Source organism: Calypte anna, chromosome 2, assembly GCF_003957555.1.
Source record: "Calypte anna isolate BGI_N300 chromosome 2, bCalAnn1_v1.p, whole genome shotgun sequence".
NCBI classification, from domain to species: domain Eukaryota; kingdom Metazoa; phylum Chordata; class Aves; order Apodiformes; family Trochilidae; genus Calypte; species Calypte anna.
In genome coordinates, this window is record NC_044245.1 from 27877185 (window position 1) to 27949273 (window position 72089).

The window sequence follows — 72089 nt, forward strand, 5'->3', positions numbered from 1 at the left end:
GCCATACATTACTTTATACTATCAGTAACGTATTTGCCTTGCATTTTATTCCCTCTAAGAACTATGTTTCACACTCTGTAAGTGTGAAGAGAGATCAAAGCCAGTTTTCCAACAGAAGTACTTCTGCCTTTTATTCTATCAAGCTATTACATACAGCTTAATTTCTAGTCAAAGTGAAGTCAGTTACCAGATCACACTCCTGATCATACTACTACATCTAGGCAACAAATTAAGCTATTTCAGGCAACTCGCAGAACTATTCAAAGTCAGATCTCACTGTTGAAAGGCTTTTTTCCTTAGGTCTTTAAAAGGCTTGAGATTCATTTCACTTTTCTTTAGATACTTTGTATAGGTGTTTATGCTAATCTATTATTCTTAACTGGTCAGTCAAACTCATCTGGAAAAATTCCCATGGGCTCATCCTCAACATTGAGAGTGTGTGCTTTCACCAGGGAACATTTAAAATGATAGACAGTGCTTGTGAAAAATGGGAAATAATGAGGGAGAAAATGTTTCCTGATCATCTAGTTTGTGTTCTTGCAACTGAAGATATTCTCCTGTTTTTGTATCTGTGAAGTGGCAGTGAGTTCAGTGCCTCGGTGACAGAATGACAGAATGGTTTGGGTTGGACTGAACCTTAAAGATCACCTGCTCTCACTCCTGCAGGGACACCTTACACCAGGCCAGATTGCTCAAAGACCCACACAGCCTGGCCTTGAATGCTTCCAGGGAGGAGACATCTATGGCTTCTCTGGGCAATTTGTTCCAGTGTCTCACCACGCTCATAGTGAAGAATTTCTTCCTAATTTCTAACCTAAATCTACCCTCTTCAGTTTAAAAACATTAGCACTTACCCTATTGCTACATTCTTTTATGAAAAGTCCCTCCCCAACTTTCCTATATGCTGTCTTCAGGCACTGGAAGGCTGCTCTAAGGTCTTCCCAGAGCCTTTTCTTCTTCAGACTGAACAACCCCACCTCTCACCTCTCCTCATGGGAGTGATGCTGCAGCCCTCTGATAATTTTTGTGGCCCTTTTCTGAACTCGCTACAACAGCTCCATGTCCTTCTTGTGTTGGGGACTGCAGACCTGGACACAATACTTCCAGGCAGGGTCTCAGGAGAGCACAGAATCAATCACCCCAAATATCCCTGACATCTTATGGTAACTTCAAAGTGAGTGAAAACCAGAAATTCTGGAGGGTGGTGAAGAGGGAGAGATGACAAGACATGTCAGCTCCATGTCAAGAGCAGTGCTGCCCTGGAAAGGGGTGGAAGGGCCAGCAGACAGCACACCCCGCTGACAGGCTTTATGCTAAGGTGGGCTCCTTGACCTGGGCAAAGTTTGGCTCTGACAAGTGACTACCTCGTGGCCGGTCTTCTGCCTCTGGTGGGTTCTGGGCCCTGCTGCTGTCCCTCCGAGCCTGGTTTGCTTCATCCACTGCGGCCGAGTCTTGCGGGCACCCCAGCCTGCCTGACAGGACGCCGCTACATTTCCCTGGCCCTGCCGCTGGCCCTGCCCGCGCTCTGGTAGCCCGCTGGCTGTCGGGGACACCCGGGTGGGGCTTCCAGCAGCCGTGATACACCAAGGGGGGCGGCGAAGCGAGGCGGGGGGAGGCCGGCGCTGCTGTGGGGGGTAAGGAGGAGGAGTGGAAATGATCAGAGAAAGGGAAAGCGAGGGGGGCGTGAAGGAGCGAGGGGGGTGAAAGGGGAGCGAGAGGAGAGCAGAGGAGGCGGCGGGGAGCCCCAGACAGTGGCTGCCGGCGGGCGAAGCGGGCAGGCGGGTCATGGCGTGGCGGGACGGCGGCGGAGGGGTGCAGGTGCCCCGCCTGCTGCTCTGCCTGGCGCTGTGGGGGCTGTGTCACGGCGGCGAGGCCGGCGCTCTGCCCGCCCGCGGGGCCGCCCTGCCCTTCGGCTTCGGCCCGCCGACCGCCTGCAGCCCGCGCTGCCAGCACGGCGGGCTCTGCCTTGGCAACGGCACCTGCCTCTGCTCCAAGGGCTACGAGGGCGAGCTCTGCCAGCACGGTAACAGCCCGGCCTCGCCCGGCGTTCCGGGGTGCCGCTGAGGGGGGAAAGGTGGCGGGTTGCGGTGGGCCCGTCGGCGAGGAGCTACCGTGGGGTGGTGGAGGGCGGGGAAAGGTGAGAAGCGCCGTGGGTCGGCGGAGCCCTGCGGTGTGGGCACACACCGCCTGCCCGCGGCTGGACCGACCTCCGTGGGGGGCAAGCATTTTGGGGCCGAACAGGGCTGGGCACTAGTACCTGTGTGAGAGCTCTTGGCCTTCCTGTAGGGAATCCCTCCGGGAAGGTCTGGAGAGCTGGAATGTGAATGTGGTAGGAGGCGGTGGGGGTTGGATGGCAGGAAGGATGCAGAAAAGGTGAGGTGGAAGACGAGGGGCAGCGACTGCCGGTTTCTGGTGAGGTGAGAGAAGGACACAACCAGAAGCCAGATCCCTCATGAAGACACTTGGGTAAGGGATAGGCCCTGTCCCAGCCATATTGTCTATAGGTTGTGTTTTATCGTTTGAATGTTGGGTAAGTGTCCACTTACTGGAAAGGCTTCTGCATCAGCTTCCTTTGATCATTTTTTCTGTGCATGTTTAAATATTCGCCAGTGTAAGGAATGGTGCTTTTAGGGGCTTGATAGTTTCCTGAGCCTGACCCACAGACCCAACTGTACATCCCGTTCCTATGGCAGGAGACTTAAAGATAGGGTAAACTGAACTCTCTTCCTGTTGGCTTCCCAGGGGAGACAAAGTATCTTCAAAAATTTTGCCCAATATGCAGAAGTAAACAGTGCTAAGAGTTTCAGCTTAAACAGTGTTTAATGTAACATTAATTTCCTATTCTTTTCTTCAAAATTTAACTGCTAATAATTGCTAAAACCCACTCCACCTCAGGAGAAAATCTTTTGCTTTGCATCTTGTCCTGAATGAAGATGTAATGTAATTTGTATAGTATTTCTTTGAGTTCTCAATGCCCTTCATCTAAAATGTGATTATTTTTTAAAAATCTGAGCTATGTTGCTGAAATTTTCATTCAGCACAGCAATAATTCATGGAGTGTTGTTTTATTTAGAAGCTAAGGCTAGCAGGTAGTGACAAAAGATGTATAGCTGATGTGCTGCATAGTGGGGATGGGTAAGTATGAATCCAAACAGCTGTTGGATCCTAGATATTTTGAAGCTTAGAGGAGGTATGAAAGGCTGTTAAGAGATGCACATCCATTCTAGAGAGGTGAACTGTCTGGTATTTTTAAGGCAACCACTGAATGCTTTTTCTCGTATGGTCATCAGTGCAGGAAAAAATGCATAAGTTGAGGTTTCATCTCGTGTTCTGAGATCTCTTGTTTCTTCCTCCCTCTCACCAAAAATATAGAAATAATGGATGAGATCTGCCTCTCTGAATAGGGGTGAGGTGCTGAGGAGTGTGTGTTTTTCAATTTTGCATTGTTAGTGGAGTTAAAATACATTTCTGCTGTCTCTAGCCTTTTCTGGCTATTGAGATGGCTTAGAGGGGAAGGAACAAAATCTGTAAATAACAAAAAGTGAAAAGAATTTAGCTACAGGTGAAGGCAGTTTAGAAAAAGATGTATTTGGTCTTAAGCAGGTGGTCTTCAAAGTTACTTGAATGTGTGGTTAGTAGCCACATGGAGCTAGTTATGTACACAGATGCTACGTTCGTTATGGGGTTTGGAATACCCTAGCCTGTGGGACTGAAAAACATGGAGGGGAAAAGTTGGGCAAGATTTCTGTAGGACTGGTTCTCTCTAGTTGGGTGGGTTGTTCAGAGTTTTTCCTGATTAACTTTCTTGCTCAAAGGGTGATTGCAAATTACACAAGTCAGGTGTAGAGTGGTTCTGGTAGGCTCAACTGTAGTAGCTGTGGGTAATCCAAAGAGGTCTCTGAACAGAGGGGTGTTGTAAAGTACTTCAGGCTGCTCTCAGCATAACCTTTATTCTGGTGAGGCCACTGGTTTCATGTCGTGCTGTGAAGCTGCCCATCAGATCACTCCCATTCCCTGGAGGTACATTCTTGCTTATTCTTGAAAGTCTGAGGGGAGATGTTTTGGCAAAGAGTTAAAAAAAATACAAGGAAAAGCAGTACAGGTTGGAGGATTTCAGATCTATCTTTAATTCTTAGACACAGCCCCTGCCCTTTATTGAAATCCGTGCTTTATAAAAGGTATGTGCCTGATGGAAAGACTTTTTTCAGCTCTCTTCTGAAAATTACATGTTTTGCATAGAAAAGTATTGAGCGTTTCAAATGGTAAAAGCAGTTGAGAACAGTAGAATAGGTTCACAGTACTGAATGCAGGTACCCTTTTGGGATATTATTGCTATTCTTTTGTTGTGTTTTTAATCCATTTCATGCCAATGCTTCCCACTTGCAATGCTTTATTTGTGCAAGTGGTATATTTAAGTATTAGATCCTCACAGCAGGGCTGCTCTCTTACTCTGTGTATGCAACTTGATGGTGATGTTAAGATACCACTGCCATATTAGCAACTTTTAGCATAAAGAGGTAAAATAAACTTTAAAAAACTGTATGAAATAACACAGAAGTAGTTTTTCTTAAATTGAGAGCATTTCAAATTAACTGAAAGCATCTGGTAAAAAAAACAGTTATGCAGAGCTTTGTGCTGAGTGGTTCTTTCATACATGTCTGTGTCCTTTATTTGCATGCAAATGCTCATTCTGCAGATACTAATGTGGAAAGTACTTTATTCTTCAGTAGGGGTGCTCAGGAGTGCAAGAAGAATGAGGACAAAATCAGTCCCATGTTATTTACTGCTTGTCTTTTTCCTTTTCTTCCTTCTGTTTCAGATTTCTTACCCATACAGTCAAAGGATAAAGTGTAGAGATCTCATCTCACACCTGCAGTTAATTCAGATGAGACTCTCTGAAACATACGGGTTTCTAAAAATCTCTCTGTGAATAAGCAAACATTTTGTCAGACATCAGGGCTGATTCAGGAATGATTTATGAGTATCAATATGTGATAAGTAATTTATTGTCAATCTGACTGGAGTTACACAGAATTTTGCAAAATGAAGATTTTTATTTGTGCCTTATCCAATTCGTCCAGGCTGTTAGCAATGAAAAAGTTGCAGAATCTGTGATGATCATGGATACTTTTGTCATAACTGTAATTATTTGTAGGGCCTTTGGTTACATTTATCTGGGATTATATCTGAACACACAACATTTCAGAAAGGTCTGTGAGAGATCAACTGAGGAAAAAAAGAAAGAGGGTGGAGAAGAAGGAAGTGCTGACTTACTTATGAAGGTATTTTAGAGAATAGGCATGATGAAATGAGCATGTAGTTTTTCTGGAGAGGTATGTAGCCTGATATTAAATGTTAATAATCAGAAAGTGCCACTGAAGCTGTAACATTTTTAAATTAATCATTTCTTCTTATCACCTCTTTTCTCACTTTTAATTTCTTCGCTTCAACTACCAAGAACTTCTTTGGCAGTCCATCTGTGTTCCTTTGTTCCTTTCCAATATATGTCTCTCTGTCTCTCTTCTATTCTGTCTCAGATCCAAAAGCTTCCTTAGTTTTGAGTGTTTAAAAGCATAAAATGGTGATCTCTGTACAAACAATTTCACCTGGTTGGCAATGTGGGATGGTAAGGCAAATAAATCTTAGGAACTATAGAGAAAAACTTGAGCTTAGGGGCTAAAATAATGTTGGTTTCTTATGGACTTGTTATTATTCTGCTGAACTTCACCAGTATTTCACCAAGCTTTGTTTGTTGTCTGTTACAGCAACATGTTATCCAAAATGTAAAAATGGTGGAGAGTGCCTCAGACCTGGAAAATGCAGATGTCCGCCTGGCTATGGGGGTAGATACTGTCATAAAGGTGAGTAAATTCCAAACAAATTTTAGCTTGGAAAGACAAGTTTGAAACCAGACAAAACTAATTTGGTGCTTCTTAGGTCTAGGATTTAATGCACTTTGAAACAATTATCATAATTCCTTAGACCTCTGACCATACTGTCAGAAAATACTTGGCCTAGAGGCTCTGCATGCTTGCAGGAGAATGGGCTGGAGTTTATGTGCTGAAATGTGTTGTGAGAATCTGAGATAATTTTGTCCCTTTGAAAAAAACCCTTCTCTATGTGTTATGTAAATATGTTGCTCAGCTCCATAACGAGTCTTTCTAAATAATTTAATGAGTTGTGTAGATTCACATTTCTGCATTAGGTGGCTGAAACTTGTGTAACCTCTGCAAGATGGGAATATTGAGGACAAGTTGCTAAAGATGTATGTGACAATGTCTTGTCAGTAGGTGATGGGAGGTGACAGAGATGCAGAGCAGCTAAGGGCAATTTGTATGGGTTTGTGAAGCCTACTGAAGACATACATGGATTGGGAAAGGAAACCCAAGAAAAAACATTGTTATAAATTAATTAGAATACTGATGATAACTTGAGTTCTGGGATAGAAGGGGAAGCAAACTTGAAAGAATTTGAGGGGAAAGTGATATTGTAGGCAAGATGATGATGTTGTAGGCAAAGTATCTCGAGAGAGAAGGAGAAGAAAGCTGTGTTTTCCTTTCAGAAGAAAAGCCTCAACCTGGCCCTTAAAAATTTTTTAGAAGTTCTCTTTGAACTGATGCTGATAAATTAGTTGGGCAGTCATCACTTTTCTGAGAAGTTAAGAATTCTGTCTAACTGGTCACAGCACCTAGCAACACCTCATGGGATTCTGTGTTTATGCTTGATGTTTATTCTATGGGCATTTTTGGTTTTTCCTTCAAATGTGAAATAGCTGCTGGAGTTTACTTGGAGTGTAACCTATTACATATTAGGGGAAGGAACTCAGCTAGCTTCTGCAGCTCTCTGGAGTCTTGTCATTGGTTTGTCTGGAGTTGGGTTTTGCTTTTTTCTTGTTGTTTGTGAGGGGTTTTGTTGTTTTTTGTTTGTTTGTTTTGTTTAAATAAAGTTGTATATAATGTTTTTTGAAGAAAGCATGACATGAGTGTATCTAACTTGGTAACATCTACATCTGCAGAAGCTCACACTGTAGCTCTGGGATGTTATTGAGTCTGAATGAGAATTCAACTGCCAATGATCTGATACTGATATTATTAACATTATGGAGGAATAAGAAAGATGAGCAAGTGTCTTAATGCAGATCTGTATAACAGTGATGTTGTATAAAGCAGTGGGAAATAACTGTCCATTGTGAGTAGAAGTAACAGTGTTGACACCAGTGAGGTAAACTGGATCATGGTCAGAATAATTTCCCAGCAAAAGGATTTATTTTTTAAAAAGTCAACTGAAAGTGTAGCTTCATGAGGTCTGTACAGAAGAGGGAACTTGACCTTCTCAGAAGAGCCTTAGAAAGAGGGTGAGAGGTGCTATTTAAATAGGAAAATACTTGTGAAAGGATACATTTGATTGTACAGAACAGTAATTATTCCCTGTTTCAATGATGGCATACACCAGAGTTTATAGCAGTCATATGTATGGTATAAATAATGCTTCATTAATGAGGCTTTCAGGGCTTTGATGTGTAGAACTGTTCTGGAATGAGGAGGCTGACTTAAGATACTTGCTGGTCTTTGGGGAGGCACCACTTGACTATAGTCACCAGCTCACCTGTCAAAATAATAGCCACTTCTTCCTCTTGTTATGTGTAGGTCCCGCCAGGTAAGAAAATATATGAATCCTTGACCACATTTTACTGACCTACCATCTGTGATTTGGCAAGATCAATAAGAATATGCATGTCAGTAGTTTGAGCACTGGTGTAGCTGAACAGCTGGTTCACAGCTGGGGAGGATCTCTGCCATAGAGATAATCATGTTTGTTTGCTGGTACTCTCAGGCTAAGTGCTCAACAAGCTTTCAAGCACATGCTTAATTTTGGCTGCATTTTCAGTTGGCATTTGCAGACTTAGTTCTGTCACCTTCACTCTCTCCCTCCATATGGAACTGTGCCTTGCTCTTGAAAGTTGAAGTTTTCAGCCTTTGCAGATGTGATAAAAGAAGCAGTTGATGAGAGACCAGCTGTTTAATGATAATTATTTGAATTCCTATGCTGCTGCTGAAATGTGCTGCCTATGCTGTTTTTCCACAGTAAGCTGTGAAGGAGGCTGCCAAAATGGTGGGGAATGCATCTCTGTCAATGGAGTTGTGAAGTGCCTTTGTGCTTCTGGCTGGACAGGATCAAGATGCCAAGAAGGTGGGAATCTGCATTCCTGTGCTTTGTTTGTAACATAGATAACTTAAATGCTAAGAGTAGCTAAGGCCTGTAAACAAGTCCTGATGACAGTCTGAGGAGAGGGCACTGGAAATAGAAATTATGTGCTGGATTCCTCATTGGAGTAGTCTCAGGTTGCTATCACTGCATTCTCAAGAGCAGAATTTTTCTTACTTGTTTAGTTTGTACTGAAAATAATATACAACCCCCAAAACAAATTAAATTCCATCTTTGTGGGTTGACTTAAGAATTAAGTTTGAAGGAACTCTTCTTTCAGTTAAAATGCCTGTGGGAAAACAGTCTGTGGAGGCTTAAGGATTCCATGTGCACATCAATATGATTGTATGAAATCGTTTATTAACAACTTGCAGTCACTTTATATAGAGAAGCCTTGTTTACACCATCTTATCATGCAGGTGGCTTTGTATTCCAATTACACATACCATTCTCATGGAACCTTCTTTTCACATAATTATTTTCTTATTCTGTTGCCAATTAAGTTATCTCTTTCCCATTAGCTCATTCTCAGAAAGCCTCTAACTAGGCCTCAATAACCATTAACCCAATGTGGCCTAAGGTGAAGTAAGTCAGGATTGCTCACAACCTGTATATTTCTGAACTGTTTCCCCAACAAATGCTTGTATTACTTTTCTGTTAAATAAGGATAAAAAGGTGACATTATCAATAGCATGGATCATTCACAGTGCCTTATGTATTTACATAATGAAAATATTCTATTAATAAAAAATATCACTGCAGTAACAAAAACATTTTAAAGACCTTAAGAGTCTAATAACTGTGGAAATGTCACCCCATTGCTATTGAAATGAAGGACCTGAATTACTGGTGCATACTCAGATAGTGTCAAATTATTTTGCATTAAAATGTCTATCTGCTAACATTTAAACCAAAATTCTTAACAGAGTAGATACATGTCTTTGTACATTTCCATGGTCCAGGAAATGCCTTTATAGTTATACCAGTTGAGTATCTGGCCTGGAAGAAAATTAGTTTTGCCCCTTTGATTTGTATCATCCTGAATCTTTCATTCTGTCAGAAATCTTTTATATCAGTTTTATAAATCCTGCTGACTTACCCATCCTTTTCTTCTAGCAATTTGTCCTCAAGGTTGTCGGAATAATGGAGCTTGTGTGGCTCCTGGGATTTGTAGCTGTCCAGCTGGATGGGTTGGTGGAGCATGTCACTTAGGTAAAAAAGACTTCTGACATTTTTTGTTTACCCTTTTCTTTACTTGTTTGATTTAGCAATATAGTGTTCAACTCTTCAGTGCCTGGCAAAACTGCTAGGAGAGTATCTTAAAATAGTAAATGAGAGCTGCTGGGGATCTTACAAGTACTCACAAAGAATAGATGGCTTTCCAATTTGGTCAGAAAGACAGAACTTTTCTAGTTTAAGTAAATTCAGATTCATGTTTTGGTTGTCACAGAATTCATTACTTGATATGTCTTGGCTGTAATTCTGAAATATTTTCTATAAACCAAGTATAAAGAACTAAAATCTGCCATTACAGAAACCCCATCACTACTGATGTGGGTTAGAAGCTTCATTAAATTTTATGGGTGTTGAAAATTGAAACTTGCTTCTCACTTGTAGGAAAAGTCAGCAGAATCAACTCCAGATGCTCATAAAAGGAAAGCTGGCTAATCAGGATTAGTGCTGACTGACATTCTTGCTGAACAACCACTTTCATTTTCCCAAATTTTGATTCACAAAAGCAGGTGATGATTATAAAAACCTCAATCTACCCTTCTCTGCCCAGGGCCTTGTGTGCTCCTATCAGCACTACCCTGATGCTAAAGGCAACAATCCTGAGACTGTCAAAAGGAAAGGTTTTTTGGTTTTCCTTCGGGAAACTGAAAAAAAGCTCATTTAAATGTTAGTTTTGAAGTTGATATGTTAGGTGCAGTCTCCTGATTAAGTGCTCTGCAATTGTAATTTTTGTGTGGCTGTGGGAACGCAAATCAGCTAATGCGAGTTCTGCAATATATCTAGTTAAGCAAACATTAACAAAATAATACTTTCTCATTTGACCAGTAGACTGCTTGTCCTTTGTTTTCATCAGTGTCTCAAGATGGAGGGTGACATTAAAAGTTAAATATAAGAGATGTAGAGAACTTACAAAATGTTCAATTCTCTCCATTCTCTGCACCAGCAAAAAAATGGTAGAAATGTTCAGGTTCTTAATGTCAAAATATTCACTATCCCTAAACTAATTAGGTTTGCATCCAGTTGGTACAGATGCTCAAAAGCAAATTGCAGCCCCTGGTTTGTTAACTGAACTGGTGTGTAAATAGGGAACAGTTGAAGTTCTGCCCACTCAGTCCTCCTCTGCCCTTCTCATAGGTAGAGGGGGAACAGAAGGGCAGAGTGTGATCATCAGCTTGTGTGTGGCAAGTGTTTTCTCATAGATCCAAAAACTGGCTTGGATAAGTTTCTGCAGGAATTTTTACTGTTCCCTCACTTCTGTGGCATCATCCATCTCAAAAATAGCCTGTGCCTTAAAGAACAACAGAAATGGCAATATTTAAAAAGGGGAATGGAGCACGAATAGGACTAGATGTACTGTGGCTGTGTTCCAGTGAAGGCCATGATGCCATAAATTGAGAGGCATTGCTTTTCAGTTCTTCCATTATGCTTTTATTTATACTGTCCCAGTGTGGTCACCAGGGAACAATTCCTGGTAGCAGAGTGAGACAAAGAAGAAAAATGATCTTGTGTTGTGCTGAAGACATATTGTGTACTTGGTGTCCCATTTCAGCTGTATGCAAACTACCTTGTCAGCATGGAGGGAAATGCATAGCTCCAAACGTGTGCAGATGTCGACTGCCATACTCTGGTCTACAGTGTACAAAGAAAAGGAAGGAATGAAGCAACTTCAGCTGCATTTTCTTCATGTAACTCTTCATGTGGAGATGAAATCTGCAGCAGTGGGGGATGTTAAAGCAAACATGGCAGCTGATTTCAGATATCTTTTTGTTTTCATTATATTAAGAAAATTTTTTTTGGTATGAAAGAAAAGTATTGCTGATTGTAATAAAGCTGTCAAAAGTGTGTGTAGTGTATGGCACACAATTTCTTCTGTTCTTTTTTTTTTTCTTTGTAAGCCAAAGTATTAAACCTTGGTTGATGCAGCTGACCTTGAAATAAAATTGATTCCTCAAATAAAACTACTTCAGAATAGATCTATAGTCTTGTTTTTGATTTCCTCCCCTCTGACTAGAATTATTGCATTATATAAATGATAGGGTTCTTAAAAACACATGAAACAAAATGTCCTTAATTCAGATCAACAGATGTGGATTATTTCAAGTATAATATACCTTCAATAACATTGCACAAGTGCAAGAGGAAACTTGCAGTTTACATCTTTCTAGAACACCACCAGACTGCAAAGCCTGGTTATTGCTTTATGTATGCTTCCTGCTCTTCTCCCCTAATCACATTTGGGTCTTCATCAGTTAAGTAGTATTTTAAAAACTTATACAATAATTGTTCAGACAGTTCCACTGTTACTTTCTAAAAGCTTAATCCACCCTGATACCCTAGAAGAGTCTAATTCTACAGTCACATTATCTGATCATCTCTCATATTCCAATCAATTTCTTTCCTTATCACAGTACGATAGGGAAATGTGTTATCTCCCTTCAGGAGATGTAGGCATTGATGATTCATTCCCATTTAAGCCTGTGTTGTTACAGAAGCAATGCAATGGGAGGCTACAGACTGGCAGTCAGGAAAGGTGTCTGTCCCAAATCACCTGTGTGCAGGCTGTGTTCCTGTTTGGCCTCATTTAGCTGTTCCCACAGAATGGTCATGGTTGGCAAAGACCTCTAAGATCACCACATCCAAACGTCAATTATTGGAACCTTTTGAGCAGGCTGTAGATCAGACTGAGACTCCTGTGTGTGTTCTTCTGTGTCTCAACTGTGCTCAAGTGATCAGGTGACCCGCCTGCTGGATGAGGGGAAGGCTGTGGATGTGGTCTACCTGGACTTCAGCAAGGCCTTTGACACCATCTCCCACAGCATCCTCCTGAAAAAGCTGTCAGCCCACAGCTTGGACAGGGGCACCCTGTGCTGGGTTAGGAACTGGCTGGAGGGCCGGGCCCAGAGTGGTGCTGAACAGGGCTGCATCCAGTTGGCGGGCGGTCACTAGTGGTGTCCCCCAGGGATCAGTGCTGGGCCCAGACCTGTTTAAAATCTTTATAAATTATTTAGATGAGGGGATTGAGTCCATCATCAGCAAATTCGCAGACAACACTAAGCTGGGGGGAAGTGTCAATCAACTGGAAGGCAGGAGGGCTCTGCAGAGGGGCCTGGACAGACTGGAGAGTTGGGCTGATTCCAACGGGATGAGGTTCAACACGGCAAAGTGCCGGGTCCTGCACTTTGGCCACAACAACCCCATGCAGCGCTACAGGCTGGGAACAGAGTGGCCGAGAGCAGCCAGGCAGAAAGGGACCTGGGAGTCTGGATTGACAGGAAGCTGAACATGAGCCAGCAGTGTGCCCAGGTGGCCAAGAAGGCCAATGGTTCCTGTACCAGGAACAGCATGGCCAGCAGGTCCAAGGAAGTGATTCTGCCCCTGTACTCAGCCCTGGTGAGGCCACACCTCGAGTACTGTGTCCAGTTCTGGGCCCCTCAGTTCAGGAAGGAGGCTGAGGTACTGGAGCAGGTCCAAAGGAGGGCAACTAGGCTGGTGAAGGGACTCCAGCACAAGTCCTATGAGGAGAGGCTGAGGGAGCTGGGGGTGTTCAGCCTGAAGAAGAGGCGGCTCAGAGGAGACCTCATCACTCTCTACAACTACCTGACAGGGGGTTGTAGCCAGGTGGGGGTTGGTCTCTTTTCCCAGGCAACTCTCAGCAAGACAAGAGGGCATGGTCTCGAGTTGTGCCAGGGGAGGTTTAGGTTGGACATTAGAAAGAATTTCTTTATGGAGAGGGTGATCAGACATTGGAATGGGCTGCCCTGGGAAGTAGTGGATTCTCCGTCCCTGGAGATATTTAAAAAGAGACTGGATGTGGCACTCAGTGCCATGGTCTGGTAACTGCAGCAGTAGTGGATCAAGGGTTGGACTTGATGATCTCTGAGGTCCCTTCCAGCCCAGACGATTCTATGATTCTATGAAAGTCTACAGTTGACGAAGGTCAGGCAAAACATGGAAATTGAATCACTCAACTTTCTGAATGATGCCTATATCAATTTTTTTTAAAGAGATAGATTTTTCATTTCCTTCTAGGTGAAACTGGAAATTTTGGTGGGAGAATTTTAGCTATTCATTACTTTAATCCATTTGCCTATGCATTATTTTTAATCTACTTGATGGAATAACGATATATCTGAGTGTAAGCTCCCTAACCAGAATATGCAGCTTTCACAGGTAGAGTGACACATATAGCCATGTCTCTCCAGGACTTACAAGCCACTGAGCACTGACAAGAAGCAAAGGAAAAGGTTTTTTCTCTCAAAGGCAGGAGACAGAGTAAGAGAAGTGTGTATTTTTGGTGCAGCTTTTGCTGTTATAGACAGAATATTTCAGACAGGCTGGTAAAAAAAAAAAAAGTGGTTTTCACACATGGAACAAGATGATTTAATCAACTGTTCTGGAGTAGGCTTTATGATGATGAAATTCTGTGTCACAGTTCACTCTAATAATCATGGCATAATTTAGGAATTCAGGAGTTGAGCTGAATACCTCAGATGACATAATGGTTGCAGGAAAGTGAATGGGAAAAAATTAATTGCCTCAGACCCACGACTTCAGAGTAAACGAGCAGAAATATTTAAATGAAAAGAACCATAATCTCTCAGTATTGTTCCTGAAAAGACTGACTTCTACTAATAAAGCCAAAAGTGACTATAATGGTGATTAGAAACCAAGAGATATTAGCATCATTAGGAGAAGTAGAGAAGGAGCAGCCAGTGAGAGAAACCTGTAATTGGTGTTTCTGAGCTGGCCAGAACAAATGCTAATTTAAATAGTTCCCTGTTTAGAAATTACTGAAGTAAGTAAGCAGTAATTTGATGGCCTGCAGAATGTGATGAAATAGTTTAGAACTACTGCTTGAATGTAGCACCATCTACTGGCTACAGGATTTTTCACTGGGTTTTTTTGGTTTTAAGAAAAAGCATTTAAATCATTGCAATAGTTTAACTGATTGATAAAAGTGAATTTTATTGTATTTATTTTAAGGTAGAACAGTTTCAAACTGTATTATCAATGACAGTCCAGGTCCCCAAATTATTTTCATAGTTCCACATCCATGTATTACAAGAGCTGTCAGTATTCTTCATCTTTGGTTTGTTTCCCACTCACTGAACATACCAGTTACAGCACCCAATGTTTGGAGCTAGATATATCATCCTGTGAAAAGCTCCTTGTGCGTGCAGCTCAAAGGTCAAGAAAAATTATACAGAAAAAGTTATTTCCCTGATTTATTAAAGCTAACTGCAATACCTTACACAGATGCTCTGATTTTCACTAAAAACTGGGAAAACTGTAAAGGTAGTGCACTCATTGTGGTTTTGATATTCTGTCTGTTTTGGAGTATATGGGAATTTAACTTTGCTTGCATGTACATTTTACCATTTATATTTCTTATTGTAAGTGGCTTAGGAAGAATGGAGGGACATGGTTCATCTGTAAAATATTCTTTATTGAATAATTGAGCTGTGGGTGAAAGTTTATTAAAATGACCCAAAATTGCCATGTGATACCTTTATATAAGAGAAACAGCCACTACCAACATTTTCTAACCCCTGTGTTTGGCTTTTATATATAAATACAGGTGTTCTTTTTTTTTTAATTGGGAATTTAAACTTGGATTTTCCCATTTGAGCAAGTAACAGGGTGGATATAGCGAATTTTATGCTGATTTTCTTCAGAATTTGAGCTGACTTTTCTTGGTGGGTTTGCTTTAGTAGACAGAAATGTAAACTCACTTTCTAATCTCATCTATGAGATTATATAATTAACTTTTCCAAAAAGAAAGATTTTCACATGAGGCCCATTTTTTGTTTGTTTGTTTTTTTTTTGTTTTGTTTTGTTTCATTTTTCAAATCATAGCCAGCATAGATACAAATGTAGGAAACAGTCCTTGCTAAGATCTGTGGTATCTTCTGTGCTATGAGTCCTTGCTTCAGAAAACATTAATTATACTGCATTTTAAAAGATCTTTTCGAGTATGGGCAATAGCCAGTCACCACTTGGGAGCCAAGCTCTTGGCTGCAGAGCAACTTCAGTGCAACCAGATAATAAATGGATGATGTATGCAGGTACCTTCCAGCACTCTTTAGTATTTAAAAAAATAATGCAAAAAAAATCAGTGAAGATACCTCTGTTCTATCTCATGTGCTAAGAATCATGGCAAGATCTCCAGTTTGGCACACGTTGCCCTTTGTTCCATCAGAGTGGAACTCTGGCAGTTCCTGCAGTATGCAGCCCTTCCTCCCCTTTCCAAATCCCCAAACTATTTTGGGCCTAATTTCAGATTTTAGAACAGTATTTTTAACCTGTGTACCCAAGCCCTCTATATATGCTTCTACCTCTTGTTAAACTGAGCAATTTTACTGCATTGTTGCCATGTGCATTCTGATTACAGTGAATTCTGTTCCATGTGCATGGTGGACAACCTAGTAACAAAACAGTTTCAACTCATCCCATAAATACCAGGCAGTTTTAAAGTAGCAGTCTGTCTTTATGCATGTACTAGTGATTTTTTTGCTTCCCGTGCTTGCTGGAAAATAACACAGCTTAGCACTTAGCATTTTTAACTACTGTAGCAAAACTCTGGATGTGCTTTTGTTGATGCAGCTTGCATTTGGAAAATGTAAAAGAAATAATTTCTGCCTTTAGAAACACTGAAAATAAATGTGAAATGCTAAAAGTTATGTTTATAAAAACCTCTTTATTCAGCCTGGAATTCTAGAAAGGCACATAAATTGGTTCAGTTTTCTTAATGGACGGTTGCACAAACTCATTAACCAAAGTATCATTAACAGTGTTCCTGGCAGATGTTATCTCTCTCTCTTTAGCCCAATATCTGTGCAACTGACACATGGAATGGGAGTTATTACAATATCAGATTATGTGATATTGATGTGCTTGCATTTTAAAAACATTTTCAGAACCTTGTGTATTCAAAGAATCATTCTGAGGCAGCAGCTCCAATAACTAGTCAGCTTTTGTTCCCAGAGATCTTTGTGAGATGTGAGAAAGGAATCAGTTCAAGTGTAGTAGGTTTTAAACAATACAACAGTTCCAAGCAGATGTAGTTATTAGCCACTGTGGAAACTTAAAATGCAAGAGGGAAATTGAAAACATTTTTTAAATACACCAGTCAGGCACATGGAAATCCATCAGGTATCATCCTGGAATGAAGATGAGCCCTCAGAATTATAGCTTACTTTGCAAAATTACTTAAGAGGGCTATCAAAAGGTGAGCAGGAATCTAGGCACAGAGCTGCTAACAGCGATGATTTGGTATTCAGCACCCCAGAGCTGAAGTAAATGGCTAAGGGAGCTCCATTTTCTTCCCATTAAGAATTAGTGTATGTAAATTGAATATTGCTCAGGAGAACAGGAACTCGTGACACTTATTTTTGGTTTTTTATATCCAAAACAAACCAGTAAACTTTAATGGCTTAGCGAGGGGGACATTTGTATCTATTACCAGAGCTCAGCTGGTTGGGGCAGGAACTGAAATGTCTTTCACAGCTCTTCTGGGAGTAGATGGTGCTCCTCTGTAGGAAACTTCAGAAAAACTGGAATTCTATTTGTTAAAAAAAACCCATCTGGCTGCTGGTAGATGCCAACAGTTCATTGAAGCAACAGGCAATGAAAAAACTGCTTTATGAAGTTTTTACAAATACTTTCTGATTTGGTTATACATCTTGCATGATGTGTAACAAATTCCTCCTTGCATTAGTTCCTATTTCAAGATTTAGAATGGCTAAAACTCAAATTTATCTGAGAGTCAAATTCCTCTGAAAGAGTCAGAGACAAAATTTTGCCATCCTACTGAATGCCATCTTAAAAGAAGGGCAGAAGAGTCTTAGAGACACAGGAATCATTCCACAGCTGTGTGACCATAAGTAACAGAGAAGTCAAAACAGAAGAGTTGGTTTCTGGTTCCTGACTACAAAGGCTTTCCCTGGGTGAACAAGAATTATTTTCCATCTGGCTGACTGATGCCAGAACATGTGGCCTTGTCTCCACTGCTAGAAGCTAAGCCTTGGTTTAGGCTGCCCCTCCTTCCACATTTCTAGCTTGTCTGTTATAATGATGGATGCAAATAGAAGATGAAGAAGAATAATAAAGTTTTGTTTTCTCTTCTGGATGCAGCCAAATAATACCTGTGTAAACTATGTTTAAAAATAGGAGGTATCATTACAAGTGGAATGCTGCCTTCTTTCCTAAAGACACTTGGCAGCTATTACAATCTTGTTCTCACAAAAGAAATCTCCTAGTCCAGTTGAGTACATCAAGCAAACTGCAAAAATTTGAGTTTGCATTATTCATTAAATCTGTGAGGCCAGTGAAGAATCAGAGGCTGTGGGGCTTGTGCATGAGGTAGTAAAATATTATAGAAATATATATATGTTTTAATGACTATAAGATTGTTGTATTGAAGCTCACCAAAATTCATGACTGTAATAGGAATCTTCTAAAATAATGCTTCTGGATATTAAATTCATTTAAATAAACTCTGAATTGCCTCCAACTTTCTCACTATTTTCAAGTCTCATACATCCATGCAGCACTGCAATTTCATGGGTACACTTCTTTTCTTCAACCATGATGCCTTTGTACCTTGGAGAGAAAAAAATAATAAAAAAAATATAAAAGATAGCTAATGATACAGTCCATTTTTTGACACAGTTTAAGAAATAATTTGAATGAATCTCTGCTTTCCCGATACGCAGAAATACAACTTTAAGTTAAATTTGTGCATATAGCTTGTTTCTTTAAGAAAATGTGCCATCTTAAGTCAGTCTGAGACACAGCACTGTCTGACTAATCAGCAATGTATTTTCTAGATTCAAAATATGCTAATGTTTTGCAGGATGTATTTATGTAAACATTTAAATAAAAATGTGTTTATTTTTTAGGCCACATTTTGGAAAATCCATATTACAAACATTATAAGTTTATTATCACAGGATGTGTAGATTTTATTTTCAAAATGTGTATGAGCATTTATTTTTTCAATATCTTAACTGCATTTGCTCCATCTCTAGTATGTTGTCTGCTATCTGACCATGAATAATACTGGCATTGTAGACTGGACTTGATAAAGCAAAAAAAAGATCTGAACTCCCTGTAGTTTCAACTGGGAGAAAATGAAGCTGGATAAAGTTAAACTAGTGCTGTCTCCCCTGTTTTTTCCCATTTTTCACTAAATGTGCCTACACATCAGGCAACCACATTATTGCTTTTACATTAAAAAACATGATGTGGCAAAGTACTAAAAAAAAAAAAATAGGAAGGATAGAATATGCTAGTTTGGCTGCAGCAGGAGACCAAAGAACTGAATAGTAAAGAAAACAGTAGAGGTGTGAGCAGTGGCATGTAATTAAAGATGAATGTAAAAGAAAAGCACCAGTGTGCAGAGCTAGAACCAGCTAGGCTATGTCCCAGCTCCACCAAATGAATTCTACTGGCACCATGAAAGTGTTTAAATATGTTGAAATTAAAAGAAAAGAAACATCACAGATCATGGAAGAAGAGTAGAATGCTTTCTACCTCAGATATCACACAAAACATGTAATGAAAAATTTAATTAGATTACATCAGTGAGTGACTGTCAGCACTGAAGCAAAGGAATACAACAGATTGTGACAAAACAAAAAAAATGGTCATTATTCACTATAGGCCAAAAAAGTAATGCTATTGCTAACGTAACACTTGGTGACAGGGAACACTTGTATAAAACAGGGATGAACTGAGAGCTACCTTAGTTAGTTGAAAAAGATCAGAGCTTGGCTCGACTCAAGCTAAGAAAAGTCAGAAGTGGGAAACTCTTCCCCAGAAATGGGTCAGATGCTGGAAAAGAGACAGTGGTTGTCATGAAGAGGTTAGTTACCAATTCCTGCCACAGATCTTAGGGAATTCCTAGATAATCAGCTTAATTTGAAACAAAGAAACTTTACATCAGATGTAGAAAGCAAGTCTATAAATATTACAGCCCATAAATGACTTCAATCTGTATACGAATTTTATGAATTTTCCCTCGCTGGAGACTGAAAGGAAGAAATCAGATGAACATATTGGGTGTATTTAGTGCTGCTTCATTGGTCAAGCCTGGGCTAGAAAATGACTCTTAAATTGCTGTATCTGTGATGGTGTCATGACTCCACATGTACCTGAATTTTCTTCCCACAGAGGACTCCGGTATAGCCAGGACGACAAGAGCATACATTAGGTAATACACACGTGCCTCCAAACAGACACTTCTGGTTGCACACAGCTAAAATGAGAGGTAGATACTCATGAAAAACAACTTGGTGAAGGAAGAGTGGCTACTAGGCATACTTCTGCTTGCTGAGAACTTGGTACGTATCTTCAGTGTAAGACAACTCTACAGTCATGCATAGCGAGCCATGTTCTTATGTCTATCCCACCCCTCTTACGCCTTGATGTAGATTTAATATGGGAACACACTGAAGGCACAAATGAGACTGAGTGAGGGACTTCAGTGAGGTCTTTTTTTAGCACATCTTACTAATTCAGGCTATTGCCTTGGGCTCTCTGGCCTGTTGGAGCAGCATGAGGTGTTAGAGCAAGCCACTGCATCCTGCTGTGGTCCCAGGCTATCATCATTTTCTAGAGGGCTTGCAAACAAGCAGAGAAATCTCTACTCTTTACCCTGCCTTTGACACTAATTTGGGTTAAAATACAACCAAGGTATAAGACTTCTAGGCACTATGTACAAGCTGAGGACTTCTAGGCACTATGTACACTAACTGAGCTGAAGCAAGAGGTTTCAGGTCACATCATTCTTACGTGTTTGACACTGGATTCCTTCCCACTGTGGAGGACAATGACACGTACTCGGTCCAATACACTCCCCACCGTTCTTACATTCCTGAAGACAGATTGCTGCACAGACATCACCACAAACTTTGGTTATATCCTAAGAGATTATTTTTACTTATTATTTACATTTCAGGATGCCCACAAGAGGTTGAGTGCTTTTCATACACAAGAGCCACATCATCTTCACTGAAAATCTGTCTAAGATCAACAGTATATTGAAGAAGCAAAGTAACAAGAAACAAAAAGCCCTATAGCCAAAGCACGCACTGAGATGGTCTCATGAATCACAGATTGGCACAAAAGTCTGAAATACTGAAGTAAATTAGCACCACTAAATGGCTTTGGTCTTTCTAAATTTACCTTTCTAGAACCCACACCTCAGTGGAAGATCTTTTGTCTGTCATGCAACTTAACATACAGTGAATCAACTCATAAGCATTTGATCCGAAGTTATTTTCTATGACCCATTTTTCTACACGTTCATCCCAGCTTATTAAGCCATAACCTAAACCACTATTATTTACCACTGCTTAATTGACTATTTGATAATCAGCTCTCTCTTCCACAGTGTTAACTCTGTCAATGAGTAATTTTTTTTCCCTAGTAATTAGAGAAAGTAATATAGGGAAAGCTGTTTTTCCTCCATGCCATTAGAGAGCTCACTGGCCATATTAATATCTAAACCTTGAGTGATTATTATGATAGATGCTAACACTTTATCTATTGGATTTCTCCCACCCATCTTCATGATGTTTTTCATTCAGACTGGCTTTTATTCCCACTGACACATTTTATCTAGCCACCATCAATATCTTCATTAAGATACGTGACCCACAGCTGTGCTACCATCACAGTCCTGTTTTTTAACTTTTCCTAAAGAGCTGGTGCCCATTGCATCTTCTATTCCAGTAATTTCCCACTGTTTCCATGATTTTCCAATCTTTCGCTGTACTTCCTTTCCTATTATACCTGCTTTTTTTTTTACAGCACAAACTGAAATCCTTTCACTTCATTAACTCAGCTCTTTGCAGATATATAGATGTATTTAGACAAGAACAGAGAAAGAAACAAATATTATTTGCTATACAAGAATTTAAAGATATTTTGGTCTCATGAGTTAGCCATGCTATTAAGATCTGCATACTGTTAGTTCTCCATCCAAAATTCCACTGCCAAGTTATAAACTTTTGTTAGGGTTTTTTTTCAATGTGTGGATGTTCTTGAGTTCTTTGGCATTAACTTCATATTATTTGTGTGGTCAAAGCTGTCCTTTAGTCATGCAGTATGTTTTCAACATGGTTCTCCTCTTAAGATGCAAGATACTTACGAGTGTTACATCTTTTTCCTCTCCATCCTGAAGGACAAGAGCAAATGTTTGGTCCTACGCACCTTCCACCATTCATGCACCTTGGCTCGCAGACACCTTAAAAATCAAAAGCATCTGCTGTTTAATGTATTTAACTGACTACAAATTAATCTATTGGTTCCTTTTGGATCCTGGAAGGATTTTAACACTTACTTTTTTCACATCTTCTGCCTGTGTACCCATCAGGACAAGTACAGACATCATTTCTCATGCAATGACCACCATTCTTACAAGGTGGGCTGCAGACAGCTAAAGATACAAACAGGGAGAAAAGGCCGTAGTTTGCACATGATTTAGCAATATAATCCTAGGAAACATGAGTTTACCACTAAAATTCTGACAAATTATACACTATCAGGCCTGTATCAAAAATAGTATCAATGTGGACTGGTGACTATGTCAATAGCAAAGACAAAAATCAGATTGAAAGGGGTCAAGGTTGGCAATGGTATGTCTATATGAGTGATCAGACTGCATGGTATACAATGGAACTGGTTGAACACTGTTGAAAAGTTAAGATGGAGACTAGGAAAACTTTGATTTCCCATTCTCCTTTGATATTCGCTGAATCAGCCATAAAATCTGAAAAACAATGTAATCTGTTTTGCACAACTTCTCAGGTATGTGACTTGCTTGTGAGTTTCATGTCTTAAGACAACAGTGTCTTCCCATAGATCTCCTCATAATGGCAGCAAAGAGGGGAAGGGGAAAAAAAATTGTATTACCATTCTGACACTGGGCACCAAAGAATCCATATGGACAGAGGCAAACATCTGGCTTAGCACAGGAACCACCATTGAGACACACAGGGTCACACATTGCTGCAGAAACAGGGTAAGGAAGAGTGGAAAGCATGACATCCAAATAAAGTCTATAAAATACATGCTTCTATTGCAAGGACAGGAATTAAACACCTAAGACAACTTCAGGTAACACCAGTCACATTAAAACTTTACTCAAAATTTTAGGATCAATGTTAGACTTTCTAGAGATGCTGTGGGCAGCAGAACTAACATGCAGAGACAAGAGGCAGTGCTGGGCTCTGCTGCAGCAAGCAGCCACCCCATCGCTGCTGTTTGAGCCACATGGTTCCAGATTTCAAACTGTGGGAGGTCCCACTCATGATTTCCCAGGCACATGGAAGTTGCAGGAGTGTTACCTGTACTGCACGTAGGTCCATACCACCCAGGTTTACACTGACAGGTGTCTGGAGTAAGGCATTCACCACCATTTTCACAGTGTCTGTTGCAAACCACTGCCATCCAAGAAGTTAGGCAAAAACAAAGGAGAAGGAAGGGAAAAAGATGTTATAATGTATGCTTGATTCATTTTTCACTTCTTTCCCAAATATTAACATTGGAAATAATATACAATTCCACTAGCTGAAGAGGAATTGCTGAATAGTTTAATCTAGTCTCAAATCCATAAAAAGCTAGCACCTTTATAAATGTAAACAAAATGTTCTTCCATGAAATTATGATGGTCTGGGTGTATTCGGTAGTAAAAATGAATTCTATGTAAAACATATATCTAAATTTGGACATGAAATCCACACAAGAATCAGAGTTGCCAAACTGCAGCATTTGCAATTTGCTACATAAAATTTATGTGAAACTAATTCCAATTTTTCAGCTATAGTCACAGCAGATTTTCCAATTTCCATACCAAGTTAAAAAAAAAAACATCTCCATAATGTGGTTCTGAATTCATCTTGCCTGTATCTCAGTTTTTCTGATTCACCCTTCACTGATCCCAACTTCTGTATATACCTCAACGTTCAACCAATTGAAATGAATTTAGAACTTAAAAAGCTGCAAGGACAAAAATTAGACATCTGTGTTTGTTCTGAAGGTAGTATCACATGCAAAATATGCTCAGTGTCTCCATGCTTGTAAATCATAAATAATAAACTATTTGTACTATAGTTGGAAAGCCCAACTATGGAAGCCTTCAAAGAGGCATGGGTATTGCTTTTTGCTGGAATTAGAATGCATAAAAAATTTAAACCATCATTTGTTTTCTTGCTCCTGAAGAACAAGAGGCATGTTCTGCATTCTTCCCTTATGGTTTTTTACTTACTTGTTTCACATCTTGGTCCCACAAAACCATAGGGGCAGGTGCAGAGATTTCTGGCCAAGCATGTGCCTCCATTTTGACAGGGTGGTTTACAATGTGCTGCAGATACAGAATTATGTTTTTCAAGCAATCACCTCTAAAAAGATGCATAGATTTGGTATGCTTTAGAAGAAAGGAAATCTTGACAACTGAAAGTGAACAAAGAACTGGATATAAAATAAAGAGACATATGCAATGCCTTTTAAGAATAAATAACAAGAAGGAATTCCAAGAGAGTACACAGAGTCCCAACAGTAGTGGTTGCCTCAAAGAAAAGAAATCTGAGACAGTTTCCAGACAGGACTTGCACTCGTTTGAAGTATTTAGCTTAGAGGTATCTATATTCACTGGAGAAGTCCACCACGTACTGTGGACTTAGGAATATCCAATCACAATCAACATTTACAGTACGTAACAAAAAAGTAGGGTATATAACAATATGTTACTCTAGGAGTTCTGTTGAAGTATAATGAACACAACCCTTTGGTGTCTAAATGAACAGTTGTGAAAGTTATTTACAGCATATTTTGGGTACCTGTGGATTAAAAAAGCCACAATTATTCTATTTACCTTCCTCACAAGTAGAGCCACTGTATCCTGGTAGACATTCACAGACATTGGGCTTAACACACTTTCCATGGTTTTTGCAATCAGGTTTGCATAGAGCTGTGGAAAAAAAATAAAGGAATCAACAATGATCTTCAAGTCATTCGTGGATCTGAGTTACAACAGGCTAAGTCAAAATGTGATACTCACCAGCCTGACAGTTATAACCAACATAACCAGGCTTGCATTTGCAAATATTGGGTGCCACACACTCCATGTTTTTGCCACACGTTTGTCTACATTTCACTGAAAGGCAATGAAGAAAAACAAAAAAAAGGAATAAGCAAAATAGAAGTGGCATTTCAGCACAATTGTGTCTTGCCTAACATAACAAAGAGATCACATTGAACCCATTAGGTCCCTGCCTGTAAGTACCCCGAGATGCAGCAGAAAACTATTTCCAAGTGCAACCATAAAACTAGAAGCCTGTAGCCTACACCAATATTAATAATGGAAATGAGAAAATTCCATAAATTATGTGTGTCACTGATCACACAGTAATGATGTACCTTCAAATTATAAAGATGTCACAAGATTCCTTCCTGCAAAGCATTTATTGAAATTATTTGTAATACCTCTACAAGTGAAGCCATCTCCATAATAACCATAAGGACAATGACCACACTTGATGCTTCCATCCTGACTTGGCTCACAAGGAACACCAGGAAAACATGGTAAATCGGTGCAGGTCACTGCTTTAGGAGTCACTGCTCCTCTCAAGTCTTCAGGGAGCATTTTTGGTGGGATAGTGACTTCAACAAGGACAAAAGGTAAAGGACTCTCCTTATGCTTGGCTAACAGGTGCTCAGCCCTGTAAGTATTTCCACCTTTGAACGGTTTGCTTGGCAAAGAAAGCCTTTTGCTTATATTTGTTTTGCTGCTAGGAGAAATATTCCTGCTGGTCTCAGAATAGCTGACGGCCTCAACCTGTGCCCTTGTTTTCTTCTCAGGTGACACAGAATGGGTCCCTGAAGATGCAATCAACACAGCATGCACTGAAGAACTCTCTTCCACGTTAGCAAGGTGACCACTGATGGCACTGAGAGCATGAGCAATGTTCCCAGTGACAGTAGGTTGTACAGAAGCACTTGTCTGAGAATGAGGTGGCTTCCAAACAGTCATTGTTTTTCCTGTGGAGGCTGATGGAGAGCTGCTACTGATCATTTCTGTAGAAATTATTCTCTCAGGGACATCTGTAGAACTGGAAATATAGCTTGAGATTCTCAAAGCCTTCTCAGGGGATGACTGTTGAAAACCTAGAGCATTTTAGAAAGAAAGAGGGGGGAGAAAGCACAGGAATATTATGAGACTTTTTCCTTCTGAGAGTGGGGAATGTCTTCTGAACAGAAAAATGCATAGTCCATTCATTCTCTGCTTCAGGATGTCTCTCCATTTTCTACATGAGAATATATGTGTGCAGTAAAACCTAAGTACTAATTAGCAGAATGGGCTATGTCCTTTCCCACACTCATCCCAGCATTTTTATAGCTGGAAGGAGAAAGCACCATACATACAAGAAGCAGACAGCAGAGATTTTCCCATACTGGGTCAATAAACAGCTTTACTGACAGAGGAAATTACCAGCTCCATATACTGCTTTCAACTAGATAACTGAAACAGTTTAAAGCAAAGATAATGTTTATGGTTCACCAGTGTGAACTGGTGTGTCTAAGTGCTAGTAGTAAGCCTAGAGTCTAGAAGCAGATATTTAATCTCAGCTTGCACATGCTTACTCTTAGTGATACACCATGGACATTATTTTAGGCAAATAATCCACCACTTTGGAGCCAAAGTACTATAATGTTTTACTCTCCAAACTTTTAAATCAACTTTCTTGAATTTTCTGGCTCGGTTTTATTAGGAGTGCAAAGTGGATTGAAAGCTCTTCATACTCTGCCCAGGAAAATTGAGTAGTTTGGTGGGTGGGCATGATGCCATAAATGGGGTTTTAGCATTATGTGGGCAGTGAAGATTATCCAACCTAACTTAAGATCTCTCCCTAACCCCATTTAGAACAGTAATAAAAAATGGTCAACAAAAAGTAAAACTTTACTGAATCTCTGTTACAGGGTGCTGTCACCAGCTGCTGAAAAGCAACCCATGCTGCAGCTGATGAAAAATTATCCATCACTGGCAGCAGAGTAAGAATTCTTCTCCTCCCCCACTAACAATCCAGAGATAAAAGGAAAAGAAACACAAGATTTTCCTGCAAAGAAACCCTCAGTGGGCACAGAGCTGTAAATGCCAGCAACAGCTTTTACAGAATTCTGGAATTATAGACATTCATTCGCCATTTCCTTCACCTTTCCTTTGAGTTAAAGTAGGAGAATGGAATTCAACAGAATGTCATGAACTTTTGCTAATCTCATGTAACAGATGTCCCTATCCCCATGTTACCTGTTTTATGTCATTGGTTACTCAAAAAAAAACAAAAGGCAAGAGTAAGAATGCCATACATCACACAGTCACTAAAATTACTTGACTGACCTAAGGGATTTGTTGATATTGATATTTCAGTCTCATTTTTCAGATCAGAATAGAACTCCAGCAATAAATTGAGCCAAAATGAAAATTTAAAACAACATAAAACTGACTAGAACCTTACTGCCAGCTATATTCTTATCAGTATGTGAATCAGGTATTCCATTTTCTTTATGAAAAAAATCACCTTTATACTCTCCAATTTCTCCTGGGGAATCCTTTCTTTCAACAGCAGTGCCTTCAAATCTTTCTAAAAACAAAAGGTGTGAAGGTACATTATAGCTACTTTTGTTTCAACTGGAAATAAATTACAGAGTTAAAAGGTTTAGTACCCAAAAATAATTCATAATTCAGAAAGCAGATAAACCATAAAAATTGTTTCTTAGAAGTTTTCAATAGAGTATTTTAAGCATATAAGTTAAGAATATAAGTAGCTGCACTGAAAAGAAGTATTTGGGTATTTTACTTGGAAAGTGGCTTGATTTGGGCAAACATATCCATGTTAAGCATTCTAATTGAATTATTTTGTCAATAATGACTCATATTATTAAAATAATGCAGGGAATGAATACATTTCATTGTATTCTACTGCGAGATAAAAGAATTGGGGTATTTTGTATATATTTTTTTCTAGTCGCCTGAAAAAGTGTTCTACAGCTATGTGACCCAGTGCAGTCTGATGTCACCAACTGAGATTCTCTCCCAGACATTAACAGAGGCATAGGCCTCTTATGCTGACTACTGATAAGAGTTCTAAGTTACTGCTAGAAAAATAAAGCACAACCAAAGATATTTTATCTGAATGACAATATGGTATTAACAATCTTTTGAAAAACAAGTACTTTTACCATGACATGACTTCCCATCTCCTTGCAGATTGTCTGGGCATGGACCACAATAGTAAGAACCAAAAGTATTGAAGCAAAATACTCCAGGGAAGCAAGGACTGGATACACATTCATCTACATCATCTTGACAATTTTTACCTACATTGAAATACAGATATATTGTTTTATAATATTGTGCCTCTAGATTTTGACAGCGTGCTTATAAAAGGTAAAGGTAAAATGTATACAGGTGCTTAAATACAAAAAGAGCATCTACTATTGAGTGAAACAGAGTATTTCAGTCCATGTAATAAGTACAGCTGTCTAAGTTTGCTATTCACATTTTTTCATCTTATATCAAGTATCTTGCTTATTGTAGAATATAGAGAAGATGAACTGTGGAGACTAAAAGTTTAACTTGGAAGCACAGGAGGAATCTCATCACTCCTGTGTTTCACTAGGTTGCTGAGTTTACCTCTGTGGAGGAAAACAATGAAAATTTGTTCTCGTAATATAAACAACCATTGTATTAATGCAAGAAAAGTCTTGAAATGTATCACACAGCTCTATCACAAGACCATAACATTTCTTCATATTCTAGCAGTAAGTTGTTTACATTCAAAAATTAAAAAAAAAAAAACAAAAAACCAGAAGAAACTATAAACATAAATTTACAAAGTCCTATTTATCACTAAATTATTTAAATAAAGCAGCAATTTACCTTGCAGTTCAGGTGGACATTCACAGTAATAGCTGTTTATTCCATCCACACATCTGCCAGTACCACACTGGTTAAGTTTACAGTCATCAGTATTCACTTGACAGAGATCACCTTCAAATCCAGCCACACACACACAAAGATATCTTCCACTTCCAGGTGGGAAATTAATGTTTGTCACACATGAGCCATTATTTAGGCAATCACATGATTTCACACTGACCTACAAAACATGCCAAGTAAAACAGTTTTCTTTTTATAAATTAACTAGCAATAAGTTTTGTAATTAGACATCTTAGGCATCTTGCCAGTATGTGTCATTTTACTGTAACATTCATTACCTCCATTTCTACCTTAGTCTTTGCATTGCAGTCATCTGTCAATGAAAATTTTAATTTATGGGGATTCATTGACACAGCTTTCCACAAAAGTAGACCTGATGGGGAAAGACTGGCACCTTCTGGACCAGAATCCAAGGTGAAATGAATAGCAGAGCCCTCTGGATCTGAAGCCAAAAACTGATATACTAAGTCTTCTCCATAAAATGTCTGTAGCATACCCTGAAAAGTTTCAAGCACTGGAGGCTGGTTGTCTGTAACAAAGGAGATATTTTCTCTTTTAAACAAAAGTTGCAATACATGTATAAAAATTAATAAGGAGCATATCTTTCTATTAAGAAAGTTGCATGTAATTATTTCTCCTAAATGCTGATGTAATTTGAAAAGCACATCACAACTGTAACAACATAACCAAGAAATGACTACACAAAAGCTTGTGAAGACACTTGCATCTATACAGAGACCCAACTCAGAATTCATTAAATATAAACAATGTATATTAACTATGCAGAGATAGTTTGTAGCTGAAAGTATAAGGAGCCATAACACTTAGAGGTGATTGCTGTTTCCTTTAAGAAATGAGCAGATAATACTTGGGAATGGGCTACAGTGACTATCTTGGCAAAAGTGAGAATGAGGTGATGGAATAAGTCATTAAACTATTGTTCCTTAGAAGGATTTCAACTGCACAACTTCAACTCACTGGTGAGATATTTAAGATGCCTGCACTGATGAGCTATAACCTACTTGGCATGAGCAACTAGATGTCTAGAGACACCAGGTAAAAACAAGCAAAGCAGCAGAACCAGGACAACCTCTGTGAAAGAGAGAAGCAGAAGCCTTCTTAAAGCTCTTAGGAGAACATAGTTTTTGAAGCTGGAACATGGAAAGGTGAACAAGATTTCTAAATTTTGGGTTACAACACAGACACCAAAAGGGAGAAGAAGCTGTAATCAGTGTCCTAGCAGTTAGATTAGGACACCTGGTTCCTAACATCATCCAATCTGGAGAACCTGTCATCCTTGGTTTTGGGGAATTGCCTCTGGTTTACACTCTTCCCTCATTTCTGGCTGTGGCAATACTGAATTCCAGTTTGTGGCTGTAATATGGACATCCCTTGACTACCTGGCTGCTGGAGAAGTTTAATTTTATTCATGTTTCATTCTTTTGCAATAGCTATAGGTAGACTGACTTTCAGTACAAGTTTGAACTAGGAAAAGATTCCATAAGAGAGTCACCAGCAGGCTAACTCATGCAGGACCCTTCCCAATTCAGTCAGAGTCTTGCTAGCACATTCACCCACAGAAACACCAATAGAACTCTTGTATTTGAGGTGCTGTAGACTTGGGTTGATGGGGAAGGCTGGATTGCCTACCAGTAAGACCCCAAGAGACTTCTCATTTGGTGAAAGGACCAATATGATTTGTATATTCCAAGACCTGAAACAGAAAAGCTAAAAGTTCTAGGCTAGAACTTTGTACTCTGGAGAAGAAAAATGAAAAATCTTCTTTTCATATTGTGGTTTCTAACAGGACTGAAGTATGGCAGCCATGGATATATTTTCAAGCATTTACTGAGGCCATGTTTATATGCCATCAATGTGAATTATGTCCAAGTACTAAGTGGTTAGTAAATATGATAAGCCACTTAATACCAATTCTTTTATTCTTCTCTTGTTCAGAATTGGAGTAATTTGTTGGAAAGTTAAGACAACATTTGTGGGTATAGCTGTGCTAAGTATCCAAAGATTGTGAAGTGCTAATTAGCCTGAGAGTCTAATTTTCATCAGTTATTTCTGATGACTACAGGAAGCAGAAAAACCTGACTTTCACACACATGGCCTGGAAAGCAAAATATCATTTTCAGAAATTAGGAGAAATGTCAGTTAAAAACCAAGATCAAATTATAAACTGAAGTAGTGGGTACTGAGCTTTCAAAGAAACACTTAACCAATTAAATTTAAAATTTAATTATTTCCACATATTAAAGAAAAAAAACCTAGGAGATTTTGAACTTCTTGCCATTAAAAAAAACCCTGTTTATAACTTACTTTCAATGACTGACCACGTTAACTTTGATATGTCAGGTCTGCAGACTAAGCAAGGACTGGTTGGATTTGTGTCACCTTCACCATAACAGAGTCCATCTATGTTGCAGGTTTTTTCCTTTTAGAGAGATGACAATATGATTATTTGGTTATCAAACAGTAAATCTGGATGAATTTGCAAAGCATCAAATAAAATCTAATCTGTTCTGCACTTCCACACAGCAGCTAAAGTTGTTCTTAAACCTAAACAACTGACAATATGTTTGGTTTTATTTGGTTATTTTATGAAGAGCTTTTGTTTTGATTTTTTTCTTCACAACTGCCTCATCCCGTTCTCTTTCTGTGCTTATCATTTTCGTGCATGGAAAATCCCTGTTGGAAACAAGAACAGGGTGTGTTCTGCTGATTTTTCTAGGGTTTTTTTTTTTTCTGCCTTCATGTTTTCATCATAGAGAGTAATGAAATATATACCTTTAAAGTACATAACGCAGATTCCTGTGGTTCACAAGTCTGACAGGCTCCATCATATAATATAATTGGTTTAGAGTTGCTATAAGTGATTCCATCATTAGAAATCTGCAAGATGTATAGCAAAAAAGGATTAACCCAGACAGATATCAACTTATCACCAGGGTGGACAGCTGGTATGATGTTCAATTCATTGCTAGACACCTACATTTAGCAGATTAAACTCAGCAGAAATTCAGTCACTCCTGACAATAAATCTAGGCAGATACTTGACCAACCACATGGAGGCATCTACTTAAGGTTAAACTGAATAGTGTCTATGTTCTGTTGATCTCATTGACTCCATCTGTATGAGATCTTGGGTATTTATGTCACACAGAGATTCATGCATTAAGGCTGGGCTCAGCTCAGTTTTCACATAAATATGTCTAATGTCACTTGAAATGCTCCTGGGAAACTCCCGGAACTTTAACTTCTATTCTTGAAGAATGGGTGTCTCTCTAAGTCCTAGGTCATATCTACCAGTCCCCATGCAGAAGAGCACTCTTAAATAGTACTCAGCACTTAAGCTTAGGTGAAGAAACTGAGACTCCAGGTTAAGCAAGTTCCACCCTTAGCAACCACTAAAAAAAGTATCTATGTAATTTATTTTCATCTTGAATGAATATTTGAGTGAATAGTGAATAGTGAATATTTGAAACTTCTGTGAGTACCTTTATTTGCCACATGGCAATGGGTTTATCATCAACCGGATCCCTGATTTCAGACTTCTGGCCATCATTTGGTAATGGGCAGTCAACAGTCCTGGCATCTTGGAAGACAGCTGGCACAGTGAGAGGTTCTCCAGGAATCCATTTGCTATCAATATGCTAAATGTTAAGACAGATAATCTATTTTTTTAGTTAAATGCATTATGAGAGTATTTTTTTACCAGAGAAAAAAACATGTATTGCATAGTGTTTGAACACATCTAATGGCTCTGCACTAGCCAATAGCTTACACCACTAACCCTGTAGAGTCTTCCTCAAAAGTAATGAGAGCAAGTCATCCATGGACCTATCAGCAATGGTGTTCCTTTGCTACCACACAGAAAAATTTCTGTAGTTAGGAGCCAAATACTTTACTAGTGTGTCACAGAAGGCCATCTTGTCATGAGTCAAAACTGAGATGTTTTTAACTGTGACAAGTGAATTCCCAATTATTTTCTCACCGTGAGCTTGATCTAAAAGCCTTTTAATAAAATGGAGTGTAAACTTACTCTTGACTTTATCATTTCAAGACAACTTTCAGATGACAAGATAATGTTTTAAGAAAAATCTATAGTCAGCACTGCTTAATTTGTCAAAATAATTTTAATATCTGCTGGAACTAGCTAAGAAAAGCAATTCTGTCTCAGTAACAAGTTTCCCATTGAATGGTTGCCCTTTCACCATTGCTCACTCCATGATTACATCAGTGAAACCCAATTTTACTTTGCAGCTTTTTTTATTCTAACATGATAGAGAAACTTGTAATTGCAGGTTCTTTCTCCCAGGCTAACAATTGTAAACTGTTTGTAAATGTTGCTGTGAGCAAATTCCAGGTCTCAGTTACAATAATCTCTCTATACAGATGCATCTTAGTCTACAGTGCAACATTTTAATCCCCTGTTCAAACCTGAGGTGTAGAGCTGATATGTATCACTAAATAGCTCTGGTATTCAACCCCAGGGAAATGGACAACACACCAAAAATCATAGAATCATAGAATTGGCTGAGTTGGAAGGGAACTCAGAGATCATCAAGTCCAACCCTTGATCCACTACCGCTGCAGTTACTAGACCATGGCACTGGGTGCCACATCCATTTTTAAATATCTCCAGGGATGGAAATGCCTTTCCTTTTTTCATAACAGACTTATTATGCTTATAAAAGGGCTTTTTCAGGCATTAGATTTGAGACAGAAATCTAGTAATGTCTTGAACCTTGCTGTCCTTCTTCAGAGAAGCTGTCCTTCAGTTCCTCTCCATAAGAAGTTCGAAAAACAATGATGTACAGGCTGTTGCTAATAGGGCTGTCCTTGCCCTTTTCTGATGGATAGCTGCCATATGCTGTTATCTCCCTCTTGGCTGCTGAGTGTTCCCATTCCATTTTGTATTTCTCTTATCATGGAGGAAATGGCAATCTTGCAAAGACTTGAGTGTCTGCTGCAAAGTGCTGAGTGCCTTTGCTGTGAGTTTCTACTAAAGCATTGGGTTGGACCCGCATCAATGAATAATACACTGGCCATTTTTTTCCCCTTGTTCCCTGAGAAGTTAAAAATGTAATTGTTACTATTCAGGGAGACCTACCTGTAATTTGACCATTTCACATTTCAGATTCAATGACTCCCTGAAGCCATGTCCAAAAGCTCTCACTGAGGTGCAGTCATACTGACGAACATCGCACAGCCCTGAATTCTCCAGCTCTGTAATTTCTGGAGCGTGGTCTTCAAAGCAGAGATTAGACAATGAATATCAGTTTATCAACTTGTTCATATGTACTTACATTATGCAGTAGGTATCATTCTCTAGCCAACTAAGAAAAGTAGGTAAACAATGAAATTTGGAGCCAGCTGACTAAAGGTATAAACAGAAACATTTTTTATTGATAAAATAAATTTTTGCTTTAACGTTAGGCATTTTGTCCTCTTGGAACTTGAATGTTAAGGAGCAGAGAAAATATTCATCTGATAACAAACACTTGTGCATATGTGTTTTGTTCTTATGGCTATCTATGGTTCTTTGCATCACACTTGCAGAATAAAATCTAAATGCAACTAAGGCTCTAGTAATACAAACTGGAAAGGTTATAGCTATGTAATAATTTATAATGGGAATTTTCTGTTTAAAATCATCTCATGTGGAAGTTCTTTCAGGAAGTAAACTGGCAAAGATTAGAACTGTAAAAATAGTTTTTTGAAGCAAAGCCACTTTGATTTTAAGAGGAATCAAATATTTATTTTTATTAATCTTTTACATCTTGCCCTGTTTGACTTTAAGTAAGTCACTATAACAAAAAAAAAACAAAAAACCATTGCAAAGCAAAACATTAAAAGCTTTCATTTTGAAAGGGTTTTACTTTTGTAGCACTTTTCAAACTTCTCAGTGGACCTGCTTAATTAATGTTTTGTGAAGTGTCTTAATTACTGAAAAACACCACACAATAAACCCTGCCCATCTTTGTTTGATGCATCTCTTCTGTCTTCACCACCAGTCCTGCTCCCAGTACATCTAACCATTACTTTACACAGATATCACATCACCAAAGAGAGAAACATCTCATTTACAGTTAATAAACAAGAGCACACAGACTATAAAAAATTAGGGAATGCATGGATGTGGCAGATCTCTCCTGAAGAAGATAGCACATGGAAACATTGCGAATTGCTTGGGGCAATACCCTGGACTGCGAACTCCTGGAGTCATAAAGTTTTTAAATCTGCCACACCAGAAAATAAACCCAGGTTTTGCCCTTCAGAACAAGAAGGCTGAGTACAAAACTATTACAACTGTACTAAATTGAAACTAAACTGCCAGACAACAAACAGGGCCACTGTAGGGAACCCCTGGCAGCATACAAAAGCGGGAGAGAAATGAAGCAAGAGAAATGCACGTTGCACAAATACTGAGCACATTACTTAAGTAAACCTTCCTGCCCCACCACTTACCAGCCAGTATGCTGCAGTCGTATGAGCTGTAGCCTGGAAAACATCCACAGCCCCATTCTGTGCATTCCCCATTACCACTGCAGAGACTGGGACACTTCAGTGCAGTAAGTAGGCTCTCGACTGACCCTTCAAGTTCCTGTCGGTTGTAATTTATTTCTTCCAAAACTCTCTTCTCACATTCATTCTCTAGAAGAGCTAGGGAAGCTCCTGCCCAACCAAGGTCATCTTTCAGGAGCAAATCTTTAACACACATAGAGATCACATCCTCTGCTCGCCGTCCAAGAAGGCCACCACAAGATCTTCCTATAGTGGAATTGGTTACTGCCTGCTGGCACAGTAACACAGCCCTAGACTCAGTGAGGCCAGAAGGTGTGGGCCAAGAAGGAAGAAACTTCTGGTCAGTGTCAGTGGCATGGTCCTCTGGGAAAAAATAACTATAACCCTCCAAGTCTGCTTGGCTTAGACTTTGGAACAGAAACACTGGATGGTATTCATAATAATTTTGGCGCTTCCCTCGACTTCTAAGAGGTTGACTTTTGGAAAGATGCCTGTTGTAATGGGGAGAATTTATTCCAATGCCTGTGCTTGAAGTTCCTTCTTTTTCTACACCAGTTCTTCCCATTGATGCTGCAGAGACATGTGTGTTTACTGGGGATGGTTTGTGAAGTTTGGTTTGATGGTACTGCCCCTGCAGAAGTGGAGATGAATTAATTCCATATGCAGATGAACGTTTTTTTATGCCTGTGGTAAGATCAAGTGGACCAAGATACTCAGCAGTGACATCCAGTCCTGGTATCAAAGAAAGAAATCTACCATTTTCACTATCTTTACAAGACAGAGGACGTTCTGATTTAGGAACTGTGTCTGCTTCATCCACTGATTGATACAATCCAGCATCTTCAAGGGCACAGTCACAGAAGACTGTTTTTCTAGAAGACGTTAAAGAAGCAGGTGTCTTATCAAACAAGCTCTCTCCTGGTGGAATTCTGGAGAAGAAAGGTAAAGATGACGTTGTATCAGAACTTTCCTGCCTATTTTCATTGTTTTAATAAAGCATTAACCATTGTTTGGCTTTTTATTTTTTCATACTTATACAACATAAGTCACAGAATTTGCAACATACAGATATATGTCAGGACTCCAGCTAAATCACAACACCATGAGAGCAACTTGCAAAGAGAGGAACTGAGAAGACAGGATCTTTTCTATTTACCCTGGTATTTTATTCAACACGTACTCAAATTGATCTTAGATCATATTACTTAAAAAACTAATTTGGCTCTTAAGTATCAATTTGCTCTAAACCTGATCATGGAATGAGCTGATGACATTCTAGCATTAATTTTTTTTTTTTTTTTTTTTTTAATTTCAGCAAGTCTTTAAGAGTGCAAAGGAAAAGTTGGACCATTTGACTGAGAGAGAAGTATTTTGTTACCTCCATTCCTTCACAAAAGAAAGAAGAGCATTAGCATGGTTTGGGATTTCCAATCCACTTGCAGTGTGGTAGTCATTCTCTGCACTTCCATCAAAGGTGCCACAGAGTCCTACTGTATGTTTGTAATCTGAACTGGGTGCCCTCAGGGTTATGCTCATTCCCCAGTCACTCACATCAGCACGAACAAAAGCTCCAGATGGAAACAAAACCTACACAGGGTTTGATGATACCATAATGAGAAACACAATTTTGATTTTACCTAATAAAACAGGTATGTTTGTTGGCAAGGAACAACTGGAAAAGGCCAGGCACTCAAACACATCCCATTAAATTCTGTCTCTAAATATTCTGGATTAGACAAGTTTCATTATTTCTTCTTCTCATTAAGCCTTGTAAATAAACCCATGCAACTTAACCTTAGCAGGCAGCTAGATGGTGCACTATAGGTCCATAAACTTCATTCACCCTTAGCTGTCATATTGTGGGAGGTCAGTGATTGCAAAACCACAGATAATAAAAAAAATCAGCTGGGCTGATCACTTTTCACACACTAGCAACTGGAAAGGGATTCTGGCAGTATGAAGAAACTCTATGGCAGCACCTTTCTCAACTTTCTTTTTGTCAGCAACATGATTTCTTGTGTTAGTAGCTTACTATAGAGTCACCTTCTACATGCAAAGCTGATCCCAAGTGTTCTAGATAGCTCAGAATCGTGTCAAATATTTACCACTTATTTTAGGCAACTTTAAAATATCTTGAAAGAAACATTAGAAGTCTGACAAGCAAAATCCACTACAAGTTTAAATGCCATTTCTATTATTAACTTGCTGTACAAATCTGAGTGAGTCACTTAATTTTTCTGGTTCCTCAGTATCCTTTTCATTTCTCTACGGCCTACTGTCATCTTAATATATAAAATCCAAGGTCTTCAGATGAAGCATTTCAGATAAAAGGTAAATATTTAACATAGTCTCATAGCAAAAGCCAGATGAAACTGAAGAGGCATATCTGTTTCTGTGGCTTGCATTTTAGAACAACAGTGTGATTAAAGAGCAATTGAGGGCTTCGTTTTTACATTCTGCTTTGCTTGCAGTTCAGTGGAGTCCTACAGCAAATCCATCTACATGAGAAAAGCAACAGAAAATTACAAACATAAACGTTCATCTGAGAGCCACATTCTCCAGATAAACTTCCTACACTTCTAATTCTGTGATTGTGATTTGCCATACCTAATTATCAGCACACACAGCCTTCCTATATGACAGTGGCATAAGCAAAACAGAGTACAGAGAGATCTCACTGTAGAAGATAAGGGCTGCTAATTAAGTGCATACTGAACCTGAAACCTGCACCTTCCATGTAACGATTGTTCATGTTGACACATCCTTGATTTTGAGGACAGCACCCTTTGCTCATCAAGCAAAACACTTGGCCAAAGGACTATGATCGTAAAATAAACAATATGCTATTGTTTAATTGCAAAAAATAAAGCATGTTTTAGCTCTTAAGTTGGTGTGAATTCATAAAAATAATTGCTGGGATAACCATTGTGCCTGTAAGCAAGTATTTACTACTTACTGTTACTTTTCTTCCTTCGTAGGATTCGGTGATTCTGACATTGCTTCCTGTTGTGTCTCTACTTATTACAGATAAGTGTGGCTGTGACTCATGTAGCTGCCCACTGCACATGTCAAATGCAATTATATTACTTCCTTCTTTGGCAACAAAGCCACAGTTACAGGATGCTGGGTAGTGAAGACTTCCACAGTCCCACTGGCGAACGTGAACTTCGAAATCTCGAGATGTACTCTTACACAGAACAAATGTTCCTGTTTTAAAATTGTCATAGAGTCTGGAATCAAAAGAACAGTGTGTGATATAAATTTGATTATAAAATACTTGTATCATCCCATGCCAGCAACATTCTCTTGAAAAAGAATTCTAATATTTGATGAAATTTGACACCGCAACTCATTTTCCTGCATTGGAAAAACCAAAGAGTAGAGCCCACAAACCAACACAAAACTTTAAACAAACATCATAATTTCTTCCCCTGTGCAGCCCTAAATGAAAAAAAAAAACAAAAAAACTTGGTTTACAGCAAAAAAAATAAAAAAAAGATTGATTATGAATGCAGCATATGTAGACAATGGTTGTGAATGGAAAAATAATCATGAAGCCATTGCCATACTTTGATAATTCTTTTTAATAGTGTTTATTGACTGGGAACTAGTGGGTGCTTATTAACCTTTTGCTTTCTGCAGCATTATATCTAAGCAGCAAGAGTATAGCAGTGTAGATGTGGGGGGCAGATGCAGAGACTCTAAGTACTCATGACAAAATGATTTAGAATGCAAATTTAGATTTCACACACTTCTAAAGAGGTCTGCTTTGTGAAGATGGAAATGGAAAGAGCTTGCTCCAAAAATCAGAAAATTATTCAAGATGAAAACTATAAATAGTGTCTGTTTTTCTTCAGGGTTAGCCATCTGTTCCCTGAAGCAAGGTTAAAATAGCCAATCTAATGATTCAGCAATGAGAAGGGGAAAAAAAAAAAAAGAAAAGAAAGAGAAAACCTGGAACTTTTGCTGCAAGTTTAACAGCCTCTTGGCTATAAATGGCATTTGGCAGTTAATTGCAGAATGGCAATTCTCTTTGTGTATAATGGGTCAGCAGACAAACTGCTGCTGGCTACCTTACTGGGACTACATAGAATTACCCATGATTGAATAAGGACAGTTTCTTTCCTATTTGCTTCCTCAGTCTGCAAAATAAATTAGCAATAGACTTCATCCTTAAACCAAAAGTTCTTCCCACTGCATCATTGCTTTGTAAGAAGCCTTGATCACAAGGCACTGACAGTTAAAATGCCCAGTGAAGCCATCCCTATAGTTTCCACTGAAGGATGAATTGCAATATTACAATAGAATAATAAAAATTATTATTATTATTATTATTGCTGTTGCTGTTATTATCACCATCATTACTACTACTACCACCACTTCTACCACTACTACTAGTTAGAAGCAATTACAACTTGTCTTCTCACTTCCTTTATCAAGTTCACAAGACAAACATGGCTGTGGGCTGAACATCCTTTTTTGGAGCCAATATATCCCCTTCCTCTCATGTCACTTGAAAAAAAATGCCGAAGAGAGAATTCACAAGTCCATGTGTGGAAGCTGTATTTCTTTTGACACCTCCCATGAATTAGAAACATTTTGAAAGGCAGAAGACCAAAAACTTGCCAAGTGTGGCCAAGGAAGCTGTCTTCACTTCAGAAATATGGCCAGTGATATGGAAGCAGGAAGTAATTTCAAAGCCATTAATGAACTCAGCACAATCTTAGATAGCAGAGAGCTTCTAGCAACTTGGTAGAAGTGAATCCTCACAAGAATTCATATAGTGACACTCAAACATAGGGAAACCATGCTGTACACATCTTTGGCATACTTCTCTAAAACCAGAAATAATCTATGTGCTTCACTCTTTTGCCACAACCCAAAATTTTAAATACAAAGAAATAAAAACATTACAAACATCACAATGACTGGCAAGCTTTCACTGGCTCAGCATGCTTATGCTTATTGTCCAGGTAAGGATATAAAATACAGAGCACAGCTGTAGAAAACTGGAGCTATCTTGAGTAAACAGCACAGATTTTAAAAAAAAAACAACAAACCCATAACACAATTAAAATTGAGAGCAGCAATCCAGTGATTACCTTCCATCAAATGTAATTATATGAGGGTCAGTAAACGAATAGCAGTAGGCAGTGGGTAGATCCTTTACTGTAATCTTCAAAACAAAGTGAGTCACATCAGATTAAGAAATAAACAGACTCAAACATGTTATTTATCTTATGACACTAGTCTACGAGTTAGTAGTAAACATTATATAATACTTTTAACCAATCTAAGTAGTTATATTAATATTCAAATGTAAAAACTCAATAAAAACAAAAAGAAAAAAAAAAACAAAAAACCAAAAACCCCAAAACAAAAAAAACCCACAAAAAATCACAACTTGAATCAATTAAAAATGTAGTACTTGAATGAAAATAAAACAATGGAGAATCAGCCACTTAGAAATCTTGGTGTGACCCAGCACATTATAACTTAAAATCGATGCTTCATTTACTGAGCCACATTTCTGGACTGTTGCTTTTTACAGAGTTTAACATGAAGATTTTCAACCTGTGTGCTCTCTGGAACATAGCCATCCCACAGAAAATTTTCACTGGATATAGGTTCGACTGCAATTCTTGTAATTCTGTCTCCATCCTGCATAAAGTCTGTCACAGCAGTGAAATAAATTACAGCTTGACTACAGATTCCATTATTGCAGGGCTTCTGCAGAAGATCCACATGACAAGAAGAAAGAGCCAAGTTTAAACCTAACTGCTCTTTACCTGTTTTAATGAAAACACATCATTAGCAACCTTCCCTCTAAACAAGTCACATTTTGTATACTACTGTTAATATAGAAAATAACTTACTTAAAGCATTTTCATTAATGAGAATAACTATGTATATTCCTTGGGTTTGGTCATGCAAAACCCTCTCTCTACATCTTCATACACACACCCAAAAAAATGGGTTTGAATTTTCCAGTTTGCTAGTCAAATGAAAAGATGTCTTGCTGGTGTGACATTAAAATGGTTTTCTGCATAGCAAGGCTCCTTCTGGGGCTCAAAGGGCTTGTGCCTGATAATGGACTGCAGAAATTAATAATAATAGTAAAAAATGAGGACTTCGTCACTGCATATACAACACTTGCAACACAACAGGACAACACCTGCAAGTACTATGGCATTTTGTCTATCCAAATTAAAGTATATGGCTGCAATACCCAAAGATGCCAAAACCACCTCCTAACTTCAGCAAATAATGCATTAGAGACACATTCTTCTAGACTTTCCCCAGCAGCATACATAACTTGTGAATACTTCAACATTTTAGAAAGTATTTCACAATGCAAGAGATTTTCCAAAGAAACAGACAAGAGGGAATATTTAGAAAAACACATGAAACAAAAAAATGCAACAAAAATCAGGATACTTACCTTTATCAACAGTATTTAATGTCAGTGAGATTTTGCAGTCACTTTCAAGATGGCCAAACTCAGAACAAGGAATTGGAATGCTACTTTCTATTGCTAGCTTGTATTCCTTCCCATCCTCTGATATATCATATGTTTCTGGATGCATCTAGCACGAAAAAAATTGCACATAAAACACTATCTTTGTGGGTAAATTATTAAGTTTTGCTTATTAGCCAGAAGGTAGTAAAGCATAAAAAAATTAAAAGAAATGAACGCCATGGCACTTGGCCTGTTCCACTTGATCAGGCTTATTTAGAGGGTCTGAAGAGCAGTGGCACACTGGGGAAAAGATGAGGATACACCAGCAACAATCTTCAAAAATAAGAGGCAAGGACAGAGAAAAGGCACGAATAGCAGAAAAGTAAGGAATTAGCAAACCACATTAACACCACGTAGATGTGTTCTCTGTTACTTCTGGAAACAAAATTACAAGAAATTTGCAGTTCTGTCTGGGAGGAGGTGAGGAGAAGCTGCCTACAGGCAACACTGTCCTGAAGGAATTGGGAAGCATTGTATTTCTCCTGGAATACCTCTCTGTAAAGTTACAACACAGCTCACTACCAGTACATAATAAACAATACAAGTAGAGATCAGTAATAGATGCCTACAACTGAGCATTTACAGTGGGTGAAAAAGGACTGTTCCTCACAGATCACCACCTGCAATATATCCTCCTGGGCTTGGGGTCCTATCCCCAGCCAGCAAATTGGTCCCTGTAGCTACAGCACCAGTAAGAATTAAAATTAGTTTGGACCCTGGCCTCTGCATATGCAGCACAGCTCACATCCCAGTTTCCCTCCCCATCCCCATCCCTCCCCACCATGTCCAGCTAGGAAGAGGCTCTGGCCTTGGCCATTCTGGGAAGCAGGCACTGGGAGGGCCCAGCAGCACCCACCAAAACCACATCAGGAAGGGCAGCAGAGTCAAATGTAATGGAGAACCATGTGGCAGGGCTCAGGTCTGAGCTGTGGCCCTTCCTAGGTTACAAATACAGCATCATTCAACTCTAGTTGATAGAGATTGAGGCTTTCACTGTGAAGTTATAACTTGTGTGAGTTGCCATTTCACCCTCCCAGCATCTTGAGTACACGGGGAGTACAGAAACAGCTTCGACTCTTCTGCTTTTTGGCAAATTCAGGTTCACTATAGCCAACAGCATGCCTATTGATTCACAATTAACACATTTTGAGTGCCTCCTAGTCAGAGGACTGACAGCTTTAGCAATAACTCAGAAAGACTGCTACTATAATAAAGTAAAACATTATCTTTCAAAATTACCTTAATACCAGCAAAAAATTCCTTGCTTTCAACAGAAAAGCTTTGTATATCTGGCTTATCCATAAAAAAAGCAGAAGTGCTACAGTAGACCTGCAAGGTAAAAGCAAAGTAACAGAATTCATTTTTGAGTATGAAGTGACCATGTGAAGACAACCCATCCATAATGGGTCAATCTTATGGACTCATCATGCCCAGTCCTCTGTTCACACCAGAAGTTCCCAGTTACAGGTGGTGCTGCTTACCAAAACACAGAAACAGACTGAGCATCCCAAGACTTCTTCATGGCTTATCCCATCAGTAGTGCAAAGCCTCCCTGAACTAGAAACCTCATACAAACCATCATGTTTAACAAGCATCTAAATGGCCATAGATCTAACAAATCCCTTCTTGAGCAGTTCTGTGCTCCGTGGCATCTTGTGGAAATACCTCCTACACTTTACTACATGTTATTTACTTCATATTATCCATTTCCCATTTGTTACCTTTTAATTTTGTTGAGTGCCCATTAGGCTATGCAAAACAACCATTACCTCCTCTTCCTTCTCTTCCTGCATTTTTTTTCTGCTGTTTTGGGCCTGTAGAGCCTTTTGCCAGCTAAAGAATTTCCTGTGATTCCCCTCCACTGAACCACTTCTACGCTACTAGACACTGTGGTTTTGGTTTGGTTTTGGGTTTTTTTGTTTGTTTATTTTGCTGAATCACTTTTGAGATGTGTTGACCACACACAAAATACTTGAGATCCTGAGAAAACCAAGGATTCAGAGCAGTAGCAGATAGTCCATGACCTTTCCTTTCCTGACACTGAGCTAACACTGCCATGAAATTATACAAAAGTCCACAAAGGATCTTTGAGAATTAGCAATTGTTATTGTTGTTCATAAACCATCCAAGCAGCCTGGATTTGGCTTGAATATATACATACAGACACATGGATCAACCACACACTTTTTTTGTAGTTTATTTTGACTAGAAAAAATTAACCTGTACTGTGGTATACACAGGCAGAAAGCTAATTAATTTTCCAGTGCTTAAATTCTCAAAGTTAATGTGAGAGCCTACATCTTCATTTTTCTACTACTCAAGCTAGTGCAGATACTCCCACTGCTTTTGACTGCAGAGACTAAACCACTTAAAGCCAACCCTAGAGACCAAGTCATCAAGCAGCAGCTCACCACTTATTCAGAGAAAATAAATCTATCTAATGAATCAACAGTCTTGCTTCTCAAAACCTCTACCTCTTCTAGCCTCCCACTTAGAAGCAGTTGCATCCAAAAATCCTCTTAATTTACAGTATCAAAAAAAATCACAGTGGACACTGAAGAAGATGGAACTTGAATAAACATCTATCTCCTGGAGACTCACTACACTGTACTGTGACAGAATCTCAAAACCCTAATGACTGTGATAAATACTAGTATTCTGGGGTATTTCCAAATTCATATAGACACTTTTGGTGTAAACAAATAGAGGCAATATGCTTCTGCCAAGAAACATTATACAGCCAGGTGCTACGACTCTGACAAATAATTTTTAAAGTCTACTAAGCATTTAGGAAATCTTATGCCTTTAGATAAGGTAGCTGTGCAGGAAAAATAAAATATTTATTAAGACACAAAAAGAACATATTTTTAATGTACCCTGTCTCCAAGTCTGACGTTTATCCCATCTAGTTCTAGAAGTGAGAACATCTGAACTGCTGTCTCATGCTTCAGTTCTTCTTTGATACCTTCAGGAGAAAGTCTTGACCAAGTTACAATGAATCCAACTGAGCTGTTTGCAAAAGGAATGCCAAAGGTACACCTTAGGTAAATGCTGCCTTTGATCAACTCTGCTACTACTTCAGGAACAGCTGGTAGTGGTGGTGGCACAGATGGAGATGATGAAGGAGCCAGGTTATCTAGTCAAACAGAAGTGTGGTTTGTGATTTTTATTCTATGTAAAACCAATATCAGAACAAATTATATTTATATACACTTTTCCAATTAATACACTATTAACATTTGCTTAGAGAATCAGTGTAAGTGTGTAAGTTCATTTTATTATGGAGAAAATTAAAAGGAGAAAAAATTCTTTATCAGCTTTTGATTATATTCTAGCCCATAGGAAGGTGCCAAACCATGAAAAAAAAAAACAAACAACCCAAAACCAAAGGCATAAAATACAAATAATTATTTTACCATACAGGAGAGTACAACATGCAAAGGCATTAGCATGGCAAAAGAATATTTTCTCTATTTATGAAGAAAGGCAAAAAAAAAAATCTATTTAAAAAGGGCTACATGAAAAGAAAAAGAATAATCAACAGTATTATTTGTAGATTCTCATATTTGACTTAATAGAATCAAAATAATCTGTCAATTTTGGTACTTATTCTGAACATGATGGTTGATGGTGAGAAAGTACTTTCATAACCCAAGTTATGAAATTACCTCCAAACTGCTCATTGTGCAACAGACCAAGCAATACTGTTGGTGACATGAACATGCTTTTATTCAAGATAGAATACAACTAAATGTCGACATTACTGGGTCATAAATGCACAGAAAATGTTGAAAAACAAAATAAAATACTCACTTTCACAGGTGCCTTGAGTTTCCACTCCCTCAGGATCACACATCTGCGGCTTTGCACCTGAAACAACTATAAATTTTTCTATAATTGTATATTCACACACATACAGAATATGTACACCAGTGCTCCTAAATTACTTTTTAAAGTAGACCAAATACCACAAGGCCCTAACTGAAATGTGAATGAGCAGAACAGAAGCAGTCTTGTAATCTGATTCGTATACAATTATAATAGCAGCCAGTACTGAGCTTTTCATTGGAAATCAGTAGATTGGAGAAAGGGTGTATAAAATTCTACCACCTCTACAATTTTTACTGCAGATGAACCCAGCCAATACCTACTGATGTTGTTAAAAAAACAGGTGGAACTTTGATTAAAGAAGAAAATACCAGCACATTTGTAACAAGAATTAAAAAGATCAGTCACTCCACCCAAACTGAGTAAAAGCGGCAGCAGCAACACTCAAAACCCCACTCACCAACAGGAAAAAAGAGCAGATTTTGAAGTTCCACACTTCAGTGATAAATCTGAATTCCTTTTTAGAATTCCTTTAGAGAGACTCTTTGACAATTTCTATCAAGTGCTTACAGGTGTCAAGTGCTCAAGAGAAAACAGAGTACACGTGATAGCCTATATCCAGAAAGCAGCATGAGTACAATCCACTTTACATGAAAACATCATCTTAAAACAGGGTTTTTAAAGTCAAAATGTTTTTCACATTAACAGTATTCAGCAGACCCAAACCAGAGTTATGTTTCTTGCCTACTTTGCTGTGAGGCAGTAAAAATTTGCTAGCTTGCTGCCAGTGGCTTTTATATCCTCTTTCCTCTTCATAAACTATCATCCAAAGTCCTGCAGTGCAGAAGCTCTTCACTGTTTCAGTCACTTACATGCTGAAAACTCCCATTTCTGGCGTTTTTTTCTGTCAATAAACCCTTGAAGAATGCCATAACAATCAGACCTAAAGGTATAATGATGGGCCAATAAAGTAGCAGAAAACCCACTGATAGTTTTGCTGTTAAGCTTCTGAAAGCAGCCAGTAATAAGGAAAATTACTTAGAGCAATATAGTACCTGATGCATAGAGATATTGCTATTTTTTTTTCACATCAGTGTGCTAGACAAGCTAATAAGATTTTCTCACTATGCTAATTTTTCACTATTTCACTGAATTTGTAACTGTAATGATTTAAACATGCCTTCCTTAAGTTACCTAAAACATCCTTTGTTTTGTACTGTGAATAAAAACACACCTTTGCAGCACGAGGGTCCAAGACAATATAAGCAAAAGGACTCCAGTTCTTTCTCATAGTTTTAACAGTGTATCAGTAGACCATTTCTGTGGTCAGCTACAAGCATGTGTACTCTTCAGAAAGATGGTAAGAGTTGCAGTAAGAAAAGTAGTCCTAATTGTGGTAAGCAGTAATTGATATAGTTAAGTTCTTACATAAAATTTACTCTTACTTGTAATTCTATGCATATTCAGTAATGGGTATTTGCAGAGTATGAGTGCCTTTGCAGGTATTCTGAATTTTGACTTCTAGATGTATCTTATATCCCCACCTCATTAAATGGAAAACTTTAATTGTTTAGGTCATGGTCTTTGAACAGTGCTTGAGTGTTAAACATAGGACAAATAGGGGTAGTGTGAAACCACCTTACCACACCAAGACATTTTTCCATCATACCAGTATTAAAAGTTAGGATTGCAAGAAATTTTAGCATGCCAGAAATTTTACTTCCAGCCATTTCCACTCAGGCAAATTAGAGAAAGACACTCATAAACACACACACACATTTAGCTGAGTTACAGCATGCACCTTCTTACCTTGTGCACAATACCCCATGCATCCTTGGGTGGGCTGCAGTAAGTAAACAAAGAAATCCCCACAGTTCCTCACACTGACAGGGATTTGGAAAAGACAGCAGTCTTTTGAAGCACTGAAGAAAAACTGCCATGTAGCACAAGCTGTCAACTGCTTGATCTCACCAGGGCGAGGCATGGATTCTGACTCCCTCAGAGACAACCAGACAGGGGCTTGAGTACCACAGTGATTCATCTTCAGCACCAGAGAAAAAACACCAGAAAATGGTTAATGCTATGTCACATGTGCTGTGCTTTAAGTGAGGTACCTATGTATTCAACTAGCTTCCTGCATGAGCGTTTAGTGAAGTTTAGACAGTATAATTGAGGGCTTGCTTACTTTCTTCATCAAGGCTGAGTACACACAATACACATAAAAGAAACTAAAGTCCTTTTTGGGTCTAATGAATTTATGTCTCTAGAGATGGGCTATAATTTAGTGTCTGAAGAACTTAACTGGGAGCAACACATGACCTTTCTGCCCCAAAAATCCAACAATTGTGTTACGGCTTAGTGAGTTACTCTAAACCCATTAACCTAAAGTAACTGAGTGTGTGAACGTTATCAGAGCCCAGCCAGTTCAGGGTACAACATACATATGCTAAACATCAAGGCTGATACATTTTAAATGCCCTTTGCCATGTATTGAAGGCTCAGCTAACCTCCAGGATTTCTTCTGAGATGTGGCCAGCTGATCCATGGTTACTGACTTGCAGCTGAGCCAAAACTAGTGGACATCTGTAAGCCCTGTCAGTCTTTCAATTCCCCATCTTTAAAACTACACATGCTTGCAGCATCCCCCTCTAACACCTACAGTGATTTTGTAACAACCCTAAATCCTTTGTGTTTACAAAGCAGTGGGATTCACAAGGTCTGTGGTTCAGATGCCGATTCAGCAGGTGATTTAGTAGGGCTGATGTTCCCCCTCTCCTTGTTCAGTGCTTCTTCTCAGAGAGTGAGATGTGTACTGTGGGTAATCTTCTCCCCTCACCACTGTGGCTGAAGAAGTCTTCAGGTCAAGGAAGCTGCCATGCAGGTCTCAACTTAGCAGTAATATGAATCATGGCAACTGAAACACACACTGGCTTAGCTGGCACAAAAGTTTACCAGTGGAATACAGAAAGATGAATCCCAGGAAAAGGAGACAAAGGAATCTGGTTCCTGGGTTACCAGACTGAGTTTAAGATCACCTGCTGCCTTTCATGTGCTGCAGAAAGCAAACTGGAAAGAAAAACCTAGAAGGACCCAGTGCGTTAACATAAGCATTTGGGAAATGTTTACATGAAAAGTATAAACCTGAAATTGTGTGATTTTTAGAACCCTTTCTCCTTTATACATCACCTCAAGTATTCCTTTCTTTGACCTGAAACAAGGTCTCAGATCACTTGCAGACTCTCTGAGCAATAACTCATTTCAAAAGTACACTGTTCTTCCTTAATCTTGAAAATCTGATCCCAACATCAATCCATCAGCCAGACAGAATTAATGAGAAGTAGACAGAAATGGGATGGGTTGTTTAACAGAGTCTGAATCTTGGACAAGGATTAAATATAGCTATGATAGAAGCTCTACAAGGAAAGAAAGGAGGAAACTTCCCAAACAAGACATCCATTTCAGTTTGGTTTTAATGTTTTGAATTTGACAAATCAAAATTAAGATCTTGGGGTTTTGTCAACGTATAAAAAAAGAAGTTGTCAATGCATAGATTTCATTTTTTTAATAAGTTTTGAATTAATCTCTTTTCAACTGCAAATATCTCTGTTCCTCTGTATTAGAATGGCAGCCTATTTTTCCAAATATTTACTAAGCACTGAGAACTCTGGCCAGATTTCTAAAACTTTCCTAGATTTGAAAAGCACATTTTTTTCCCCTGGTTTATCATGCTGTTTCTTTGCACAGAAGAATCCATTCTGAGAAAAGAAAACTACTTAATTTGTTTGTTTGTATTAAATCTAACTGAAATAAATTCCTTCAGAAATAACATTTTTTTGCTAGTTTTTTGTAATACAAAAACATGGATGACAGTAAACTCTGCAACACCACCCTTTGAGTCCTTGAGTTAGCTACACATTAAAGGTACTTCACTGTCTTTATGATTTAATTATAAAGAAAATAAATCAAACAAATGCATAAATAAAGATGGGGCTGCTATAAACTAAATTTAACTTTATTAGTATGCTTTAACTGGTTTGTATTTCTTTGAAAGTGTTTTGAAGTGTTTTATTTTTGAGTCGCAGCTTTAGAACATGATATCCCTTCTATGCTACCACTGAGAAAATCTTCTATATCCATGACTACAAATGACAGCTTTTGAGTGCTCTAAAAGGAATGTAATTTATCATCCTCTGCAATTACTCATTCAGTGTAAAATTTCCAATGCTTAAGACTTAATTGCCTAGTTAAGACATTTTAATACACTCAAGTATTTAGAGGGAATAGGTACTTTATGTTCCTCTACATCAGACTCCAAAATCATGTATTTTTTTTTATACATCTCGTAGTGAAAACGTAAGTCAAATACGAATTTCATACAGTCACATCAGCTGTAACAATACCTCTATGCACTTGGTTGGCATCTCAGCAGGCTTCTCAAAAATCATAAAGCGGTACCATCCTGGAGTTAGGGAATGGTCACATATTAAATCTTGAATAGCTGATTGCTGGAGGTGGGATGAATCAAAATCAATGCTTCGGTAAGGGTTCTGCAGGATTCGATGTCCTCCAGGAGAGCATTCAAGAACTGTGGAGCAAAAGTATTTGGAGTATCAAGATGGAATGCCTAACAAGTATGTTAGAAAAGACAAATATTTTGAACTAGAAAATAGGGATATATTGTAATATGGTGTGAAGCTACCTTTACTGAAAAACATATTGAAGTCTTTGTAACAGCAAGAAATAGGTGTGAGAGTACTCTAAAATTTATTAGAATTCACCATGTGAATAATAAAAATAATATAATAACCAAATTAGGCATTTATAACCAATGTAGACACAGTGGGAAGGAATATACTTCTACTTTCTCTCTGGATTTTGATATTCTGATTCCACTGATGTTTATGAAATCTAACAACCAGAATAAAAACGGGGTGTCAGATATATGGAGGATCAAAATCTTACCTCAAGGAGTAAGGATTATCCAAAGGCCTTTTGTAAATAGGCTACCACTTAAGAGATTTCTTAGGCATGAAATGAAGAATTCCCCCAAAGTGGATGAGAGGTAGTTGCACACAGTTTGCATGTATGCATGCAGATCATACCAAAAGTGTGTCTGAAAATGGGTAGATACTGAGTTACACACTTTAAGTCAATTTGCATGACTGACATGTTAAATATTAATAATGTAAATACAACTGGACATCTAAGTGATCTAATATCAAAATTACTGGTACATAAAATAAAGGACCAGCACCTGAAGAAGTCTGTTCTATACAATAGGTTTTTTTAAAAATGCAGACTAAGTCAGAAATAAAGCAAAAGCCCAGAATTTCTGAATCTGATCTGGCAGCTGAGTTGACTCCTGTCAAGGACAGTGACAATAGAAGTTCTCTCTAAAGGCATATTTTCATGCCAAGTACTGAATGGCCATTCTTGCTCAGGAATGTGCTTGGGAAGTGAAAGTATGGAAACAAAGTGTAAGAGAATATTTTAAAAGAAATAACATATAAAAATACACATATCTGTTTATCTTGCTTTTGAAAATGGATACAGCGGATGCTGAATGAGAATGGAATCCAAGGTTCCATTGAATGACAGAGTTAATCTTAATTCTTACCTCTACTTCCCTACTAATGAACTTTAAAAAAATGCAGCTGTAAAGCAAGCTCAGCATTTTCCATGTTAAAAGTCTGATCTTCAGTTTCACTCACGGATGGCTTTTTTCTTATTTGTCCCATATTTTGCAGGGTGTAATTGCATCACTGATAACAAACATTTGGGTTCAAATCATGTAAATAATGTACTATATACCACATTCTTTGATACTACTGTCCAGATAACCACCATTATAAAACAGTTTCAAATCCAGTAATTCCCCTCCTCTAAATGGAGAAGATGCCCTGTGAAAGAACAGACTTCTCTTTCAAGCACAGTATGAGAATCCTATAGTCTTTCAAAGACTAAAGATTTAATCTGCTATGGCTCTAGGCTACCCAGGCAGGTAACAATAGCTTTATCTTCTATCCTCTAAGGGCAGATGGAAGTCAGTGTGATTGACTGTGCCACCACTGTGCTTCTGAGTTGCTTGTAGTAGCCTGTAGGCTATTCATGTCCATACAAGTTGACCTAACTGAGAATTTATCCCTCACTGGAATTTCAAGAAAAGCCCTTGAAGAATCACAGGTCAGCCATGTGTGTTATTGAAATGTTTTCCTAGCAAGCTTCAGCACAAGCAGTTTACGAACCATGGTGAAAATGTCCTCCTGTCTTCTGTTTTTTATTGGAATTCTCCCCTTCATACAGCACCCTCATTAGTTTTCTTTCCTGTAACTGAATCACTCCTGAAACAATTAATATCTGTTGCCTTTTCCATTAATAAATCAAGCTAGACATGAGACAAGTCCCTATTTTCTTTCCATCCACAGTTTAATTAGATCATCATCTGATGTATCTTTAAAACAGCTGACTGTACTCACTTTTAATAGGGTTATAAATCCCACTAAAGATCAAATTATACGTTTCTTATTATTATGTACATCACTTTAAAATGTCACCAGGCTCTTCATGTATTCTTTCTTTCTTTTTAAAAGTATGCTAGTATTTCCACAGTTATTGTTTGGAAATCTCATGTTGCAGAACACTAGTTGGTTTTTTTTCTTTCTTTTATTTTCCTTACTTGTTCTGCAAAACAACAGAACATAACTGCCATCATCAATAACACAAATTCAATTCTTTTATTACACATCTGAGAGCATAAATGATGTGCTGTCTAACCCTAGCAACAACAGAAACAAGTAAAACTATCACATTTATGGATGCATACACAACACTCAATGTTATCTTTGAAAACGGATATCTGCAGATCAGCTCAGCTCAAATCACAGGCATCTAAGAGGGCAGTTGGCTCATTTTTTCACTGAAACAATAATTTCCTTATTTTGGATTTGTTAGAAAAAAAAAATTAAGTAAACTTCATTCTCAGAATGATGAATATCAGTTTTGATATAAAGCTCCAGAAAAGCTTTGCTTGTGTCTAATACCCAGCAATTTGCAACCTAACAAACTGAGTCAGACAAAATAATAAGAAACTGAAAACAGAGTCTGCTATTTGAAAGTACTAAGGAACCTCATCTACAGGGCAAGTTTCCCTACCAGTTTTGCCTAGTATGGGAAGAACATTAAAGTATGGGAAGGCACATATGCTAGTTGACTTTCAACATCTTCATCCACAGTCACAAAATATTCTGGAATGTTCTGATACATATTAGTTTTAACAGGATTTCTCATTTAATATTCTTGATGGAAATATTTTTTTATGTATGTGAAATACTTTAGTGGGAGAGCTGGACTAGATGATCTCGTGAGGTCCCTTCCAATTCTGACAATTCTGTGAATATTATTTTTATTTGTTTTTCTTTTAGGGCCTTTAAACGTATTAGTGATTTGGCAATTTCAAATGTAAATAGTTGCTTTAGAGCAATGAAATCAAAGTTTTAATTCCAGAATATAAAAATGAATACCTGAGACTATGAAACTCAGCCTGCTTTTTAATTGTGCACCATTGGTTTAACCTAGACTGGTGGATACACAATAAACGGAGACTTTTATCTTGGAAGTCAAACTTCCCCGTTTTGTTTGGAGGTTCAAATACTACTTAGTGTCTGCTAGAAAAGCAATCCATTTGGGGAAGGTACACTGCTGTTTCCCTAGTATTTGAGTTTATTTATCACATTCAGTGCTTCATTCCACAAAAACCCTATATACTGTCTTAGAGTTCTCATGTTCTTTAACTGAGGTGTCTGCAAGCCAGGAAGAACCCGATTCCACCTTTGCTATTTCCTGACTTCTTTTCAAGACAAATACAGTGAGCTTTGCCTGTATCCATCCCAGACCTACTTGGTCCTGCCAGATACTGAGCAATGTGACCCCAGGCCAGAAAAGTATTCAACATTTGCCACACTGGAGGATGAGCAGTAGAAGTGTTCCACTGGATCACAGCTGCTTCGCACGATTGAAAGGCTGAGGCCTCATTATTAAATCCAGCCCAGAGTTTATATCATGAAAATTTCCTATAAAAACAGCTCCTCACGATTCATGTAGCATTTTGGATAACATCTATCCAGTCTGTTTGGCACTCAAACTTCAATGCAAATATTTATTATGTTGGGTTAATCCTGAGAGCTGCTTTATTTTCCCTTGCTGCTTTTCATATGGGACATATTGCCACCTATCTGAACAGACTAAAATGCAAAAATATACAAACTAGTACACATACATTGGGCCTTTTTGGCAGATGGATGGATGAAATCTGTGAAGTGACAATGGTAATTGTTTCTGCAGAATTGTCTTCTGAGAGGCTTGGTAACTTAAGCTCTGGATTGTTTTAGACAGACCTTTGGGTCCAGGGCGAGGGAACTGCACTCTTGTACTTAGTGGCACTTACTGCCAACACACTGGGGTTTGTGTCACAGCTGCCACAAACTGGGTCAGGTAATAGCTACTCTTAGCACCACATCTTAACCAAAAGTCAAGGAGGTTCTTGAAATCTACATAGGAGTCGATTTTGCACCAAAAGATATTTAAGTGGTTCCTGAAGACTACTGCCTTTGAGGCATCTGAGTAGAAAATAACAACTCCTTGTTCACATCTTCTCATCCAACTACATGATTTCCCACCTCTTCTTGGGCAGGACCAGCCTTTTGGAGCAGTCAGGGGCTGAGGACTGCTGAGCCAGATCAGAGATAGAGAAAGGAGCTACCAGTGGAGTACAAGCAGAATGGTAGGACTGGCAATTCAGTTCCTCAGGTGCAGATAGCTTATCAGTTCCTGTCTCCTGCTGTCCAAAGGCCAGGATCTAGCAAATTACTACAGATAAACAAACAGTGCCATTAGTAAGTGGCAACACCGATCCTGAATGTGCTTTTTCTTGCATCTACTGACCACAAAGGATGTGACATATTAACATCACAAGGCAGAAATTAGAACTAGGACTGCATTTAACAAAAGTACCCTGATGTAGTTGTGGATTTAGGTGCTTTCAAAATACTGAAATGGAAAGAAATTTACTTTTTGGAAGAAGTTTAGAGTAACACTTTTAAAACAAAATATAAAAATGAATGTAACTATTTACCTAAAAGTTGCTTGGATTTGATGCATTAAAGCACATGATCACAAATGTTGAAGCAATTACAGTAACTCAACACCATGGAAAAGAAATATGAATACTCCTATATGCAGAGCCACAAAAAAAAAAGAATCAATGTGCACACATTAACACATTTGCCTACACAGCCCCATGTGGATGGGTGTTTAAACACTTTCTCACTCATGTCCACAGCCTAAAAGGTGCTTTGTAAGAGTAGTACAAGTTTCATTACATTTAAAAAAAAAAAAAAAAAAGTATGTTTACAGAATATTTTCCAATAGTTCTTAATATAATATGCTATTGTATCTATTCTTGGAAATTTGAAACATCGCAGACATGGTTTTTGGTTTTGCAGAGGTCCCAGGTAGAGTGTGCCAATGCATGGCAAGTGCTCCAACTCTTAGGGGAGAGAGAGAAAGGAAGACAGAATAGAAGAATTAAGATTCCTGGCCTTCGACTACCACTTTCCAGGTTTTCCCTGCAAAGGTGCACTGTGACAATGACAATTTCTAACCTGTCCTTTCATAAGTAAAAAGTAAAAGCCTCTTCCAGAGAAACTGGTTCCAAGTAACTACCGAGCTGCAAAACAAGCAGATGTGCGGCCACAGGGACCGGGCAGTATCAAGTGCTCCATGCCAGGGGCTGCTCCAAACGCAGCGGGGCCGAGGGCAAGGGCCGCCCCTGCGGCCTCCCTCTCACCTGCCGCCAGCGAAGCCTCCACCTGCCCCCGCTGCCCCGGCCTCCCCTCGGTGCCGCTTACCTCGCCGGCCGGGTCTCGCCGCCGCCAGACACCCCAGCAGGGCCGCGCAGAGCCAAAAGCGTCCGGCTGTGGGGACAGAGCCCCGCATGGCCCCCACCGCCCCGCTCCCCTCCGCCGCCCCGCAAAGCTCCCCCGGCGTTCCCTCCGCACTCTTCTGGCGGCCCCGTGCGCCCACCCCGCTCTTTACTGCAGCCCCTCCTCCCTCGGGGGGTCCGCGGCGGGGCCGGCCCTCAGCCCGCCTCCCTGACGGCCCACGGCCCACCCGGGGGTCGCGGTGAGGGGAGGGTCAGGTCCCGTCGCTCGGGTTGTGTTCAGGTATGGAGAGGGGGGCTCGGCCCCTTGGACACCCAGGCATCCCTGTTTTTTTCTACGGGGCAGGAGGTGGAGAGGGAAGGTAGGAAGCAAGCAAGCAAATGAAATGTCCTGAGGGATTCTTATGGGAGGTTTTCAGAAGATGTTGGGGAAACAGTTCAGAAATATACAGGTTGTGAGCAATCCTGACTTACTTCACCTTAGGCCACATTGGGTTAATGGTTATTGAGGCCTAGTTAGAGGCTTTCTGAGAATGAGCTACTGGGAAAGAGATAACTTAATTGGCAACAGAAGAGGAAAATAATTGTGTGAGAAGAATCTTTCCGTGAGAATGGAATGTGTAATTGGAATACAAAGCCACCTGCATGATAAGATGGTGTAAACAAGGCTTCTCTATATAAAGTGACTGCAAGTTGTTAATAAACGATTTCATACAATCGTATTGATGTGCACATGGAATCCTTAAGCCTCCACAGACTGTTTTCCCACAAGAAGATGCTTCTCTGAATGCATGGCAGCTCCAAAGTTGGTCGGTGTGGTGAAAGAGCGATGTCCTGCTGTGTGCCGGCCCCTTATTGTGTTCGTTTCCAAATGTGCAGTAAACTGCTGAAAAAGAAACGGTTTCAAATTGTTTGCTGCGAATCCTTTGAGTGTTTTATACTTCTGCTGTAGTGATAATCACAAGCTGCTGTGTTTGACACCACTTATGCAGAATAAATTAAAAAAATATTCAAAGGTTTCAAGCAACCAAGTTTCAAGGCTTGCTGGGAGATGCTCCTCTTTGGAAATGTATAGCAGAGCACAAAGAAATGGTCAAACTCTGCATTTAAAATCTGGTAATGTGGGTATTTTCTTTGTAGGCCCTTGGTTTCATGGGCACTGAACTGCTTTGCACGCACAGGGTGTACAGCAGTCCACAGAAATGTTTCAGTTTGTCACTAGGGGATGCAGAACTAAATAAAACAGGTAAAATGTTGCTGATGTTATAGCCCGGCTCACAGACATCCACCGAGCAGCTGCAAGAGGAAAATGTTCAGTGTACGCTGCTTCTAGGAGGTACTGCTCTAGGAGGTGGCTCTTTGCAGAGCAGGTTTCCCTGCAGAAGGAGGTATCTGGGTTTGGACTAGAGACAGAGACACAGCAGTGTTGTGTCGGTGACCTCAGACTGCTTTGGTGTATGCCCCCTGAGCCTCTTCACTGGTCGAAGAACTCCCTGAGAGAAGTGAGTTCTTAACAGATATCACTGGCACAGCCGGATCATTGAACTCAGTCTTGGATTTCTGTTAGTTGTATGAGACAAATACTTTTCTCCTAAGCATTCAGGGAAATTTTAACAATGAGTTTTCTTGTTTAATCAAATATCTCGGTTATTTGTTACCACATATCATAAACTTTTAGCCTGGAAAGCTGCATACATCTGAAATTTTGTTGTTTTGTTTTGTTTTTTCAAAATGTGTTCTTAAGAAGACGGCAAAAGGAAAGGGGTGTTTTACAAAACAAGTAACAAAATGAGGGCCCAGAAAGAGAGGCGTGAGAAGCTTCGATAAAATTTAAACATTGAGCTACTTCTTTGACCTCTGCTAATCATGATGGAGTGGTATTTACAGGGGGATTAACACCTTTCATCATGGATCATGCAGGAGACCAAAAGAGGTGGCAATAACAGCTGCTGGAGTCAAGATACCTTTCATCTTTTACACACTGTTTTTCCTCTAGCAGCTCCCTCTGCTACTATCATCCTTGTAGCCTCTTATGGTGAGAGCAGAGCAAAAGCATATTGTGGCTAAGAGCTGACAGCTTGCCAAAAGTAATGCTCAGGCAGTGCTCACAGGGACAGAGGTCACTGACAGTGAATTAGGAATAATGAAAGTAATTCCAGAGCAGCCTCATGCTTATAATAGGCATTTAGTATATAGGTCTTTCCAGTAGGTTGCAACTGCAGAAAGTTTTAGACAGTAATTTACGTAGTCTTAACTAAGTAAAGCATAGGCTCTGTGAAATAGGCTTGCTGTACTGAAATCATCCCTTTCACTCAAAGCAGAATATGAAATCAAGCAACAATTTTGTATGTCCATGTGATTTTGTAGCAGGATGTTTGGGAGGAAAAAGCAAAACTGACAAATGGAGATTTGTCAAATCAAAACTAACAAATTTAAGATGCTCTAAATGATTATGAGGCCCAAGTCATTACTGCTGTAAACAGTTTCCATTTTGTCTAGGAATACAACACAGGGAGCAATAGTACCAGTGCTAGGGGCATTTAGACTGCAGCACAGAGCAGAATTTCCCAGAAGTGGATTTTATGAAGAATTGTGAAGAAAGAGAAACATAAGATTGGTTGGTTCTAGGTAAGTTATTCCAGGGCTAAATTCCAGTTTAGTAACCTAAGTCTGTTCAGTAAAGTTTTTAAATATATATATATATATAAAATTTAAGATGGACTCTTGAGTTTCATCTATGAGTGAACTAACTGTTTGCCTGAACAAAGCCTGAGCAGAAGTGCTTTTGCTTATTCAGGAGTGACTTCTCAGGGAGGGAAGAGCATGGTGATAAATTGGAGAAAGTGGATGTGTTGGAAACAAGGAGAAGAGATTTGGGCTGACTCTGAAAACAGAGTCATTGCAGAAGTTAAAAAATTCAGATGAAAAAGAAGGTAGCTCTGTGGATGCTAAGTGTTTGGTGATGCAACTAAGTTCTGCTTCAATCGTTATCTGTGTAAATTTGTGACTGTACAGCTCTGGTCCATGTTGTATGCGTAGCAGGAAACCTAGGGAAAAAAAAAAGTCAGGAAGAACAGTCATCAGTGTTTGCCAGAATGTGCACAAATGTGTGCATAGTTGTTTACATGTGACCTGGAGATGAGAAATCACCTTTGAGTTCTGGCTCCAGACAAAGCCATGAATGTTTTTTTGCAACTCAAAGGTAAATAAGGGGCTCATCCAGAACAAAGGTTGTGCTTGTGGTAGGCTACTTTGAATAAAACGTAATTAGAGTGAATGCTAGTGCATAGGAGAGGGGAATCAGAGCCTGAGATCTGAGGGCAGCGGCCGGGTGGGTGGATCCTGTCCTGAACAATGAATCCCCCAGCTCTGCCACTTAGAGGTTCTTAGCAATATTTTGTAAATAAAGACAAACAATTAGAGAATAATCTGATTAAGTTAAAGTTACCCAATACTTCTGATCTGTTATAAGTTTTTTCTTTCAAACTGTGTAGCTAAGAGCATGAATGGAAGTGTTTCTCAAATGTATCCGCTCTGCCAATACAGTTAATCCTGACTGCTCTTGTAGGCAAGGTAAATTTGAATAATCCCTTTGAACCTATGTTGCTGTGTATGTTATCTGTGCAGAGATAGAGCATGGATGGTAACTCCAACTAAAACTGTGCAAAGAACTTGGAAGCTGGGAGAGATTTCCCTGCAAAGCTTCAAAGGCTCATTGTAGTAGTGCCAAGCTCTGAATGTAAGATTTGCCTTCAGCAGATAACACCCCTCCTGTAAGGAGCAGATGGCTGAGAGATAGCCAACAGCTCTGGGCACATCCGAAAGCATCAGTAAAGGATGACACTTGACCTTTAATGTTTTTAGTTATCTCTGTAAAAATAATTTCAATTGTGCCAGTTCATGTGTGTGAATTGTAAGTAAACTTATTCTCTCTGAAAAAATAATGTTCTTTGACTAAACTAATACTGTCCTTGAAAGTCACAATCTTCCCTTTAAATTAAGTTGTGTGATTTTTAATTTACCTAAGGTCCATTTGATTAAAAAACGTGGTTACTGTCCCAAAACATCACTAAGATGTAAGACATACTAAGACACATCACCAGTTCCAGTTCAGCATGAGATGTTACATTCTATCCCCATCCCTATCTTTGACACTAAATAAATTGTAAATTACAATTTAGAATTGTAAATTATCATATGCATTTATTTATTTCTGTCATTCTGTGGCTAATATTACAGCATTACAGGAGGTTAAATTTGCTCATGTTTATTCTACTGGTGATTCTTCCTGAAAACTGCATGGCTTTTGAGTGGCATTTGTTTTTCAAAATGCATTTAAAATTTGTAGAGGATATTTTTCAAATTGCCATGTAAATGTACTCAGTGTTGACAGTCTGTTTAGCTTTCAGAAGTAATGACATCTTTAGTATGGCTTAGCTCCTAATTCTCTTTTGTATTTGACCTCTTGTATATATAATATTTGACTCATGTAGTAAAGGACTTCAGTATCAAAATCTAATGTAATTTGGCTTGGATGAGCAGTATGAAGTTTAATATAAATCATAGGAAATCTATCTCCAGGGGTTATTAGCAGCCAAATAAAATCAGTGGTAGGCTTTTCATTAGCTTAAATTGCCTTTGGCTAGACCCCTTACTCTTTTATGGTTTTAAGTATTTTTATACTCTTTATTACATAATGACTTGAAATTTAACACAATGGTCTGTCAGCTGTTTTCACTCAGAGTGTGCCAGAATATTCTGAGGTCTGTGAAGTTGCTTAACTAGTGGAATAATTTTTTTTACCCATACTGAATGTTGCACATGTAGTTACAGTGATCAGTTGCATGTGATACAACTGCCATGTATTATTTCTTCTCTTTCTGCCTCCCATGACTTGTTTTTGTGTGTGTTCCACTCAATAAGCTGTAATTTTTTAAAAAGTAGAAAAAACATGGAATTCATTCTTTAGCCTATGTAGAATAAGGATTACTTGAGCTAGGTCCAAAGTATTGATCTTGTGTACTTTATACTCTTAGTCTTACTGATTTTGGCCTGTTTACATTTGCACTGTTGTTTATGATTTTTGTCCAATAAAAAATAGCATTACATGGTAAAATTCTTGACTAAATTACATGCTCTACTAAAATGCAGACAAGAAAAATTATTCTTAAAATACAGAACCTATTCAGTTGATGAACAAGTAATGAAATGTAGAGAAATAAGACAGCCAGGTGCCTCGAGCTGCCAAAGAGTGGGTGTGAGTCCACCTGTGCCTGGTTAGGGCAGGCCCCCTATTACCAGGGGGCCAATAAAGGTGGGACACACACCCACAGAGAGGAGCTCACTCTTGTGCAAGACAATGGAGAGGTTAGCAGCTCGTTGAGCCTCAGGAGCAAGAAAGGCTCCTCCCGCTACAATGAAATATTTTTCCTAAATTCTTGGATTGTCTTTGCTAGTATCAATGGCTTTAGTCCTGTAAAGACTAAAACATATTTTAGAGAAATCCCTCTAGAGCAGTGGGGATTTAAAATAAAGCTTCTTGTATCCTAGAGCTATGTTCTTTCTTTCTGGGTCTACAATTTCTCCCCCTAGCTTTTACCACATATGTGGGATCAGTTTATTTGGTTGTGTCAGTAAGGTCACTGAGTAGCCAACTCTGGCAGTGTCCTAGTACAGACGTAACACCCCTGATAAGTGGGTCATCCTCTCCACATTCCAGGGCTATCTGATAACAGAAATAAGTCTTCACAGGGAGAAGCATATGTGATTTTTTTTCCACTCCCAATTTTCTATCAGGCTTTGTTAAAGCTTTAAGCAAGTATTTAGAGGAATACAGATTCCCTCAGCCTCATGCTAATGGAAAATATGTTTTATGTCTGTTCTCTAGATAAAATTATTTGTTTTTCTTGGATAGGAGTAAGCTACGTCACTGCAGATAGAACTTTCTTGGCACAGTAAATTGGGAAAACAGTTTTTATCATCTGTAGTTTGAAGAAACTAGAAGGACAATCTCTGTCTGGTGCCCTGTTAACCTCCCTCTCTGCTGGTTTGGCCATCTGAATTTTTAGGTTAACACCATTGTTTTTTGAAAATGCTTAAAAACACATGGCATGACTTGAACAGGAAGAAATCTGTTGTCACAGGAAAAAAGCAGAGGCCTTGTTTTGCAGTAGTAATTAACTAAATGTTAAAAAACTATTTTACAAGGTAAAATATTGTCCACAGCAATGCTGCATGATGGATCTAAAAAAATCAAACAATATGAAAATCCACTACAATATTAATTCATTAGTACACTGGATTTAAAAGCTCACTAAACTATTTTGAGGGCTACTTATGTCAATAAGTGTTAAACATAGTGTGGCTGCAGCACCTGGCTCAGGAAACCCTCAGCATCAGACTGGAGGAAACTGAGAACAGGGAAAGATACTAATGAAATTGTATGCTCTGTTTTCCCTAAACAATATGGAATTGGTCATTCTCAGGCACTGGTACTGAGCTGTATGATTTGATTTACATTTTTAGTCTTTAGGAGGACATAGAGTGGGGTAGACCTATAGAAAGGTGTGGACCTATAGAAAAAAGGGATACAGAAAAGAACAAGGCAGCAACAGCTACCTCACCACTGCAGAGTTTACTTAGGAAACCTTAGATGGTTTGTGAATCTGTACCTTTTCTTTCTCTTATCCTCCAGTCTTGTAAATTCTTGGTTTAGCTGGCAGATAAATAATTTAATTGACTTCGGGTAGGCATTAAATTTAGGATTAAAATTGCACATGGATTTTCATGACTATACTCACTACTTTGGAGTTGCTAAAATCTGTCTTAAAATGGGAAGAAGATTTAAGTGCAAAGCAGGAGAACCTGTGATCAACATTTGGTTAACGTGTCAACATTTGTATGAATTTAGTTTCAGAAGGCAATCTGATTAATAGGAGGTAATGATCAAATCCCAAAGTTATGCAAAATAGCACATCTGCTCTGAGATCCGTAAGCTTCAATTATATACAGATGATGATTGGAAATGGGAGGAAATAATCTAATTCAATTAGATTAGTTAAAAAAATTAAGTCTCATTTTCATAATAGGAACTGTGGTAAATGCTATGTAATTTTTTTAATTTGATATCCTTTCTGGCATAATGTTGACTTTAAGTAATCTTTTCAGTTTTACTGTAATTTGAAGTTTCTTTTTCATTATCTTTCTTCCTCTGTGGTTAGGAATTTTGATATGAACTGTATGAGAAAATGAAAAGGCTTAGGGAGACAGAGCTTTGAGTGAGGATAAAGAAAATGTAACTAAGGTATTCTGACATTTCATACTGTTAGTCATCTAGATTTTGTAATTTTAGAAAGAGACCATAAGTAGATTTAAGAATGAAAGCCAGATGGTCAGTGGGTTAAAATAAATCCTTGTGGTATCTTTCTTTATCACACAATTTTTGTTCCAATGACTATGTCGGTCAAGAATTAGTACAACAATATCTTCAGCAATAAAATAAAGACAGTGATAGTATTACTACTGAAAAACCTGACAAACCAGCTACTTAATTTCCTCAGCTAGAAAAAAGCTGTATTGTATTGGCTTCCTCCAAGCTGCCCTTCCTGAACAGACTATCTGTAGACATTTGTCTCTGCCTTAATCTTTCCCCAGACCCCATGATTATGACATATTTTCTTTCTTCCACTTTAAAATGCACTCTTTCTGCACCACAACTGCCTGGCTTTGGAGGATCTATGTGTAAATCTATGGTTCCAACATAGGGAAATCAAGAGTAGGTTGAGAGAAGAGGTAACTGGGTTAACACTTACTTAAGCAACAGAGTTAACAGAGTTAATAGTGAACTTAAGCAAAGACTAATTTTTCCAGCCTGTTGGGGCAACTTATCTCCATCCATAAGGAAGGTGCTATCATTAATCTGGCTTCAAAGGTGTTATTTTTATAGAGCACAAAATATTTTTTAATGATATGTAAAATTCTGATTTCTATCTAGAAATAATGAAGTATTAGATAAAGAAAATAATTATTAAATAAATATATGTATTAAACAATATACATGTAACTGATAAATAAGAAAAATAAAGAGAAAGTGTACATGTAACTGGTAAATGAGGAGAAAGCTAATGAGTGCCATTGCTAGAAATGTAATATAATACATTATGAATGTCCTGGATATAATTACTAACATCAAGTCCTCATCTACTCAGTACCATACAACACTCCTTCAAACTTGAAAACATTCTGACAACATGTCAGCAGCTCATGCTCTTTCTGATGAAGAAATGTGGTTTTGACAAATACCTGAAGGCTTTGATACATGAATAGAACAAAGCCATGAACCTTGGTATCTTTTCTGTCAGCAGTAGAAAGTCTGCTGCTGGTAAAGCACAGTCTTGTTTCCTGCTGTGCCTCAGTTTTCAGTTAACTGAAATTCATCAGCTGGAAGAGCTTTGAGCTTCTGTGCTCTAAGATACAGAAATTCAGTGTTACTATCAGTACTGCTATTGGTATTCTAAGTATTCTCCTTTCGGAGCCTTCGATGTGAAAATATAAAATTAAATACATACATCTAATTAGTAATAATCTCCTGGTAGGCCAGTTGGTCTGGAATACTGTTCAGTTTTCAGCTCCTGTGCTGGATTGTTTAGAGATTCATGGGCTCAGAGAATGCCTTCAGCACGTTATTGCTGGAACTGCCAGGTGAAATCAACATACAAGATACACAGAAAAAAAATTTAAAAAGCAGAGCAGAATTGTACTGTTACACTACAGCAATGTCTAAATGCAAATTGAGGGAGAAAGGCTGAAGAGAATGGAAAACGATGGGTATTGTAATAGTCCCAGTTATATTGGTGTGACTCCACTGAGCTACATGAGTTTGCGCTGGGAAAAGCTGGTCATAAGGTAGAATTTATATGATTTTAATACTGTTCCAGTAATTTCCCTTTCCAGGGAAAGAAGGCTTTAGATTTAAAGGGATTTTATTTCAGTCCTGCCTGTGGTGTTTTTAGCTTTCTGTTACATATAATACTTTTGCAGGATCTCGTTAACTCAAAATATAGTCAACAAATATAAATTCAAAACAGGAGCTAATGAAAAGCATTGGATAGTAAAACTTTCCATCTCTTCAACAGTCCTTGAACACCTGTTAAAAATTTGTTTTGTAACCTGCTCTTATACATGATGGAGATTAATGCCTATGAGTCCCTTGCGAAAATGCAAAACATCCCAGTTAAAACTTCATGTACAGATTAACAGATAACATGTTACTTGAGCACATCTACTGTGTACCACACAGACTATTCCAAGTTGATGCTCTCAGCATTCAGATTAAAATAATAATTATCCTGGTCAATGCTGTTCTTTAACTATCTGAAAGCAAATATGTGATCTGATCAGTTACTAAGCTAAATTGACTATTGTTTAAAAGCAAAGCTATTTAGAATTCAATACAATAAATAATTTCCTTTCCTTCATTCTACTGTATCTAGACTGGTCTAAGTTTACATATATTACAAAGGAACAGATTGTTTGAAATCTTCATTTTTGTCTACAAATGATATAGACTTGTTCACAGGAAAAGGAACTCACAATCAAGGAGAGGAGGCAAAAAGATGATTATTTGCCTTCTGTGTGCAGGCAGTCTTCAAACTAAAAATATTTTTATGAAGCAGGAGATTTCCTCTGTAACACTTTTTTCCCACTCAGTCCTTGATAGCTTCCTTGCCCTCTCTTTTCAGAGTACGTATATAAAATCCAGCTCATCAGTATTTTGAGGATGAAGGCTCATTTTAAACTCCACAACCCATTAAAAGCACATTTACTGAAGTTAAAACATTCAATCTCTAAGACCTCTGCAAAGGCAAATTAATCAGTCAGACCTTATTTCACATCTTTCCTCTTTGATGATAGGGATTTAATCCAGAGAAACTGCATTTGCTGATTTATAAAGCTAGGAATTCCCCTTCTGCAGATGTATGATTCTTAGTGATGCTTTTCCTTTTCTGCTTCCAGACTTGCTGCTACACTAAGAGCAGACATCCTGCTGTTTGACTGGAGCCTTAGCATTGTGTGTTTGAAGATAATCCCTAGACCACCAACATTTTTTTGGCATCTGTGAACATAAAGGTTATGACAGTTTCCCCTTCTGAGTGTAATCTTTGGTTTTACAAGAATTCTGCTAAAAGATTTTCAAGCTGTGATTATCTCTTCTTGCTCTGTGCGCTATTGATAAGAAAAAAAAGTAGTGGAAGTCTTTAAAAGCAGTACATTCTGCAGTGTTTTAAGACCTTCAATTTACAGCTTAATTATGTACTTAGCTTTACACACTTGACTTCTTTGGACTATTTAATAGCTTACACTACAGCACATGTTTAAGTGTTTGTAAGATCAAGATCCACATTCTCTCTGCACCATTAAATGTTTTGCAATTGAAGAATGCTGAGATTACCCAAAGGGTTGTATTTTTTGTATAAAATGGAGACTATCCATGGCTTGCATCTGGGGTTTATCACCTTTTTTGAGTGATGTAATCTCCTTAGTGTCTATCTGTGTACTCATGAAATTAAATATATGTAAACATGTTAATGACCAGAACAAGCTTGATAGGGGAAGAATGCAAGCAGGAGAAGAAACCGCCAACTATTCCCTAAAACATTTCCTCCCAGTTTGTGGAAAGTTTAAAACATTTTTTTTTTTGGCCAGCTCTACAAATTATCCACTGCTTCCCTATATTCTATGTCCCCAGCAAACTTCAAGGCAATTTACTATATTCCAGACCACTGGCTATCATTTAGAGTACAAATTAGAAATCAGCTAAACCTACCAAATATTCTTTTCCTTTTTTCTTCTCATATTAAATTTCATCTCTGCTTCTCTGGCCTCCGTTCAGTGCTGGTCTGCAGCAATTAATTGTAATTTATGTGTTTGTGTGTATAGACATCCATATATGTTTCTGAAAGGCTCACTGTCATCTTGGGATAAAATGCACAACTAGCTAGCATAGATATCTTTCTGGAAGGTCTGACCCGATATATTATCTTTAACTTGTTATTATGCCACACTAACCAGTTTGATCATTGAAGTTTTGGGTTGCACTGAAGTTAGACTTTCAGGGAAAATCTAAAACAACTGTTAAAAACTCAGAATTAAGTGCAACAATTTTTATTGCTTTGATGCTATGAAAAATATTCACAGTTCTCCAGTTTCTGGATGAAAGACAGAAAGGAGTTTTAAAAGCCTCTTCTAGATGAGGATTACATGCTTGAGATGAAATTGTCTGGTGAGTATGACTGCCTCTCAAGTGCTTCGGGGCTAGAAGCACCTCAAGTTTTCTGTTGTCTCCATTCAATAAAAACTCTGTTTTGAGCTGTGTGGTAAAATAAGATATTGTTGCTGAAACCTGATTTGCACCTTCGTAGATTGTTATGTACTTCTCTGTCTATGAAACCTTTTGGTTATATCTCTGATTTCTTTCTGTATATGCATATTTTAATTCTACTTGACCATCTTAAACATGCATCTGTTGGCATGTTCATTAGCAACAAATGCATAGTCTCACATGTTTCTTTTTGAAAAGGAGCTTCATTAATTGTTGCTGTATGTGACTCACGAGGAGTTGTGTGATCTGTAGTGACTCCTTTCTTAGAACCATTGTTGCCTTTCATATCCAGAAATGTATGAAAGGGAAAAAAAATCAGAGAATGTGACATCACCGTTTTTTTCTTCATTTCTGGTGTGTGTGGGATGGTGGACTCAGGATTTTATTTGCCACATAGCTGAGGGAAGTATTCTGGGGAATGACAAAAAAAATTCCAGTCAGGTACAGGTAACTATGCTGGATTTGCTCTAAGGTTCCCCAAAATACCAACAGGTCTGCAATTATGCTATAATTATGTACCCAGCTGTGGCTATTTTCAGCTTCTTCCTTTTCCTACCGGGAGGTCAGTGAATGCATGGCACAAAACAAATCTAGTCCAAAGTAGAGCAGGTTGTCAAAACTTCCAACAAAATAGTTTGTCCTGATGAAAAATACCTTCATTCCTGTGAAATTTCAGTGAAGCCATGATCTGATTCTTTGCCTGGCAGGCTGCTTAGGAGACCACGTTTCCTAAGTCTTTCATTCCTGGCAGCTTCGTAACTTCTTCTGAGGCTGAGAATCTTGAACAATAAAACAGGGAAACAAAAGAATTTTAGATCAGTAGGTTGACACCAGCTGGCAGCTAAGCCCCTACCCAGTTGCTCACTCAGTCCTCCTCCCTAGTAGGATGGGGGAGAGAATCAGAAGAGTAAAAGTGAGAAAACTCATGAGTCAAGATAAAGGCTTCTTAATAAGCAAAGGGGGGAAAAAAAGGAAAAAAGCAAGTGATGTCAAAGCAAGCACTCATCATCAGCTGACCAGTGCCCAGCCAGTCTTTGAGCAAAGGCTATTTTGGGAAAAATCCTCCCAAGCTTTGTTGCTGAGTGGGACATTTTGACCCTCTGGCCATTTAGGGTCAGTTGCTCCCCTGTATCCTCTCCCAACCTCTTGCCACCCCCAGCCTATTGGCCCTTGGTGGAGTAGCTGGAGAGCTTTGACAATATGCAAGGATGGCTCAGCAACACCTGAAACATTGATGTGCTGTTAACAACACTGTTTTGGAAACCAATCAAAACCACAGCACCATATGGGCTGCTATGAGGGAGGTGGACTCCATCCCAATGAGTGCCTGTATAATAAGATTTTTAACAAGTGTTTGGCCCTACATTCCACAAAAAACCCCAACACCCTGTGTCAGTCATAACAAATTTCTGGAGGAGACAGAATAAATTTGCTCTGTGCTAACATCTTAACTCCCTAGGAAAATACTCAGATATTACATTAAGACACTTTTACCAATTTGCCCAGTTTTCACTAGGACGTAGTGATTCCTTGCAAAGAGTAAATGCTTCATACTTGCAAGTAACCCTTTTCTACTCACACAGGTTTCCCAAAGAAGGAAGAATTTAGGAAAAGGATGTTATATTTACAACTTTTAGATTTACATGTTGTATGATATTTACTATTTTTTTCCCTTCCTGGGTGCCCAAAATCCTTTTTGCCATATTTGATGTATACCTGCATAACTTGGTAGTGTAGAAAGGGAAGGAATGCAGCATGAGAGTAATTTCTGCAGAAGTCAGTGTGAAGCATGTGTATCATTAAAGTTCCAGGTGGATGGTTTAAAAGAACTTAAATGATGTACTAGCTTTGTAATGACTTTTACACTACGTGGGCTGTGGGCCAGATTTAAAGGTTTGTGTCTCTAGCTAAATGTAAATACCTAGATGTTCACTGGAAGTTATGGGGAATGGTAGCATCTTGTTTATTTTTGTATGTCTTGAAACATCCTGTACTATGTATCTTTCAGAACTGGAATGTAAAGACTATTGCATTCTAATCTTAAAGCAGAACCAGTGCTACTTGAAATCTGCTGCAGGCAACGGTAGTTATCTAGCCAGTAGTTAATTGTCCTGTAAGCTCAGTCCTTAGAAGTTCTTTTATTTTCTTTTATTTTGCTGAATTAGGAGGGGTTTTTAGGCATGCACTTGTAAGGTCTTCTATTAGGAACAAATTAATGGATTTTTTTTTTAAGATCGTTTCGTTGAAGAAATGAAGTTCACTAATGTCTCATGATTTCATAATTCAGCCTGCAAGTGGAAAACCCTGAGTCACCACCAGACTCATTGCCAGTTGCCCAGGTGAGCAGCCAAGAGGGGAAGAGCAGGTGGGTGGTGAAGTTTGTTTGCACACTGACTTGGCTTTTCATTCTAATTATATATAAGAACACATTATGGAAGCAATCAGGCTCAAGGGAACTCCTCTTATTTATTGTCTGAATAAAGTACATTGACATTAAATAACTATCATGAAGAATTAAGTCATTGTCTCCCACAGGGAAACTGTTCTTTTATCTTGTCGTGGAGATTGATAATTTCAGAGCCCACAGACAGATCTCATCTTCTTTTCCATGTTTTTTCATTTATATATGCAAATGGCTATTCTGCCTGTAGATGGTACCAGTTTCCTAAAGCCATTGTTACAGAAAATTACATTTCTCAGGATTGATGACACAATTAAAAATTTAACTAAATTAAAAAGTATAATTAGTACCATGTGAGCTAACCTTGACAGAAAAAATACAGAATGTGCTGTCACAAAAATCAGCTAATGTAAAACACAGAACAATATTTATTATGAACCCTCAGATCCCATCAGCTGATGTAAAACACAGAACAATATTAATTATGAACCCTCAGATCCCAAACTGGATGAACAGAACATCTATTTTATTACTTAACCAGTATCAGAGTTATTCTTCTAAAGGAAAAAAACAATTAGTTCTCAATTCTTATAAGTGGAAACGTAACTGCCTAATTCAAGCTTTAAAAGTATTTTAAGCCTTCTAGTGCACTAGTCATAGATGCCAATCCAGTTCATGTCACTGAATGAGGATGAAAGAAACATATAAAACAGAAATAACTCCTTTAATATTGTGTAATTTATTGTCACATCTATTTACTGAGGAAAGTGCCATGTATTGGGTTTTCACCTTCTCACGTACACATCAGAGGAGGGAAAAAGTAAATTCCACAAGGAACTGCCTGTGCATACAGCAGAATCTCCTATTGAACCTTATACTGTACACATTAAAAGTTTCCAGTCCCAAGGTGGTGTTGGCATAGAAAAGACCAAAGGGTTTCTTTCACACCACAGCTCTTCAACCTGTGATGCAGTCTCCAATCCTTATATTCAAAGCTCCCAAGTTGCCCAGCTCTATAGTTGAGCAAAACAAGAATTTAATGAAAGATTCATCAAAGTGTCCATGTTGACTTTGCCCAGATTATGAACTCAGTGGAAAACTACACTCTTATTTATGTAAAAAAGCTGAAATTGTCTTTAGATGGAAACTAGAAATCATGAGACACAAGGAAGAAGAGAGGGTTCTTGTAAAGAACGAGTGGGCACTGTGTATGATGTCTGCTCTGTCTAGAAGGAAAAAAGAACAAGTTTTAGTTTATGCCTAGGGCTCCTAACAGTCTAACATGGCAAAAACATATTTGTATTAATCAGTACTGATACGGAGTCACCCAGATAAAGTTCTTAACAGACCAGTCTCCATATTCCAAAGGAAGATATCTGTACATTTTAATGTAATGTACCACATCCTAAGTTTTATTGGATACATAGTAGATATGACATTATTGATTCTGAGTGAAGTAATATGAAAATATTTTTATGGACATTAAATATGGTACCTCAACCAAATACATTTGAGTTAATTTTGGTTATGACTTACTGACTTGCACTATTTAGACCATGTAGGTTTTAATACTCACAGAGCAAGCTCCTTTCTTTACAACAGAGTTCCCTTACAAGCCTAATTAATGCAAGGAAAGAGTGATTTAAATCCTTCCTTAGGTTGCCAAACTAGAGATAAAACAATTCCTTATTTAAACTGAAAAGTCAGCAGTCTCCCTAGGGATTAGTCTGGGGCTTTTTCTTCATTGATGATTTATCCCAGCTCTTCAGAGGGAAAGTGAGTTCCCAGATCTTAAGGTCACTTTCCACAACTTATTTAAAAACAAGTTTCTAACATTTCTCCTCTGTGTCTGGGTCTGCAAGTGTATTGTGTATCTTGCTAAAAAAAGTCTGCATTTTCATTTCCTGCACGAAGAAACAAGAGACTAAAAAAGTTCACCCTCAGGAGCTGAGGTTTATAGTCCTGTCTCACAAATTATATGGAAAGGCTCTTGATAGGGGCATCTGAAGGGACTAAATTTCAATGGTACTTCTACAGAATCTGACTTTTCTCAGCTCATGCAACCTGAGGCAGTTGAAGCTACAACACTACAATGCATGACAAATTTCCTTTTGTCTGTAGTGAAGTAGTGACACACCTAGGAGTAGTTTTTGGTTGATGTGGTTTTTGCCTTGATACAGCTTTTTGGATTTCAATAATAAAGTAGTGTTCAGTTAAGCTTTCATTGCTTTTGTGATTTCCTTCAGAGCAAACCTATCAAAGCAGTGAATATAAAATTGGCACTATCTAGTCTGGATCTAATTTGTGAGTAAGTGTTAGACTATGGTGACTGTTAAAGGAGGAAGGAAACTTGAGCAGGGCCCACTGGTTACTGATAATCCCAAATGCTGCATTTTGCAAGGTAAAATTTGTCTTAGCATCTTAAGGCAGTTTTTTTCTTGGTTATGCCTTTTTCTTTCTTGCTGATGTTCCAGCAGTTGCAGAAGGAACACAAAGGGGTGTTTAGCTTTCTTTTAGAACTAGCTTTTAAAATTGCTTTTTACAGAGGCTTTTTTTTTGTTATTTTCTTAAAAAAAAATTCCAAAATGAGTGTCAAAAGCCCTAGGGTTTGGCAGTGCAAGTGACATTGTTCAAAACAATCAAACCAAAGCACTTGACAAAATGAGGTGAAGTTGTTCATCTGGGTCCTAATACACCCTCTCCCAGGTCAATAAGCACATTGCCCGTGAAATAGTTAAGACACAGTCTTACCTCATCCTGATACTCTGTATGTTCAAAAGCTTATACTCTTTTACAACCTAAATTCTCCCATATTCATACCAATCTTATAACTACCTGCAACAAAGGATTTCCCAGATATAAAAACTCAAAATGGCCAAGAGCTTAATTATGTTAGAGTGGGGCCACATATTTGGTAGCCACATTGAAAACTGAGTGAAAACCATGGCTCTCTTCGTTGTTCAGCTGTTTTTCCCCCTTCTAGTGATGTTGGTACAATTAAAGTTGAGTGCCATCACTAAAAGAAGTTTAATCTTTTTGCTGCATTGC

At 38.6% G+C, this 72089-nt stretch overlaps 2 protein-coding genes across 2 annotated transcripts; one reads left to right on the forward strand and one right to left on the reverse strand.

The window, feature by feature from the left end:
* Positions 1–1756: 1756 nt before the first annotated feature.
* On the forward strand, positions 1757–11097 carry LOC103528869 (von Willebrand factor D and EGF domain-containing protein). Its single transcript, XM_030445760.1, has 5 exons — positions 1757–2023; positions 5766–5861; positions 8086–8190; positions 9322–9417; positions 10988–11097. Exons 1-5 carry the CDS (start codon positions 1786–1788, stop codon positions 11095–11097), a joined length of 645 nt encoding a protein of 214 aa, XP_030301620.1. The 5' UTR covers positions 1757–1785.
* Positions 11098–18018: 6921 nt separating this feature from the next.
* Positions 18019–55316, reverse strand: VWDE (von Willebrand factor D and EGF domains). Its single transcript, XM_030445678.1, has 31 exons — positions 55229–55316; positions 49724–49908; positions 47133–47364; positions 45309–45374; positions 44372–44631; positions 42735–42824; positions 41418–41562; positions 40550–40764; positions 40078–40151; positions 37932–38205; positions 36354–36562; positions 34919–35904; positions 33561–33697; positions 31945–32100; positions 31235–31339; positions 30767–30881; positions 28720–28970; positions 28382–28601; positions 27682–27819; positions 27021–27083; positions 24928–25608; positions 24503–24598; positions 24317–24412; positions 23711–23806; positions 22791–22886; positions 22357–22452; positions 21785–21880; positions 21593–21688; positions 20233–20328; positions 19593–19696; positions 18019–18039 (listed from the first exon to the last, which is right to left on the reverse strand). The coding sequence occupies exons 1-31, from the start codon at positions 55314–55316 to the stop codon at positions 18019–18021; spliced, it is 5583 nt and encodes a 1860-aa protein (XP_030301538.1).
* Positions 55317–72089: the final 16773 nt, after the last annotated feature.

What these genes read in the sequence shown, in the direction of transcription:
- LOC103528869 (XM_030445760.1), top strand. Translation starts at nt 1,786, where the DNA reads ATGGCGTGGCGGGACGGCGGCGGAGGGGTGCAGGTGCCCCGCCTGCTG. An exon ending in AGGATCAAGATGCCAAGAAG is followed by an intron (nt 8,191 to 9,321) that starts GTGGGAATCTGC and finishes CTTTTCTTCTAG; the next exon opens with CAATTTGTCCTCAAGGTTGT. An exon ending in TGGTGGAGCATGTCACTTAG is followed by an intron (nt 9,418 to 10,987) that starts GTAAAAAAGACT and finishes GTCCCATTTCAG; the next exon opens with CTGTATGCAAACTACCTTGT.
- VWDE (XM_030445678.1), bottom strand. Translation starts at nt 55,316, where the DNA reads ATGCGGGGCTCTGTCCCCACAGCCGGACGCTTTTGGCTCTGCGCGGCC. An exon ending in AATTTTTTGCTGGTATTAAG is followed by an intron (nt 41,563 to 42,734) that starts GTAATTTTGAAA and finishes TTTTCGTGCTAG; the next exon opens with ATGCATCCAGAAACATATGA. An exon ending in AGATGGCTTCACTTGTAGAG is followed by an intron (nt 24,599 to 24,927) that starts GTATTACAAATA and finishes ATTGCCTTTCAG; the next exon opens with TGAAATGTAGACAAACGTGT.